Raw genomic sequence first — 72,089 nt, 5'->3', positions numbered from 1 at the left:
TGCATAATGACAGTTCATGCTGTGTTCAGTTCACAAAATATTACAAATTGGTGCATTAATTGGCACTTCAAATAGTCTTGGTGAGCGGATTGATTTGTCTGACAAAGAAATCCTTAGTCATCGACATCAATTTCTTCATCCTCATCCTCGGAACAACCTTTACTACTCGTGTGGTCTGTATATGGGGACGAGGGGGAGGACAACTGCAGTTTGTTCGGTGTATCGCGCTCTTGGTTCGATTGGGATAACGGCGATTCGGGCCCAGAGTGCCCCAAAGCGCCATTAGCTGCGCATTTCTCCAACTCCGCAAGTTTGGCAATTTTCTCGAACGCGACTACTCCCACTGCTTTAGCCGACTCAACATCCGCTTTCATTTCTTCCAGATCTCTCTTGAGCTTGGCGCGCCGGTTCTGGAACCAGGTGATGACCTGCGCATTGGTTAGGCCAAGTTGCTGAGCTATCTGATCGCGATCAGCCGGACTCAGGTACTTCTGGTAGAGGAAGCGCTTCTCCAACTCATAAATCTGGTGGTTGGTGAAGGCTGTACGCGATTTTCGGCGCTTCTTTTGAGAATTTCTTTGTCCAAATACTGTCATGCCATCTCGTCCTAGAGGAACAACATTTAGACTGTTATGGACAATTATAGACCAATTCAACTTCCACAAAATGCATGTTGCATAACATAGGCCAAATAAAAAAAAGCTTGATATAAAACCTTCCGATTTTATATACACAAATATCCTATGACCTAAGATTTCGAAAGGCTACCTATCAATGAAAATAGCCAATTTTTAATTCATGCAAATAATTTCTTGAGCCAACTGAATTCTGAACATAATAATTTGTTATTATGAAAATGGAAGTCTAACATCCTCAATATAAAACATTAAATAAAACACACGGAATTAATTTTAAAAAAAACTTACAGTGCTTTGTGTATTTTGTATCATTAAATCATAGCTATGACTTAAGGGAAATATTACCTTTCTGGGGAAATTACATAGGAAATTGTGATGATAGGGTATCGAAATGAAGGCCAAATATTGTTATGCAAATCACAGAAATGCACAGATTTTGACAGGGTAATAATTGTATCAAAAATATTTACCTTCAGCCGCCTGAAGTACACTGACTTCAAGACCCTTGAAGGTTTTGCTGGCCAGTTCTTCTAGAGCGCACAGTGGGGACGTTTGGGTGAAGAGGCCGCGGTTGGAGAGGCTATGGCCCGACGAGGGAAGCTTATCACTGGAGGAAATCAGATGTGCTGTCCCGCAGATGGAGTAACTTCGTTTCATTGAAGGCTTGTTCAGGATATCCTCTATACTAAACGGCGTGAGAGGTTTGTTAGAGTTGGCCGGCGGCGGGAGATGGTCCAGCGGACTGCGCCTCCGGTCCTCCATAACCGTAGGGCACTTGGCGTCGTCTTTGGAGGTCATGATATCTTATCAAATTACACAAATTAGAATTGTTGGACAATATAATTAAGCAGAGCTGCGTAAAATGTTTAGAAGGATTAGAAGTTGAGAAAAACGTGGTAGCAAACAGAAATCCAACGAATCACAGGTGCTTCTGCAACCACATATTGGTCGCTTTGCCGCAGGGCTGGGAGACTTCTAGTCCCGTTACAGTCCCACTTCTCCAAACCACTGTTCCGGGGTGACGCACAAGCCACAACACGAACCCATCCGGCGGACAGAGATGTACCAAAAGCAGCCGCAAATGACCACCACTAACAAGTTTGTAGACTGGAAGGTAATCAATTACAGCCACTGACACACTCTTTCTGTCTCTCTCAGTCTCCCTCTCCCTCTCCCTTTTACTTTGTCACACACGCTCGCTCTCTCTCTCTCTCTCTCTCTCTCTCTCTCTCTCTCTCTCTCTCTCTCTCTCTCTCTCTCTCTCTCTCTCTCTCTCTCTCTCTCTGTCTCTCTGTCTTTCCACACTGTGAGTAGGCTATATGCGGTGCAGGCTACAGCAAGAGCAAAGAAGCAGTAATTAGAGGGCATGGCCAGAGGGAGGAGTTGAATTAGAATATTTAACGCTCGTTCAGTGTCACATTAATTTGAGAAAAAAAACTTTTTCAGCACAATACCTAAATTGTATTATGCAGCCTATACGTCCATCCATGCGTAATTCACCGTCCGTCGTTGTTTTCAAATGGACAGACTGCTAATTTAAATTATACTAATGTGTAAAAATGTAATTATTTTAATGTGTCAATGTGTTATGTCCTAGTACATTTTATAATAAGATACTATTTTAGTTGTTAGTTTATTATACGTCACGTGGCCTGCGCACAAGAATACAGATTGCATACCCTTGTGTTGTGAGACTGAAAATGCCCTCCGCTTTTACAAAGACACTGAGAGGCCTGGCAGTATATCAAGCTGATAATACTTTCGGGCACAGGGAGACAGAGGAGGGCATCACCATTCCCTTTAGCCGCGCCAAATCCTTCTGTACTATAACTCATGCGTCAAGGGCCAGTCTGCACAGGCGCGTGGGGAGATGTTTCACCTTCTGCCCCACGCTGTCCGAGCTTTATATCCAGCTAAAAAGTAGACCTACGCATGGATATTCAGTAGCCAATATGTGAGGTACAGAATGCATGCATGGCATTGAAATAGTAAAGAACTATGGAGTTTGATTGCGCTGAAAAAATGAAAATAACAAACAAACAATCAAACAAAACAACTGGCTAATAGATTAAAATGACAAGTTTTCAGGAACCCATGGCGTATTTTAGTTTGCATCGATCTGTAAGGGCAGCTGAATTGATTCAGAACACTGTAAGATAGCCTATAGGCCTAAGAATAATATTACTGACATACAATTTCGAAATGCATTTTTCTAACATGTTTATTTCAGCTCATCATTACGCCTACATGTTCATGATCATTTTAGGCCCCTATTATTATTTGGACTATTATGAATAGGAAGGAAATGGTGATTACATTGTAATACTTGCATCATGATAGTTGTATAGTCAGCTATCTTAGGGGTAGGCCAACTCCAACTGTAGCCTAACTACTAGCCTATACTAGCCTAATGATAACAATAACGATAGTGGTATCAATATTTGCAGTAGTTATTTAGTTAGGCTATTAGTATAATTGAGAAACTAACATTAATAAAATAAACAGTCACAGCCTCATATTGTATCCCATTGTTTTTAAATAATGTGTAAAAGCACTGGCTTACCAGCTTGACACAGCCTACAAGCAACCTTCCAATGCTCTGGTGGTGAATTCAACCGCGTGATGACACAACTCGACCCGCCTATGATATTTACCTTCCCCAGCCTACTTGTGAGCTACACAGCAGTCATGTCGAGCCTACATTAAAATAAAGCAAGGGGGCTCGATCTTGCTTTGATGGTTATTATTATTCACCAGAAATAGCTTACACAATTAGTAGACCACAATGGAAAAACCGTGGAATACCTTAATAACACCACTGTAAATGTAAGGATAAGACAGGTCTGCAAACCAAATAAACCTACAGAATATATGCCACGCTGTTTAAATCCTCCGGCAGTTGATTGAAACCAGTGCCTGACATTTAAAGGCACGACAGAAGAATCAGTCCATCACAGATTTCCAACGTATCCACACGTGACAATTTATTCAATTGCATTAGCGAGACCTACTTCATTCAAGCAGTTAATAATGTAGGTCTCGACTATACAAACCAATAAAAAAGAAGCTACTGAGGAAGTTTAAAGGAGATTACAGGTCATCTACAATCAAGATTGCAGTTTGGAGTAATGGTATTGTTACCCGATAACCTTTATTCGTTTGGTTTAGAAGTCTTTCGTGACAGTTTTATTTTGTAATTTACTCACGGTTTCCTCGCGCGTGAGATTCGATTACACGGGCCGTGGTGGATGTTTTCTTAGTTCGCCTCCTGCTTTGGCACATACCCCTTTTACTCTTCATCATTTCGGCCACCTCCGCACAAACGGATGGATGTTTCCACCCGATACCCCCGGAGAAATTGAGAAATATTCACATTTCCACGGTGTAATTTCGTCACTCTTGTGTGATTCGTTGCTCAGGCCTGTCGGATGTCCACGGCCAACAAGGGGGTTATCATATTTCAGATGAATCGTGGTTATTGTTTTCATTTGTGCAAAATATTTTTTCATTGATTTTACAATACTGCAGATGGTAATCTACCATCTAACAAACACAGAAGTCCATTAAAACTTCTTATACTCTGAAAATCCAGAAGTTCATGAGAAAAACATAATTAATGACAACTGAACAGCGAGATCAACTGTAGCCTAAATTGTTTACATATGGAAACACAAAGTCTAAAATGTTTGAGGCTGAATCGAAAATCATGTTACACAAACCAAAAACTGTGTCTGAAAACCAGTCAGCCATCAATCATCATTGTCTTAGCAGTTTTATGAGGTAATACTGGTGTGGAGTTATGCTATATGACATATTTAGGACTATTCGCAGGACTCTCTCTATGGTACTCATGTTACACACACACATGTACACACACACAAACATACACAACACAACCACTTGGACAAATGCCCGGTGCTAACTGAACAGTTGCGTGGTGACTGGCCTTTCTGTGTAGCTCAGCTAATCCGACACCCAGATGCACCATGTCACTGCAGCACTGATGTCTCAAAGAGCAGAGGATACCAACAAAAGCAATAGCATGCAGCCAGCTCAAACTAAAGTAGACAACACAAAGACACACTATATAATGCTAAAACTCTAGTAGAACAAATCCATGATCAAGAAGACAATTTACTGAACACGAAGATTTATAATGTAGACGGTATAACAAGATGACAGTGGTTCAACAGTCAACATAGACACACCTTTCAACCAGCCATCAATCTATCCATTTATCCATACATCCATCCATCCCCAGTATACATCCCCCTGCACTTTAGAGTACTGAAGAGTTAGAGAAGCCCCAGTTGATGATGGCGTGTTTCTCTCAGACCCGAAGCCATGTTACTAATCACAGCGTCACTCTGGCCACCGGAGGCAGCAGTGAGAGTCCTACCTGGGAGACAGGCAGGGAGCAGGAATGACACGATCCGGCAGCACGGACCCCCTCCTGGCGGTTGGATCTCCTACTACTAGACAACTTGATCGCCATTAGGACGGCCCTGTCCATATCTCTACCTCAGATGCGCGCACACACACACACACACAGAGAAGACGACTGGAGGTGGCTCAGTGTAAGGAGTGAGGGAGAGATTTGAGCGGTGATAGATGTTTTCTCCGGTGCCTGGCTCACAGCAGAAAGCAGGGCAGGTACACCTTGAGGAACAGGAGGTGAGAAGGCGCCTTATGATGGATGATGGTACTCTAGGCTCTGAGTGTGAGAGGAGGGGATGGAACGGAGGAGGACGGAGAGCTAGACGGAGTGTCTGCAGATGAGAGGGAGGATGACACGGCTTCTTGTTGACAAGTGTGAATCGTCTTAATCTGGTTTGAAAAAAGAGAGGGTGTGTGTATATTGTTCTGAAACTCCCTCCAGTCCATGAAGGACAAGGCTTGTCTAAAGGGTAAAGGGTTACCTTTTGCACATCAGCAGACCTCTCCTCACCTCATGTCACAATGTGCAACCAATGAAAACTGAGAAAGTAAAACCATATGATAGACTGCACTCCAACAGTTGGCCCCTCCTATAGTGAAAGCCATGACTAATGTGATTTATTCATTATGGGTGAGTAATGACAACAGTGCATGTTTTTCATTAATTGTGAGTGATGTCACTAATGTGATATAGTCATCAAGTAACTCCTCCTCCCTCCCCTCCAGCTGTCTGGCTGTTGTGTGACTGCAGCTGTACACAGACTCAAATAGAGCCTAGATTCTATTAGCCATAGACACCCTAGTACTCACTAAAACCAGGAGGCTGTTTATTTAATGTCTAAGAGTAGTGGTTTCATTGAACATAATGTGGGGGTGAAATTGATTTTGTGGATTGTGAAAACTGTTTACTCATGTGGATGTAAGTGTATTTATTGTTGTGAGATCAACAAAGTAATTGGTCGATAATTGTAAAAAAATCCAGGTTTGTTTGCACTATTACTATAGAGTGAATTAATTAAAACCAATCTGGGTTGTGCAATTACTATGGAATTACTCAGTTAATTAAATCCAGGTGTGGCAATACTACACTTTTGGTCAGTTAATTAAAGGCTGTGTGGCAAACAAAATCATTCTGTTGCCGACACTCTGGGACAACTGGTGTTCAGACGGGTTGTGTCAGGCTTCACAGAGAAGGAAAGAGAGAGAGTGACGGGAGAAAGAGGTGTAAGGAAAAGTAGTGAGGAAGAGAAAAAGGAGACAGAGCGTATATGAAGAGAAGAGGGAGGACTAGAAAAGAATTGAAGGCAAAGAGAGAGACCCAGGAAGGTGTTCTGCTGACTGGTGTGACACACAAAGCAGATGCTGCTGCCGTTCAGCTGTTTTTGTGCCACTTTACTGAAAAGTAATGAGGAGCTTGTCTACTACAAAGACACACAGCAACGCACACACGCACACATCATACAGACACGCACACCCATAGATACTCACAAGCACACACAAGTCGTTAACTGCGCTTCACCCCCTTTTCATTTTTAATATCCACTCCACTTCTCATCTTCTCACTTCCTCGTATCCTAATCTTCCTTCTGCCTTCTTTCTTCTTTTCCTGTACTTATCTCAGTTCCCAAAGGTTCATCCAGAGGACCAAGCAGAATAAAGGTTGTCGACCCAATATCATTCCTCCTTATTTTGTCAATACGGTATCATGTTAAAGGTTTTATTGTTTGCCATCCTCTCTTGAGTGAAGAGCCACCAAGGAATTGAACTTCCGTGGCTGTTTTCACAGAAGGAGCTGCATGTTAATTAACAGCAAATGTTATGCTGCCGACTTTCCTACTGTGCCATTTGTCAATAGGAGGAAAATCAATGTTTAATTAAAGGTAAGGTGTTTAGCAGCAAAAGACAAAATAAGCCCTTTAATTTCACAACTCAAATGATTGCCATTGTTTGGCAGACTGTAGATGGAAAGGTCCCAATTAGCTTGTTACATCACTCATGAGTAGATGATAGTTGGAAGTAAACCTCTTCAACATTTTCAGGAAACGTGTAGCATGGTTTATTATTTGACTGTAGATCAAGAGGTTTCAGTTCTGAATTCCCCCTGTATGTTGCTTGGATAAAACCATCTGCTAAATTAACACATTCTGAACATTTTCACATGCCTCCTTGATTGCTATGGACAGTGTGTACTGATTTCTTGTGTGTGTGAATGTAAGTATTTTACAGCATGTGCAAAGATATTGTCCCAATGGTATATAAAGCATGCAAGACCCCACATTTTTCAAGCTACAAAAAAAATTACAATAAACAATGTCACAGCTTACTACAGCCAACAAAATTAACCTAATTGCTGTTGTAGTATCGAGTTGAATGAACTGTGTGTCAGTACATTAGTGCAGACTGACTGAGTGTGAAAGAAAAAGGTGAGGAAAGGGCGGAGACAATCTGACCCTTCTCTTCTGTCACTGTGAAGACTTCATTGAGCCCAATGCCCATTATTACCAATTCCACCAATCTTTGTCACACATACGTGTCCCATATGTGAGGCTATTTTCAGGAGTTACTATTTCCAAGGGGTTTCAGGTCAAAATTTGTTCTCTATATAACCAAATTTATATTTCACATAAATATGTGTGTTCAGGAACAGACTACCAGTTGATATTCTGTAATATGAAAAACAGTTCTATAATTGAAAATAAAGATCCAGCTGATGACTTCACCCACTCTGTCCAAAAAATGCATAAACTATTAAAATAATTCATACAGCAAATTGCACAATCATTGTTTTTTCTTATTGGGACTTTTGTACTCTGCTTGGTACATAAAATGACTGAAAATGATGATGAATGACTGAAACAAGATTTTGGTTCCTGCTCTCTCAATGATTCAATGTTGACTCCTCTTCCTCCTCTCTCTCTCTCTCTCTCTCTCTCTCTCTCTCTCTCTCTCTCTCTCTCTCTCTCTCTCTCTCTCTCTCTCTCTCTCTCTCTCTCTCTCTCTCTCTCTCTCTCTCTCTCTCTCTCTCTCTCTCTCTCTCTCTCTCTCTCTCTCTCTCTCTCTCTCTCTATCCTCAGATCAATTTAAAATAACTGAGATCCCGAGGCTAGATGAGAAGCACAAGGTCCTAACCCTAAGGAGCCGCCTGATTGGATGTAAAGGCCATTGGCCTAAAACGGCAGTCATTGTAAAAAGCTATCCAAGATGGAGCTGTTGTTTTGGTGTTCTATTTGTTTCTTACACACACACAAGCACTCATACACACACTAATACCAGTATAGAGCCAGGTATATGGTACATATTTTGTGAAATGCATCAGACGTTTTTCACACTTTTTTATCATCTTTCATATCAGAAGGTTTTCAAGTTCAGTCTTGAAGAGAAAAAGTAGCCTTGACATTTTGGTTTCAGACAATACAGATCTAGACTGACAGAGACTTTTCAGACATATTTATAACGAGTTTTTATTGAGTTTCAATAACATTGATTTCAAATTGAGAGAATTTCACACTGCTGTATTGGTTCTGTGGTTAAAAGTGTGCACGTGTGGTAAAAGTCCTTTGGTGGCTGACTCTTCTCCTTAAATCAGCTCTGCTCCCAGGCTGCTCCACACTTGAACTCCTGGTAATGAATCACTTGGCCAACACAATATCCACTCCCCAGGAAGCACAAAGGCCTTGAGCTTTTACAGCAGCATCCATCTGGCCATAAGTCTCCCTGCAGCACACACACAAACACGCATGCACTAATGTGCGCACACACACAAGTGCATACATGTAGAGCCATACACACAGACTGTCCCTATGCAACTCACAAAATGAAGAACAAATATATTAGGCAAATTTGGTGAACCTGCTGTCTCTTAGCTTAGACAAGAAATTACGCTGAGCATGGACAAATCTCTCAACCCAGATCACACACTAGACAGGTCCCTTAGGATAAACACAAACACTCAAACACACACAGACAAATGTGCACATAAACACACACACATACAGAAATAAATATCTCCATCGCTCAGATTGCTTGAAGATTTATACTCCTGCCAAGCCAGCAGAAAATTGACTTGTTTCATGGAGGCAGGCTATTGACACACTACTGGGGAGGGAGGGAGGGAGGGAGGGAGGGAGGGAGGGAGGGAGGGAGGGAGGGAGGGAGGGAGGGAGGGAGGGAGGGAGGGAGGGAGGGAGGGAGGGAGGGAGGGAGGGAAAGAGAGCGGGGGAGAAATATGACTGAAAAAGGGTGGGTAAGGGAGCGGGTATGAGGGATTGGTGCAGGAAGGAGTGAGAGAGAGTTTGAGGGAAGAGAGAGGGAGAGTGAGGAATGGTTAGAACAAGAGAGAGCAGCTCCCCTCCATTCTGGGCTAATGTAATCAGTAGTGTGGGAAATAGCTCTGAGTAAAATGGCCTAGGTGACATTTATATAAGAGGATATTGATGACATAAGCCCAGACTGCTGCCGTCCCCCTGATAAAGCAGCTCATTTAGCCAGTATATCATTCAGCCCCTGCAGAGAATGGCACAAGCACACATATGCACACATGCACACGTGTTCACGCACACACACGATTGTACTGTGGAGAGAGTCTCCAGGTACAGTCATTGAGAGGACATCATCAGGTTGGCAGATGTACACAACATGTGTAGTGGGACTCAAACACACACACACACACCATAGTAAAAGTCTTGGTTTAAATGTTTTTGTACTACTGTTCAATATTGGGTACAGTTTTCCTTAGCTCGTCACAGAGAAAGAGGACTATCATCATCCTAACCCCTCCCCTCCCCTCCCCGCCCGCCCGCCCTCTCTCTCTCTCTCTCTCTCTCTCTCTCTCTCTCTCTCTCTCACACACACACACACACACACACACACACACGCACACGCACACACACACACACACACACACACTGTCCCAGTGCCCCCACACCTCTGATGAGGAGAGCAGGGAAAGGGGAAACTTTGTGATGTGGCCAGATTTTGTGCTGCTCTCAGCTTTGATTATAGCAGAGGGTTGAGATGATTTTGTCTGCAGGAGAGGCTAACGCACCCAAAACACACATAAAGTGTTTCTATAACTCAAACACACGTAGTGTTTTAGCAGCAAAAACCCAAAACACAACACACAGGTTTCCACTTGAGCATTGGTCAAGGGAATTAAATCAGCCCTGAAATACATTACCTACAGTGCAGTATGAACTTGGATGCATACACACACACTCGCACAAATGTACACTCACAGACGCCTCAGTCTTCAGGCTATAGAGCAGACACAAAGAAAGGGTCAAATTGCGTTTCTCAGATCATTTTTCTCCTTTACCCACACTCTAGTATGCAATTTTTGTTAGCAAATGTCTCATGTCTAGGTGCGTGTGTGTTTAGTGAGAAGACTGTGTGTGTGTGTGCGTGTTTGTGCGTGTGATTGTGAGTCTTCAACCACCTTTAACGGGACCGAATGTCCTCACAAGTTTAGTGAAACATTAAAAACTTGACCTTGTGGGGCCCTTTTGCTGGGCCCCATAACTTTAAAACTTTTTCCAGGGTTTTTTAGGGTTAGGGTTAGCATTAGTGTTAAGGTTAGAATTACATTAAGGGTTAGTGTTAGGGTTATGGTTAGGGGTTAGTAATTAGCAAAAACACAGTTTTGAATGGGAGTGAATAGTCGGGTCCCACTAGGATAGAAAAACAAACCTGTGTGTGCATGTATGTGTGTATGAGTGTGTGTTTGTGGGAGTGTGTCGGCAGGGCTTGAAGTGGTGTTGTATGCTGTGGCCTGGCCAGGAATATTCCCTGAGAAGCCCGCTCTGCACGGGGTCTGTTTGACACTGTGGTGTTCAAATTGGAGCAGGTAGATTTTCACCCGTCTGGAAAAACCTCTGGTCCTACATGGCCTCGTTCACCTGCACACTAACCACAGAAGCCTTCTCCATATCACTTATACTATGTACTGAAAAACATCAGTAGGTGATAGGAACATGAGCCACAGTTACTGTGGGAGGCCCAATATTGTGTTTGTGTGTGTTCAGATTCCATGTGCTGTGCAGGTGCTTGGTCTGCTTTTTATGAGTGTGTGCTGGACCAAGATTAAGTATGCAGATTTGGCCTGGCCACTCATGGACAGTTTTGCACACTTTCCACACTTTTGGGAAAGTAAGGCCAGGAGAGTCCTCTCTTCCTCCTCTCTTCCTCCTCCCTTCCTCCCCCCTTCCTCCTCTCCTCCTCCTCTATTCCTCCTCTCTTCCTCCTCCCTTCCTCCTCTCTTCCTCCTCTTCCTCTTCCCTTCCTGTGGGAGGCCAGGATGGCTGAATAAAGTTCCTTTTTAGATGTAAGGGAATTCATGTTGAATTTGGCATCAAATTGCATTAGACATTAGCCCCCCACCCAAAATAACTATTTTGGATAGAAGACTAGTTAACCAACTATACCTCCCCCCCACACACACAAACTCTTTATATCTCTCTGTCACACACACACACACACACGCACGCACGCACACACGCACACATGCACACACAAACAGCACTAACAGGCATGACGGCTGCACTCTGGTCTCTCACGCTCCTCTCCTCTCAGATAACACAGACTCATGAGTGTGTTTATCTAAATAATCTCCATCAGCCCCGAACTGACAAGGCATTAGTGGTGGACATCAAAGGGTCTGGTAGAAACAAACACATACACACATACATGGTAAAGACAGGTTTGTGCCACTAGTGCCCGTGCATTCTCAAACAAGTTTTTTAGTATTTTTTAGTGTGCATTTAAATGTGCGCACGCTCACTTTATGCACTTTCCAACTTTTATGTCAGTCTCATGTTAATATACAGGAAAACAGAAGCATTGGCTATTCCATCACTCTAAAGAATTCATTCCAGTGTTTTGGGTTCTGCCGTGCAAGTGTCTCTTCTGTAGTTGATGACTCAAACACAGAATCACGTCTCGGACTTTGGGGATGTATCATTCATTCCTGATCAATAACAGAGAAGCCAGTTTGGAATCCCATTTGTCACAGCTAATGATCACTTTTCGTCAGCACCCACCCACGCACACACACCCTATCTGATAGATGTTTTTACAGTTATCCTTTAGTACTTTAAGACTCTCATCCGGGTACTCAAGGAGACCCCCCCCCCCCCACACACACACACACACACACAAGCACACATCATCATCATCACTCTTGTCATGTAAATACCTACAGACAAAAAATCTGTAGATCTGTAAATCTAGTAAGAAAAAACTGAGACGTGAATCGTAAACTCTTCTTTTTCATTTGTGCCCTTCAAAATGGATTTTTGTGTGTAAAAAACGGTATTGTGAAACCCTTGTCATTCTGCACTACAGCCTGAACCCTGTTTCAGTGCTTCAATGCTGAATTAGTCTGCCACAAAAACATGGATTCTTACGGACCCTTTCCTCACACGCATGCACATGCGAGTCTGTGTGAGGTAGATGGTCCACCTCACACTCTCGAAACAGCGGCATGCTGAAAGAGGCCGAGGCAGGCCACAGATCAAACACCCAGATGGACGAGGAGGCGAAAGAAGAGCCGCGGACGTCTAGACTTTACCGCGGTAACGGATCTGAACACCGTGGCAAGGTCGAGGAGGCCCTCTGCTCTCTGGGCTCAGGGTCAACTGACCTCTATTAACCTCTGACCCCCAACACTACTCCTGAACAAGCCCTGCTCATATGAAATGGAGTATGTGTGTGAGATGAAGATTGAGCTGGTTTTTGTGTGCAGTCCTGTCTGAGGAGAGTGTCTGTTAAATTCGGAGCTCCATGACCAATCCTCAATGTCCCTAGGTGCCTTCATTTGACTGTCTTGCTCTTACCTAAAAATGTCTAATGGAATAAACAATTTGGCACAGGAAACTAAAGGAACTTCACAGGCCGTTTGTATTTTTTTCATGTTGGTGAGTCAATAACTTTTCTCAGTCTCATTGCTGCAAATTAGCTTGTAAATAATTAATTGATGGCCATTTAAAAGGGTTATGCTAGAATGGATCTTCATCTTTGGTCCAGTACGTGAAAATGGATAACAAAAATAAAAAACTGATCACAGATAATGAATTAGAACAAATAATATTGATTTAGGTGGTTCCATTCAATATTATTTATGTATTAGACGTCTATAACTTAACTGACTTAAAACACTGGCAATATATTCATTTTTAACAGCCAATCATGGAGGATCAGCTTTTAACATGAAAACACATGTGTGATTTCTAATCTGACATTTGGACTCACACATGATCTCACACACGACTCGGTGTTAACCCTTTAAGCCCCGCATGCTGATACTGTCACGTTACAATAGCCATGGTGATCCGTGCCCAGTGAGACCTACCGCTCACGGAGACCAGGAAAACGTATCCCTGATTGTGTCGCCCAAACAGGTGCAGGATTTCGGCATTGATTGCTCTATTCAGCGTGGTGCTTAAATTGGCAGCGATGCTGGGAAAGTGGACTGTCCCATCACACGCAAGGGAAACCCACAGTCTGAGAAAGGTTTGGGGGAGTTGAGGGAAGCCACATTACTGATCTGTTCGCCCATCACCTGGCTGACCTATGATTACGCCTCAAAACAATCAAAAGCACAATTAGCCTACTTTCACCAATGAAATATCGTATCACAAACAATCTGTTTTGTTATTACTGACTCAGTATCTTGTTTTGTCATTGATCAGACCAGTACTTTGTATCCTTCCACTTTATGATTAGTTAGTATTCAATTGACTATAGCACATCTTACTTGAAGATCATGTTATAATTGTTGATTTCAAGCGACATTCATATACCAAAATGGTGGTACAGAAAATGTATCACTTCTCATGAGCACATGTGTTTGGCCTAGCTCACGTCCACACATTCTTCACACCTGTCAATCCATTTTACGAGTTGCCCTTTTTGATGGAGCTGGGATTAAAGGTCACTGTGAGGAGATTCCTACAGTTACGGTGCGATCGGAGCGACCATTGCAACACTGTAGTTTCCGAACAGTGCTGCGGAACGTGAAGAAACCAGGAGAAGGCCACACACGCCGAACATGCAATGTCACACGGTCCAGATATGCAGTTCACTCGTAAGCAACACAGATGAAAGCCCGATATAAACAGTGCTTGTACATGCAACATGGACAAATCATGCAATGCCCATATCTCTAAGCGTTCTAATGCCTGTTGCTTACAAACCTGCATCAGCACAAGGAGAGTGATGACCTAAAAAAAAAAAACTTTTTATGGGTTTTAAACAATGTCTGGGTGTGGATTAGCTGAAAGCAATAGCCGAGAATCCATGTTATGAGATTCTCTGAGGAGAGTTTGTCATGAGGCTGGGTCAGTTATGTTAAGGCCTACATGAGCTACCAGTAATAGCACAGGGTATCCAAGCAGGTTTATTTACATTGCAAGTCTGGGCATCCTCAATGCTGTAGGTACAAGGCAACAGAAAACACCAATAGAACTGTGATTGTATGTATAAAGGACATTTATTGCAGCTTCAACAAATTGCCATGACCACCTTCCAATGCTACTGACAGGCCAGTTACACCAATGAGCAGCTTATAATTCAGTGGCATGGGTTATGTGTAGTTTAGTGAGTTCAACAAGATCAGCTCAGCCATATTTCATGTTCGTCTCTCCAGGCTTAGAGGTTCCAACCAAAATATTTACATCAAGGCTACTTCCTCATCTACCCTCTGGTATATTCATGTAGTATTACAATCTGTGCATGTTAGTTTGCCAAGAACAAATGTTATCTACAATAGTACATAACACAGAACAGCTTCTTGCTAATTATGGCAGCTGGAATCAAGCAGTTGTCCAAGACAGCTCCAGGTACCGTATGTGTGTCAGTGTGTGTCTACATGGAAGTGTAAGAGAAGAAGGTGTGTGAGAGAGTAAGGACGTGCTTTATTTCCCAGTACTCAAATTGTAACTGGTCAGAATTTCAGTATTTTGTAGTCCTCGGTCTCAGCCAACATACACTTGTCCGACATAGCCCTTATTCTTCATCACTCCATCTTACTCTATACATCTCGATTTTCTCTTTCCATCTTTATCCATATGTCTTACCCACTTGTCTCTCTTTCGCTTGTGCACACATATACACACACACCAGTGAACTCACAGTGAACTCTGGTGCTGTGTCTAAGTACAGCTCTGGAGCCAATCGGAGCGTGGCTGGAGGGCACCATCACCTCTACCATTAGTATAATGGGAATCCCTCTCTGGCTCATGATTCAGAGACAGAGAGAGAGAGAGAGAGAGAGAGAGAGAGAGAGAGAGAGAGAGAGAGAGAGAGAGAGAGAGAGAGAGAGAGAGAGACAGAGAGAGAGAGAGAGAGAGAGAGAGAGAGAGAGAGAGAGAGAGAGAGAGAGAGAGAGAGAGAGAGAGAGAGAGAGAGAGAGAGAGAGAGAGAGAGAGAGAGAGAGAGAGAGAGAGAGAGAGAGAGAGAAAGAGAGAGAGAGACATAGAGAGAGACATAGAGAGAGAGAGAGAGAGAGAGAGAGAGAGAGAGAGAGAGAGAGATGTCACACAGTGGTATGTGAAGATATGAGTCAAAAAATCGAGAAAGAAAAATATTTTGTATGAAAATGTAGCATGAGAAGACGAGGGGACAGAGCTATGAAGCAGTTTTGTACACAGTGGAGATGAGTCACTTCTAAAACTCCTAAAACTGGTCTGCTTCATGAAACTGGTCCTTTGGCAGAGGAAAGCCAGATGTTTATGGTACTGTAAATAAAAAGATGGATCACAAATTCTGCACGTACACTACATTTGTGTTTGTGTGTGTGTGCGAATGCAAGGAAAGTGCATATTTACGGTGTGTATGTATACGAGCAAGCACGGGAGCGAGGGAGAGAGAGGAAGAAAGAAAGAGACAGTGTGTGCATGTATAATTCTGTATACTTAAAAATGTGAGAATATGTGCTGTTGTGTGTTCCTGCCCAGCGCACATGGTCGTGTGCACTTGGGGATGTTAATTTCCAGCATAGGGATGTGTCTTCACCATCACAGCATGATTCATATTAAAACTCAATTGGCCTTTAAATTTGGCTGGACCCCCAAAGTGTCCACTGGCAACAAATGGACGACTGCTAATGGCACAGTGTCCAACAATCACACAGCTGAAATTGAATCTGACCACTGAAGCCAATGGGCCAGAGACGCTGTCTGAACAATTGACCATTACACAGATGAAATTCTCTTGGATGGACACTCCCTTCTCTTGCTCAGAGTGCAGGTATTGGCGGCGTGTATGTGTGTGCACTTTTACAGGCTATGCGTGTGAGTCACCGTTCACATTCCATGTCTGTGTGTGTTTGTGTGTACACACGTGCCAGCATGTGTGTGCGGTTCTCCTCCTGTGACCACATGGCCTGTTAACAGCAGTGATTGGTACTGGCCCACTCTTAATTTCTCGCATGTCTGCCTTCGTAGTGAGAGATGACATGGCTGGGTGGGAGATAGGAGGTTGGAGTAGAGAGGCTATCACCCTCCTGCTGACACTTTCATCTTCTCATAATTACCAGCCAAACCACTTCCTACAGCACCAAAGTTTGCCACTTACCTGAGTTCCCCGCTAGAGCTTTCAGCCCCCAAAGCCTAAATTAAACACTTGAGAAGTGTACCGCAAACCAAGTAAGTGAAGGCATGTAGGATACAAAGTTTTAACAAAGAAGATTGTGTTTTTTTTCTGTCTATTGGCCCTGATGGAGAGAAACACCTTTTCATCCATCTGACTTCAATCAAAACTTTACATACTGAATGTGCATTTGACCTTTCTTTCCCTAAGGTTATGTCTTTAACATTTCTGCTACATTAAATGATAGATGATAATGTGTGTCTCAGCCAAGTAATATAAGATCAGTGCATTTTTTCTTCACAGGAAAAAAAATTGAAGGAAGGAGGAAAGGAGGGAAAGAAGCAATGGTTAAACTGGAGCCTGTGTCCCAGCTGGAGGGATGAGCAGTGGATCTGACTGTGGCATGAACTCACGGCGCCCCCTAGAGCCCAGGCAGCTAAGCTCAGGACGAACACCTTCAAACAGTTCTCCCCGATCTAGCCTAGACCTGCCCCCCATTAAACATCCAACAAAAGGTTGTTTGTGGTCTTTATTGTAGTTATTTTAAACCTTTCTCAGTTGTTTTAAATCAAACCAACAAAAAAAGATCCCTCCCTCCCTCCCTCCCTCCCTCCCTCCCTCCCTCCCTCCCTCCCTCCCTCCCTCCCTCCTTCCCTCCCTCCCTCCCTCCCTCCCTCCCTCCCTCCCTCCCTGCCTGCCTGCCTGCCTGCCTGCCTGCCTGCCTGCCTGCCTCCCTCCCTCCCTCCCTCCCTCCCTCCCTCCCTCCCTCCCTCACTCCCTCCCTCCCTCCCTCCCTCCCTGCCTCCATCCTTCCCTCCCTGCCTCACTCCTTCCCTCCCTGCCTCCCTGCCTCCCTGCCTCCCTCCCTCCTTCCCTCCCTGCCTCCCTCCCTCCTTCCCTCCCTGCCTCCCTCCCTCCTTCCCTCCATGCCTCGCCACCCTCCTTCCCTCCCTCCCTGCCTCCCTCCCTGCCTCCCTCCCTGCCTCCTTCCCTGCCTCCCTCCCTCCCTCCCTCCCTGCCTCCCTGCCTCCCTCCCTCCCTCCCATCTCAATGGCAGATGCACAGAGCCCGAGGCAGCTCTTCAGACTTCGTGTGGCAGAGGCTCTTTGTTAGCATTCCATTCTCTTTCCCCCCATGACAGAAATTAGTTGTCACACTAAACCCTGTGGACTGTGACAGCCAGTCTGGGGCTAGGCAGAGGGGCTCACCGACTGGCCCCACATAACACTCATGTGGCTCAGCCTTACACTTTAAACATGTCTGTCTGCTTCTATGTCTGTTTCTATATATTTTACTGTGAGACCAGCTGTCTAATTTGAACATCAGCCAGATTTTCATGTGTTTGGGTTGAGTCTTCTAATATTCAGCCTGTCTCAGTCTAGAGATTAGTGTATTCCTTTCAGGTGGACATACAGTATGATCACATGATAAAAATGTGATCCATATTTTCACATTTAAAGGGGGAGGGGCCAATAGAATTGTCCTTAGACCTGTAATCACCAATCACAAAGGCAAACGGTATAGAGCAAAGTTTCCACTTGTTCTTCGACAACCACAGTCCCCGTTGAAATATTCCTATAATCACAGGAGTATTTCCAAACAAGGCTTTGGTTTTGTGTTGACAACAGTTTATGTCATGAGGTGTTTGGCCTTAAGACTGTGTTTTGCACCATCAGATTAGCACATGGCTAAAACAACACCATGTTATTCATCATTCATCTTATCAGTGCTACATACTACCACAACACTAATGCCTACGCCATCCATCATGCCCGGGCTAAGCTAGCACATGGGTAATGTATTTATCATTAATCTTATCAGCTCTGTCTTTCCACATCATTTCAGAGCTCTGCCATGATTTTTAGCACTAATTTGATGGTAATGAACCTGTCTACACACAGTGCTTGATGAATATAGTGATAAATGGCCTTCTGGTCTGTTTTGGACACGATGCATCTGATCTCATTAGACGATCCCTAGCCTCCGTTCTGTTAACACGCATGTTACAGTCATGTGCAGCTCAGACAAAACACTCTGGGTGCCATAGAAGCACTGCATTTTCATGCTGCCAAATAAACCAAGTAGATAACAATCATTTGTTCTTAATAAGAATCATTTGTTCTTGTTCTTTGTTCAGCTATGAATGTAGCGAAAGTTGTACTCTCTTTATTACCTATGTTTTGAGCACAAATACTGTGTTTATATTCCCCCTATCTGCATCACTCTGTTTATGGAATGACAATTGATTACTGGTGCAAGTAACGCTTTATAGGCTAAGGGTTAGTCTTAGGTTTAGGGTAAATTATGTAAAAGGTCACTCCAAATCAACTGCATAGAAGTTCCGAAGCAAACAATGGTGTTGTTTAATGTGACGACCCCTGAGAGCCAGGGGACTGACTGAAGACCCATAGGCCACAATTTATCAGACAAAATGACCGGCTGTGATGCAACTGGGCAGAGGCAAAAATCTTTTTATATACTTTGGGGGGGACAATGTCATAACATTTTTTCAAGGGCAATTATGAGGGGGACACACCAAAAGTAGTGCTGTAATACATTACCTGCGTTGGGGGGGACAAATCGTGTTTTGGCTAGGATCGGGGGGGGGGGGGGGGGTTGTGTCCTGTTTGTAAAAGTTCCTTCATTCACAAAAGAGACTTAAAGACAATCTCTAGATTGAACACAATGAGTGATTCCTGTTTTTGTCTATGGAGATGAAGACCTAATCACTTTATTCTACCAACACATACATCAAGCAGTCATGTTTATAAGATGCCAGAACAATAAAACTTAATAAAATTGATTCTAGTCAATAGGACAGCTACATTTAGAAATATAGAGACGATGTCCTTATACTCCTATTGTTTCTTATGTGTGTCATAAGACACACTCCGTTCATCAGAAGCCTTCAAACATAGAGAAGATCCACAGAGCTCCTAGAGTCAATCCTGGCTATACCATGTACCTGTAGTTTAGCCTGGCTATACCAGGTACCTGTAGTTTAGCCTGGCTATACCATGTACCTGTAGTTTAGCCTGGCTATACCATGTACCTGTAGTTTAGCCTGGCTATACCATGTACCTGTAGTTTAGCCTGGCTATACCATGTACCTGCAGTTTAGCCTGGTTAGACTGGACTTGCCGCACAGCCAAATGGAAAATGCAACAGTCAAGATTAGACTAGAAAGTGGTAATACACGTAATAGACACACACACACTCATCTACACACTGAAAGTCCTGAGAGCAGTACAGTGCATCTGCAGCCCATTATTCCCTAACCCCCTCAGATGAATGCCTTTGCTCAGCACAGTTATTACGGACAGAGTTTATTGGAAAACTGCTACATTATGAGTAGTGTGTAACAAATCACTTATGCTCCCGTAATTGGATTACAACAGCAGCTTGCTCCCACAACGGAGACTTGGCAGCTAAGACCACGCATGCGCATGCATGACCAGAAAAACACACACACAAACACACACACGATGTTAGCATAACATAATAGAAATAATTGACCTGAGGCGGAAATTGGCATTGTAGATGATTGAACATGCATATGAACATTTTATATGTTACACTTCTCTCCAAAACAAAGAGATAATCAATAGAGACAGCAGGTATTGGATAAAACACACTATCACAGAACAATACGAATCTGTGAAATAATCTAATTTATTATTACAGAAAAGGTACTAAATAACATTCAATATTGTTACTAGCGCTCCAATTATATTATAATTTGGGAGGGGAGGTAGCCTCCCCCTTTCCTGAGTAACAGTCTGTTGAACCAGCCACATTTCAAGCCATTATTGCATTATTCATTGGCCTGGTTTTTTAATAAACTGCAGAGTGAGGCATGTTCCTTTCACTTCATTTAGAGGGTGTGGGGCCAGAGGGCCCCCTTATGGAGCCATTTGACCCCTGAGCCCCACCCCCTGTGAGGCGTAGGGGTTATTTTCTTTGCAAATGAACTGGGCTATTGTCCTAGAAGTGTGAGGCTTTTGTCTGGGCAAGCTTTGTCTGATCCCAGCCTGACAGCTCCAATGTGTGGTGCACACTGTCACCGTCCGTTCACATGTGTGTATGAGAGCAGACTGACATCATCATTAAGGTGGCTGGACCCACCCAGCAATCACAACATTCCCCCCCCCCCCCCACTGACAAGCAGCTGAGTCAGTCATCCCACAAAGAGAGGCAGCCCTCCAACATGCTCTCTGATCACATACACACATTCATCATGATGAAGTTTATTGGTGATGGCTTTAAACAAATCTCTACCACCTCCTCTTAACACACTTCCTGTCAGTGACTGCTGACCTGTGCAGCGGACGCTTATTAACCCAGCTGAGCTGAGGGAAGTCTCAACTGGGGGAATGTATTGTCTAAGGGTTCCAGACCAGTCAGAATGAGTCCAAGCCGTTGTTTGTATTTATTTTATGCACTACTACTGAGGACAGCTGGACACAAATAATTGACTGTCGGATATTTGATGGTTGCACAAGAATTCTGTTTACAATTTGACGATTTGGACGTTCACGTTTGTTTTCTAATTGCAGGCAATCAATAAAGGTGAACTGCAAAATATATTTTGTATCGCGTTGTGAAGCTTACTGTTACAGCTATCCTATTTTGTATCTTTGCTTGACTCTTGGTAGGGTCAGGTTGTAAAATGTAATAGACTTCGGCTAATAGTCGATGGAATTTGGAACTGAAGTTGGCCCCCAGGCACTGCAGCTACCCCTACAATCCCCCCCCCCCCCTCTTGATTAATACCAACACATTGGAGCCCACAAAAGGGTAATGGGGACAGCCCTACTATTTCCACATTTGTGAGTTTGTGCTTTGAGTTATTATCATCTGAATATTGTGTAATACAAAATGGTAGATGGTTACTTACTCACTGAATCTCTCACCTCTCATTTCCTCTCTCTCTCTCTCTCTCTCTCTCTCTCAAACACAAACACACACACACTAACTCCCAGGGTCCATTAGCTGGCAGGCTGTAGAGACAGCTTGAGTGTGTGCTGTCTCTGCTTCAGGGTTCAGATATCACCTGTGAGTCTGGCAGCAGCTCTAACTAAGCATTTAAACCCAGACAGTCCTACAGAGTCCAGACCCAATGGTCCTGATCCAGGTCCTGGGGACCTGTGCTGTAGGCCTCAGCTCTACTTCAGATGAGTGGTTGTTGGCCTACTTATGCTACCTGTAATGGATAAGGGGTTTCAAATCCGTTTTTTTTGTGTCACCGAGTCACTGAGATTAAATGTGGTTGGAAAATATGTATTTTGACCCGGGTTTGAACCTAAGCCTGCACCATGAATATCCTGTTCACTCCCAGGTACCCTGGTTAGAGCAACACAGTGGCTGTTGTACGTCTTCTTTTCACTGCTTGTTGATTTTCAACAAATGACACCTTTTTTACATTAAATACAGCCTACTCACTTTGGTCAGCTCAAAGGAAACCTCTAAAGCTGCACAAGGTAATATCAAATAAATTCAAACAAGAGAAACCGCTTTCCTCCAGCTTGAGTTTGAATGACAGTGTTCACAAAATGAGCAAAGGAGGAACACCCACCTTAATTTTAGCTGGAATAGGATTGGCTGGAATGGAGCGGGCCGCCACAAATTTTTAAAATGTACTGTCAACTGGCACGGAGTTGCCTGTGTAACTAAACAACTCTCATGAGGGCCTCATTAGGTACATAAGATGTTTATAACAAACAAAACTTCGAATTTTTTTTTTACTGAAATGTTTTAACTATTGTACCTCTAATGTCACACTGTCCCACCTTCCTACATTCTACCACAATACTCATTTTGGCTTTAAAAGGGCAGATTTGTAAGCAACACAAGACAATGGTGAAGTGTAGAGTGTATTAAAGCTTGGTAATGGTCTGTATTGATTGTGTGAATGTGTGTGTGCACATGTGTGTGTGCATATATGTGTGTGTGTGTGTGTGTGTACAAGGGAGGGTAACATTTGGACCCAGGAATGAAGGCTCGATTCCAATCAGTGTTTCCATCTCAGAGACTAACCTCAGTTGAAACCCTGAGGGCCATACGGTACACACACACACACACACATACTCAAAATGACATTTACACAGACCCAGGACCTCCATAAGGCCTTAAGGCCCTCTCCTCACGCCCATCTGACATTTACACCATGAATTTAGAAAAAAAAACGGAATGACCCTTTTGAGGTGTCAATCAAAGAGCAAGACAGGGAGAGTAAAACAGCTCAGGGTATTACACCTACAACCACTGTGCGTACTGACTGCTTAATGTACTTTAATGGTGAACACTGACTTGTCTACTTGTCTTTTCAACTGCTGAGTTGTTCTGCTTCTGGTTGTGTTTTTACTTGGGTTCCCTCAACTTACTGAATTGTCTCTGTCAGCATTCGTTTGTGCAGTTGAGAAAGTTGAGTTCTTCAACGTGAGTGCAGTCTGTGCTGGCTGTATAAACGACTGTGTTCTCTGGCGTTCTGAAACTCTGTGGGAATAATAAGATGCTACATCACTCTGGGAGGGTCGCGATTAAGTGTGTGTTTGCTTGTGTGTTTGTGAGCAAGGGCGTGTGTGTATCCCATTCTGTCATACTCACAGAGACACACACATAGCCTGGACCCACACACACACACACAGGCTGTCTCCCAACATAACTAATGGGTGCGTTTCACGGCTGTGACAGCGAGCGGCGTGTGTGTGTCTGTCTGAGCATCATGGCTGGTATGATAATAATGAGAACAAATTAGAGCCATCCATTTCCTGCCTGGCTGCTGATTGGTGCTGATGGCCAATATGGCGGAGGGTAATCCATCTTACAGCCCCTCCCCTTAACAATCACCCTGGAGACCGGCTGGAGGACCTACCAATGGCATCACAGGATTGGAGGGAATGAGCATGTGGGGGAAGGAATTAAGTGTGCAGCACAGGGAATATTGCTTGAAAATGACATGTTCATGGTTAGAAGCTGGTTTTGGATGAAACACAGTATATTCTTTAATCCATCTTTCCTTCAGTCTCAATGAACTACACTTACTGAAGAATTCCTCCAGACAGTAAGGTCACCATCCACCAGGGGGACTCCCTGCCTCAGCAACATCATTCACACACTGCTCTTTATGCTCTCTCTCTCTTTCTCTCTTTTTCTCTCCTTGAGTGTCTGTGTGTTTGTGTGTATTCAGGACATATGGTGGAGTCATATGAACCAGTGCTTCCATCCAGTCCTGTCTTATCATCTTATCATGTGTACAGCAGCCTTACTGAGGACAAAGAATGCTGAACTCTGCTCGGATTAAAAGTTGAAGGACTCTCATTGGATGAGTGCAGCAGCACAGTTTTCTCATAAGCGTAACAAGAGCCACACGGACGAGACTGTACTTCTATCATGCTGCCACACACCACATGGGTGGGAGGGGTTTATGGAGAAGCTTCCGGTAGCTGAGGGTATTGGATGGCATGCAGGGTCACTGATCTTAATCACATAACACACGCATGGGTCAATTCAAATCAATTTCAGCCTTAAGGAGAAGACAGACGCAATAACTGATTTTTATCGTTCTTTCTTTTTTTCTTTCTTCCATTCTTTCTCAGAGACAGAGCAATGGATTTCTGTCTGAACCCACCCTAGCTGTCTTTCTCACTTTTTTTCTTTTTTTTGCCTACGTGAGCAGTCAGTACAGTACAGCTGTCTCACAACTTGGGCTCCATGAATAGTGTATTATGTGAAGTCATAATTGATTTTTAATAAAATGCAAGCTGCTGTACAAAGGAGTCATATGACCAATATGTCATACCAGATTTTGACTTCTCAGAAAATGGGAGAATAAAACTGTATAAATATTAGTAGAATCCCAAATACCTAAAAATATAGTCATAATTAATGTAATAATTAAGGTGGATTTAGTTTGATTTGAACTGTATTCACAATGGTTATGCAATACATTAGAATTGTATTGATATTTGTAAATATTGGTATTGTTAACAGTTTATAATTTTTTGAGTAAATGACTAAATGTGTTTTTTCATGATGAAGGAGATGATGATGATGATGACGATGACGATGATGGTGATGATGATGATAATGAGGATGATGATGATTGAACAAGATAATTTATTGTATGTCTACAAATGAAAAAACGTTGCACTGTGGCAATGGTGTAACAGTAATAGCCTATCCCTGCAAGGTTTAGTAATAGGTATTGATTATTTCCGTGTTAGAGGCAAGGGGGAAAGGGGCAGTAATATACATACAATAGATAGTTGGTAGGACTTGCATTATTGTATATTAATAAGGTGTAAGAATCACAGGTACACACTTGAGACTAGGCTGATCTTCTCCTCATAAAACTACAGATGTAGGCCTGGGTTTTACTCACCATGTTTGCCCTGTCCTTACTTCAGACTGCCAGTCCAGTCTAAGGGGCTTTGTAAATTCACTTAGCTAATTGATTTCAGCAGTCTTTCTCTGAGAATCACGTTGCTCGCCATCATGTGATGACACTGGCCTCTACTTGTTAGCCACGACCGCTGCGCTACTCCGGAGTAGGAGACGCCCGACACGCCGTAGATTATCACACTCCGAACTTCAGTAACCTGTGACGGGGTTGTCCTCTTGGACTTGAAACTATAACCACGCCTGTCTCAAAATGGGCTTCACTGTGATGCCGGTGGCTTCAAGAAAATAGTAGCGGGAATTATCTTTCTTTTTATCTTCGGGGAGAGAGAAGCTACTCAATGACAGATTCATAAATGGCTGAGGAAGTTTTGTTAACGTCGTCGGGGAAAATTACATCAGTAAGTTTGTCCATTTGATTTATGTTATACTATGTTAAACGTAAAGTGATTGAACGAATTGTGTCGAATTAACTTTAACATTTTACCAATATTTGTTCAGAGAATATTGTTAGAAACTATTTTGGCAATATCTATACACACACATTTCAATGGACAAGTTGACCTATAATGTTTCCTCGACTAGATATCCCAGCTATTAGTAAAACTGCAGGTTTGCTCACTGACATTACCTATATTGAGAGATGTAAACTCATTAGAGTAGAGAAGAATATAAATCCTCCACAAGTTGGTGTCATGAAGCTGGTCATGTATTTGCTTCCTAGTTTTATCATACTTTTTCATTTGTCTCATTCACAACCATTATAGTTTCCTGTTTTGTTTATAGATCTATATTGCCTTGAAATGTAATTTTAGGACATTTTCAAACATGGTTTATTGAATCCCTGCTTTCCTCTCAATAAGGATAGGTTCTCAACTGATTGATAATTATATGTCACAAGACAATGTCTGAAGAACCTTTCTCACGTGTGTGAGTGTAAGTGACTGCATCTGACCACTTAACGCTCAAATTAAGTTTGAGTGAGTTTTCCTGGCTTGACCTCAACTCTGGAGCTGGTTAAGCTCCCACTCACCTTCTCTCTGACTATAGATCTCAACCACAGATTGAGGACAACCATGGGTTCCCTTCAGATTGTACTTGAAATACCTGCCAAATGATTATGGTCTGTACTATCTGATGACTTCAGTTTGTCAGATCGGATTTGTCAACTCACCATTACTGTAATTGAATATCTATGTTATTGATCAGTTTAGGAAGCTCAACTTGAATGACTAATTAGCTGGAAAACTTCCCGATTAATTTCCAGTGAGCCCCAAGTTCAAACTCAGACTCTTGACTCTTCCCTTCTTTGACCCCCATTAACTGAACATCAACTTGTCAACAAAAGTTGTCTTTTGTTTCTGGTTGTGTTGGTAATTGATGGATGATAGAAGTCAATGTTGTGTGCTTAACAGTTATTCAAAAGGTGAACGTTGTTTCCTTTCTTCTATTGTCTCCTTTCTTCTAGGACAAAGCAAAACAGGTAAAAGCCAGAAACCGATTCTAAAGTCGTTAGGCACTCGTGATCTTTTAGTTTAGAGTGATGGCTTTCAGTCCAGTTCTAGTAGTGGAATCATGTGCCTTGAAGAGTGGTTACATTCTACATCTATGCGTGTCAGTGAAATGTACAGTATGAGTTATTATAAATCATGTAGGTGTGTACTGTATGTAATACACAAACATGAATACACCGTTTTATAAAAGGTAAGTCACCGATTGTTTCAAAGGATAGAAGCTGGGCTAAGGTTCTCGGTAATATCAGCTGTTCCCCTTTATCAGCCTTCATTCACTGATTTTCTTGTCCTCAGATAGTATGATATTCTTTTCCTCAGAGATGTAAATGTCTTTCCCTCTCACTTCTGTCACCCCCCCTCCCTCATGTGTCCACTGTTCCCCCTACGCCCCCCACCCTCCCTCATGTGTCCACTGTTCCCCCTACGCCCCCCACCCTCCCTCATTTGTCCACTGTTCCCCCTACGCCCCCCACCCTCCCTCATGTGTCCACTGTTCCCCCTACGCCCCCCACCCTCCCTCATGTGTCCACTGTTCCCCCTACGCCCCCCACCCTCCCTCATGTGTCCACTGTTCCCCCTACGCCCCCCACCCTCCCTCATGTGTCCACTGTTCCCCCTACGCCCCCCACCCTCCCTCATGTGTCCACTGTTCCCCCTACCCCCTCTGTCCCCCCACCAGCACCTGACTTCCTCTCTGTTGGCGGTAGCGTTTCTCACCTCCTTCGGGAGCTCCATGCTCTATGGCTACAACCTGGCAGTGGTCAACTCTCCAGCTGTGGTAAGGCCAACACACTGTGTACACAATGACCTAAATCCAAAGCATTGATACTCACCATAGAGTCTTAGAGACCTTAGAGACACGTCCTTAGATATAAAAAAATACCCTCCCCTTTAGAGAACTGTTTTGCCAGTATCCACTCTGGCTTTTTATCCCTGACTAACTACATTTTGGCTTTGTATGAAAATGCTCTGAAACCAAGATCACCAATCTGACCACCAACACTGCATTATGGGCCAATGTCTGACTTGAGGCGTGTTTATAACTCATACTTTCAACCAAATGCTTTATGGATGTCAACAGATGATTTAGGATGATCAACCCTTGAGCTGAGATTCAGCACTTACATATTTCATCCTTTTAAGCCTTTGTCATTTAGCCTGGCTGCCAGCCCAACTTCTCCCCGCCCACAAAAAATTTTGGTTGGGAAGTTGGGTCTGTAGGGTCTCGTATTGGGAACAACTACATAAAACCACGATCTGGGCGGACCAATGAAATTGCCAGGGCGGGCTTTATACGACGATGGACAGATGATCAACAGTAACGTAATCAACAATGTCACGAAAGAGCCCTTGGGTTGAATTTGTTTTCAACAAACAACATATTACGTTGCTCTGATTGGTTGTAGGTCTGTCCAATTGAGCGAAGAGGCATTTATTTTACGAGTTTGGTTGAAACACGCCCCATAGTCACAGCCCAACGGAGAGTTTTCAGACTCATATTCTGACTAGAATTATGAGTATGACAACGTCAGGCTATTTGTCATTACTTGAATGACAAAATACTATGATTTAAAAAAAGAATGTAGTGAACTTTAACTTGCTGTGAGACAGGCAAAAGAGAGAGAGAGAGAGAGAGAGAGAGAGAGAGAGAAAGAGAGAGACAGAGAGAGAGAGAGAGAGAGAGACAGAGAGAGAGAGAGAGAGAGAGAGAGAGAGAGGAGAGAGAGAGAGAGAGAGAGAGAGAGAGAGAGAGAGAGAGAGAGAGAGAGAGAGAGAGAGATGTGTCAGTGGGTTGGTTGTGGTCAGGAATGTGGACTGAATTACAAACTGGGCTGCTCTTTATCAGGAGGAATGCATGTGTGCTTAAGGATGACTGTACAGTGGAGCTGCTGGCTGCTAACTGTACAGGATGCCTCAGTCAAGAGGTCAGCCATGTAGAGACAGGCTTGAATGTAGGAAGTAATACTGGGATGTTGTAAGATTATCATGTTATGTTTGTGTAAGTAAATTAGTTCCTGTATTTAATATATTGAGGTTGTCTCTTCTCGTGGTGAACCTGGGAGGGTTAGAGCCCACACTGGTTATGTCATCTGAACTTTATTAGTGTAGTACAACGAATTAGTGTAGTACAACGAATACAAATACTAGTCCTAATCATGGCTATCTAAGCTATGATTTTATACTATCTATTGTGGTATTATGAGAGGTTTTACCAGTAAGCGGGGTGTAGGGCAATGCGTCACAACCGGACAGAGTAGGCAAACTGTGTTTAAACAAAGAAACCGGTTTATTCACTAACAAGAAAAGGAAGCAAACATAAGTTATTATAATATATACTATAAGCAAAACATATGCTTCATACAGTTGCTCCTCAGTTGGATCCTACCAACGGTATACGCAAGATCAAAGTTCCTCTGGTGTCAAACTCACTTTGTGCCCGTGTTCGCTCCCTCCTGCTTAGTGTGTGGGTCCACTCCTTTGTACTCTCCTTTGTCTCTCTCTCCCACACCTGAGCTCCCGGTTCAATCAGTGGGCTGAGGCATTTGCACCTGTCTGCGTGATGCATTCTGGGAGATGTAGTTCTCCCGGCAGCCTTCTTGTGGCGTGGTAGCCCTTCCCGGAGAGGAACAACCCTCTTGCGATGCCATACTATCTAAAGAACTGCAAAAGGAGGCGCTATACTGTATATATCAAGGCTATTCAAACATAATCATACATTTAAATACCAGATAAGTAACCAAAGGAAGAGATAATAATAATACTTCATTTATTGCTTTGTTTAGAGCATCCTCTCTTACATAGCTACAGGAAGTGACGGGCCTGCTACTTGCATGAACATGTCAGAGCGCCTGCCAGACTTCCTGTCTCTCGCCTCTGTACTGGGCCTCTGAGTGGTTGAATGGATCCTGAATGGCCCACACTGTGCAGGCCTGTGGTAAATTGATTTGGAGGTTAAGGTTTAAAGAGGAGAGGCTAGAGGAATTGGATTAGTCCATGACCTGTAACTGCCAGTGAGAGAAAGAGAGAAGTAGGGAGAGAGAGATAGCGAGGCCTCATGACAAGGACACACACAGTTGTAGACTCATTTTGAGAGACATACGCTGATTGGTCAAATGCAGTTTGTACATCTTGGACTGGGAACCGACAAAGTGGTAATTGTCTGTGTGAATGTCAGCTTCATGTCGTCTGTGATGAAACACTGTGTTGAACGCCACATGTTGAACATTGATCTGTATCACATGCTAGTTTGAAAACCGTATCTTCGATAACTGTCTCTCTCCATTCAGATCTAATGCCTTTGAATTCATTCTCATGAAAAGAATGTTAAATCACCAAGCACGGGAACAAATTCAGCAAACCACAGGCATGACATAGTATTGCTGTTCCTTCACATAGAAGTCATGCTAAAACTCCATCTAAAATGTCTCCCCCCCCCCACACACACTCTAACAAACTCCCAGTTGTATCTCCTTCCTCCTCTGTCCTCTCTCCTTACCTTCTCTACTCCTCCTTATCTTGCTCCTTCTTCCACCCCCCCCCCCCACCCAGTACATCAAGGACTTCTACAACAGGACCTCGGTGAGCCGTAATGGGACAGGTCTGGACAGCGAGGCCCTGACCCTCATGTACTCCCTCACCGTGTCCGTGTTCGCCGTCGGCGGCCTGGTGGGCTCCCTCATGGTGGGCATACTCGTCACGCGCTTCGGCAGGTGAGGCCCCTCAACGCACACCCCGCGGGCACCCGGTCAGCTGCGCGCCACGCGCACTCACACGCACTCGCCTCAGCCCCCCGTACGCACACCGGGAGAGGTCACATGATCTGGAGGGATGCTGGAGGGTTTTTTTGGCAGCGAGCGAGGGCACGTGCTTGCCGAGTGACGTTCGGAGAGGCGCAGCTTTTTTAACTGTTGCATTTCCGGGAAAACCCCAACTTCGAACGTGTTCACGGATGTCATTCATTGCGTCTTTATTAGCAAAGTTCTGCCCGTCAGCTCGAACTGAACTCACCCCTGTAATTACAGGCCTGCATTTGAACTTCTGCAACTGTTATGTAGCTTGACTGAAAGGTTGACTGAAGTTTGACCACAGTTTGGAAAGTGCTGTCCTTTGTAGACCTCTGAGTTGGTTCTGGCCAGTTCCGATGCTCTGGTCCCTCACCCCACTGCAAGCCCCGGAGACAGGCCATCTTTAGGGTGGATGTCAGCCAGTTGGCATGACCAGCCTCAGAGACACTGAAGCATCTGGAGCTGTGGGCACGGCCACCTAGGCCTGGAACATGGAGCTCTACGCACACACTCAATCACTCACACACACACACACTTATACATGCTCACACTCTCCAAACAGAAACCCCAAACAAACTCGCATTCATGCGTTCACAAATAAAAAACACTGCTTCTCTTTTTTACAAACACACACACACACACCCATCACCTCCTGATCCAGCGCTGAGGTCGTTAGAGAACCTGCACCATCTATCAGGCTTCTACCCTCCTAAACTCAGTGATGACCCTGCTCACATTTCTCTCCCCTGGCCCCATATGTGGACCAGAACAGTCCCCTTCCCCCTTCAAAGTGCACTAGCACTGTCCCCTTTACCCTTCAAAGTGCACCAACCCTGTCCCCTGTACCTTTCCTAATGAAAACTCTCAACCGGTTTCACTGAAGGTTTTTCTGCACCTCCAGCAGTTAAAATCTCTGACATTGTGAGCTTGTTTACAGAAGAGCTCTAACACCGCCATGGCTGTGCATTTACATACAGATGAAAGAGAATGATTTACAATGCTGTTTATGGTCTGATCAATTTCACCACCCGGTAGTGTTTTATGGCTAATCACAACTCTTAACATCAGACATGGCCAGCCCTCTCAGAGGGGGGGTTTACTACTGATAAAGGCTGAGGAAGTCCTGCTTGCATAAACCTGGCCCACATGCTTTTATGCACATTTCCATAACCATAACCTAAAGTCCTGGTACATTAGTTTGTCTGTTCTGATAATCAAAGTTCTTTTATGAGAGATGGACCACATAACACCAGTATGTGTGTGTGTGTGCGTGTGTTTGTGTGTGTGTGTGTGATCAGGAAGGGCACGGTGGTGAATTCAACGGTGCTGGTGTTTATCGCCGGGTCACTCATGGGCTTCAGCAGAATATGTGGTTCTCCTGAGATGGTGATCATTGGCCGCTTCATCACTGGGATACACTCAGGTAAAACACATACCCCCCCCCCCCACACACACACACACACACACACAGACACACATACAGTACACACAAAGACACACAGCACGATGTTCCCGTTCACAAACCCAACTGCAACCCCATACGCGTACTCACGCGCCCGTCTGCTGTGTTGAGCTAACTCTCACCGTGCCCTCTCTCCACGTTCTTGCCCAGGCATATCCCTCAGTGTGGTGCCCATGTACCTGGGGGAGATCGCTCCCAAGAACCTCCGTGGCTTCCTGGGCCTGGTGCCCAGCATCTTCATCTGTGCCGGGGTCTTCTCCGCTCAGATCCTGGGCCTCCATGAGCTCCTGGGGAAGGTTAGCACTTCCTGGAATGTTTCGAAACATGAACTTCGTATGTGTCGAGGTCTTGGTGAATGCATCCTGTGTACACTTGGACGTCACATGCTGACAAACTTTGATAATGCGTTTTTTATGGATAATGTGAAAGTCCGTTGAGGTCACGGGGAAGTGTGAAGATTATCTTAATTCCACTGTATGATGTCTTTGGGAAATTCTGTTAAACCTTTTAAATAAATGTTTTCTATGTGCCCAGTTACCCAATAGTTGCCCAGAAAGACCAGAGGGAGTTAGTCAGCAGCATGACTATAAACATGACTGTGGTGTGGTTGTAGTTGTAATCAGCCAAAAACCCCATGGGTAAACAGATGAACACATCTACATTCAAAGACATCTTAGTTCTGTTGAAAGGTTTCATTTTTAATGAAAGAGCTTTCTATTAATTTCCTGGTTTATGCATGCTTTTCATGGACCTCAATACTAGATCTAGTATGGATTTAAACATTGCAGAAACTTGGTTTTTCTTAATCCTCCGTCTGTCCATCATCCCATTATTATAAACCAACATTGCCACGGTTACAGGAGGAGCACTGGCCCCTGTTCCTGTCACTGGTGGTGGTTCCCACCTTCATTCAGTTGATGATGTTGCCATGGTTTCCTGAAAGCCCCCGCTACCTGCTGATAGAGAAACACAACGTCCACGCCACGATCACCGGTCAGTGTGCACGCCACTCACGTATAGTCACGCCGAATCCACAGAGGTGTCGGAAAACTGAGTGGGATCACGGCGCTAATCTGGTTCAAGACCTGTGATCACGAGCGTATCTACTGTATGTGAATGGAGTCAGATGGCTCAGTGTGTGTGTGGAACAAACGTAGTATGCCTACTTTCCGAGGTTGAATGTTGACACCTCTGGTAGGTAAAACATTGGGATAGATGACACAGATTCCACCTATCCCATGTATTTTGTATGTCTGTGATGTCCTTTCCTGACATGAACTTCCTGTCCCAGCTCTAAAGTGGTACCGGGCCAAGTGCAACATCCAAGCGGAGATCGAGGAGATGCAGGAAGAGCAACGCTCCCTGTCGTCCGTGGAGACAGTGTCGGTATGGCAACTGCTGCTGGACCCATCGGTGCGCTGGCAGCTTCTCAGCGTGGTGGTCATCAACATTGGCATGCAGCTGTCTGGCATCGACGCTGTGAGTCCGGCTAGCGTGTTTCTGTTTCCCACAATCGCTCTGCTCTGCCTGGTTCCTCAGCCTTCCAGAGGTGCCCTCTCTCCCTCTCATACTTCCATCGCCGTCTCTTTCTCTCCCTCTGTCTTTCTCTGCCTCTCTCCTTCTCTTTCCCTGTCTCCTCTGCCTCTTTTTCATTCTCTCTCTTTCTCTCTCTTTCTCTCTCTCTCTCTCTCTCTCTCTCTCTCTCTCTCTCTCTCTCTCTCTCTCTCTCTCTCTCTCTCTCTCTCTCTCTCTCTCTCTCTCTCTCTCTCTCTCTCTCTCTCTCTCTCTCTCTCTCTCTCTCTCTCTCTCTCTCTCTCTCTCTCTCTCTCTCCATCTGTCTTTCTCTCTCGTTCTCTCTGTCTGTCTGTCTCCCCCTGTGTGCTCCATGCCTGTCTCCTTTTCACCTCCACGCACCAGTCTTGCCCTCATCCATCCCTTTATGCCCTTCCTTTCTTTTCTCACAGCTTTTTTGTTTCAGCCTCCATTTCCCATCATCAATACTTTCCCTTACCTTTTCCAAGTGCTAGTTCAAAGTTTGTTGGCCGACAGTCAATTATTATTAGAAATTCTTGTCCACGCAGACCAACAGTTCACCTGCCCCTCCTCCTATACCCCAGATGTAATGTACAGTACTCTGTAAGAAAAAGATGACTAAATAGAAAGCTCAATTCTCTGCTTCCCCATGCGGACCCCGAGAGCAGACCCAAAGCTGCGAGTCATCACTTTACAAAGATTGGATTCGCACAAATCCCTTCTTGAATTATGCCACTGAGAAACATTAATTATTCAAATGATTACAGGGACTCCTGGGTCCGCTCTAGTAGCCAGAGCACAAACTCATTAGCAGATTCATCTCCTGACTGTATTTTTAGCTGCTAATTAGCGGTCGTAAACCAATGTGAGCCAGTGCTCAACGCGGTGATGACGGCAGTGAGGATGAAGAAGAAGAGGTTAGTGGAGGTGATGATAGCAGTGATGATGACGATGATATCGGGCAGCTGTCTCCTGTGATCTGCAGGCTTAAGGAGATGTGACGGTTAGCAAACCTTGGCAGTCCTCCGTAAGCACAGCTGTGTGATCGTGTGTCGTCTGTCTGTGCATACAGTATCCATTTGTGTGTGTGAGCGTGTGTGTGTGTGTGCGTCGCCACCTGAACAAGACACGCTCTCACTCCCGCCGTCTGCTGTTCCTGGTGATGGTCCCCTTGTCTGGAGTTAGCCTCCCTGCACAGTCCCCAAATTGAATGCAATTGAATCTGAGGGGTTGTGCACTGTTACCGAGTGGCCATGTTGCTTCCACCTGCGCCATGCTCTGCCACCTGCGCCAATGCCCCTCAGGCTTACAGTTGCCGCACTCGATCTCCTCTCTTCTGCGATGGCCTTCTTCTCCGATACGACTCAACGTGTTTGTACGAAATCGAAGGAGAAACATCTTGTTCTGTATCTGATAAAGGGCTGAATGAGGGCTTGATGAAACTCATCTGGGCATGACAAGTGTATATCTTGGACAGTGCCTCTTTCTCTCTCACTCTCTCACTTGCTCTCTTTCTCTCTCTCTTCGCCCTAGATTTGGTTCTACACCAATGACATCTTTGAGAATGCAGGTATCCCTGCCCCAGAGATCCAGTACACCACAGTGGGCACGGGGGCCATTGAGATCATTGCTGGCCTGGTCGGGGTGAGTCTGGGCCTGGTCAGAGGCTGCTGTTCAGCTGTTAGACGTTTCTCATCTTACTCAATAACAATTTTGACCAACGTTTTAGGTGAATCTACTGTAGTTTGAATGGTCTCCCTCCTTCTCTTCTCTTCTCTTCTCTTCTCTTCTCTTCTCTTCTCTCTTCTCTTCTCTTCTCTTCTCTTCTCTTCTCTTCTCTTCTCTTCTCTTCTCTTCTCTCTCTCTCTCTCTCTCTCTCTCTCTCTCTCTCTCTCTCTCTCTCTCTCTTCTCTCTCTATCTCTCTCTCTCTCTCTGTCTGTTCCTCCCTTTAGTGTTTCACCATAGAGAAGCTGGGAAGAAGGCCTCTCATTATCGGGGGGTTTGCAGTCATGGGAATCTGCTGTGCTGGGATCACCTTCTCCCTCATTCTACAGGTAGGTGCGTGTTTGTGGTGTACGCATGTGCGCGCTTGTTTTTCAATACCGTTCACATTGTGTGTTCAACTCTGTAATAGTCCCGGTGTCTTCTGTATGTCCTTCCTGCAGGTTCACGTATCGTTCATGCGGTACGTCAGTGTGGGGTGTGTGGTCGGGATCATCGCCGGGTTCTGTATCGGCCCTGGTAGGTCATTCTACTTGTGAATTGCAGTTGGTGTCATCTCTTTCCTCTGAGGGAAACACCAGAGAAGTGTGATGAGCTGGGCTGCCCTCTGATCTTACATGAGCAAATGGCGCCCTCTGGCGTCGAAAGAAAATCCAGTCCCTGTTTTAACCTCCCAGTCGTGTAGGTTACAGCTTTCATGTGAGGGGGGGTTGTTCCTTAAGAGGGAGTAATGAAAAGAATAATTGCTCAGATGATGGCAGCATGCAGGAGGATGTGTGACGTCCCGCCCGCACATACCTCATCACAATGGAGGCCTGCTCGTAATTAGGCGTATTCATACCTTATTGGTCAGAGGCAGTATATATGCAAGGACATGTTAAAATGAGTCACAGATTAATCATAAAGGATGTATAGTATACACAGACTACTCCTTGGTTGAACTGTTTGCTTTTACAGTCGTTCACAATAGTCATTATGCACATTTTGACATTGATTAATAAAACCTCTTCATCACACGGACCAGAGAGAATACTAGTCTTTGGATTCACACTGTGTGGTGTCACCACATCAAGCATTACCAAACTCCAAAATGTGTTTATTTACATGTGTTGGTAGGATTTTAAATAGATCAAAATGTAAAATTAAATATGAATGAAGGACATTTTGATTGAATACCAAAACTGTGTATTGTGTGTGTGTATTTTATATAGTGTGCAAGTGTGTAGTGGTTGTGTGTGTAGTGTGTGTATGTGCGTGCATAGTTTGTAATACTGGTGGCTTGTTGCAGCGGGGGTACCATTCCTGATTACTGCTGAGCTGTTTAAGCAGTCCCACCGGCCAGCAGCCTACACTGTGGGAGGGTCCCTCAACTGGATATCCAACTTCACCGTGGGCTTTGTCTTTCCCTTTCTACAGGTAACTGCCCTCACTACACATAGCCTCTCTGCCCTCACTATACATGGCCTCTCTGCCCTCACTACACATGGCCTCTCTGCCCTCACTACACATGGCCTCTCCGCCCTCACTACACATGGCCTCGCTGCCCTCACTACACATGGCCTCTCTGCCCTCACTACACATGGCCTCTCTGCCCTCACTACACATGGCCTCTCTGCCCTCACTACACATGGCCTCTCTGCCCTCACTACACATGGCCTCTCTGCCAATACAAAGTGTCTTACCCCATTTAGTTCACCCTTTACCCTCTGAGAATAGTGACATTTTGAATCCACTGTGTTGTATGGGGCTTGATTAGAAATTGGAGTTTATTCGCATTCGCATGCTTTCTTTCCTCTCTCTTCTATGCTTGACTGCTGCCTGAACTCATGTCCTCGATTCTTCTTTAGCTTCTTTAGCACAAATCTTACTCAATTTAGTCAACACAGAGCTGAACGTCTCCAACCCTCAATCAGTATGACTGCAGCCCTGATTCTGCATATAGCCTCTATCCCCCTTCTTCACTTATCAGAATAGTACAATTCAGTCAGCTCTGTGTCTCACTTAATCCAGTCCCATCCCCAACCCATCCACCCACCCTCTCTCTCTCCCCCCGCCCTCCTCCTTGGTGGCAGATGTCCGCTGGGTCCTACTGCTACCTGGTGTTTGCCAGTGTGTGTCTGGCCGTGGCCATCTTCGTGTTCTTCGTCATCCCGGAGACCAAGAACAAGACGTTCGTGGAGATCAGCCAGATGTTTGCCTCCAAAGAGGCGGTCCCTGAGACCCAGGCGCTCAGCCACCCTGACCAGCTCAAACTGAGGAAGATGAACGGATACGGAACCCTGGAGCACGGCTCAATGGAGTTTGACAGCTCCTCTTCCGTCCCATGAGCCAATGAGAGTGCACATAAAAAAAAAGAGAGAGAGATAGAGAGAGTGTAAAGACCAATGTCTCTATAGTGTTTCCTTCTTAAATGATCCCAGAGATTGTGAAACTGTGTTGAACATCTTGACAAGTAAAACTTACCCAACCGATTGTTTAGTTCTTTGTTGATAATCTACTGTATAATGAAGTCTGTGGTGTATCAGGTTAGGATAATTTAGGGTGGACTAATTGTTGATCAAGAGCAGCATTGAGTGCTAACTCCTCCACACACGCTCATGCGCGCACACACACACCCTCACACACTCACACACTCACACACTGTACACAGAAGTCAGTGAGTTGGCACCATACGTTACATTTTATTAAGTCTTCTGTTGTATTATTTCCCATTACCCACTCCCCTGTTTTTGCAGTCATTTTGCAGACTGCATCAGTATTCTTGACTGTCAGAGCTGTACATTTTTACACAGGATGTATCTAAATGTTTTTTATACATACTGTATGGTTTTAGCAAAAGCCAGAGTTTATTTTCTAATATATAACTGTGTAAATTGTGTATGTTCATGTATTTTATGAGAGCAATGTTAAATTCAAATCTTTATGACCTAAATGATTCATTAAAGTAGTTGACACTTGTGTGAGCGTCAGATACTTGAATGGATTACAAAATACACAAAAGTGTGTGACTGTGTTTAGATTGCTGGTGAACATTTATTGTGTTTACACATTACATTAATAGATTATGCTCTTTTACGAGAATCATGCAAAAATATGCATAGAATCTACTCTGACATTTGGTGGTCAAATTATGAAAAACTTTGAAGAGCTGCTGTTGCAAAGGTTTGGGGAGACAGAGGGGAGAAAGAGATGGAGGAAATGAGAGAGGGTGAGAGAGACCTGTTGAGCTGGGTCAACAAGGAGTGTTTGTACATAAAAAGTATAATAGCACAGTATTCTTTCATTAAAAAAAATCCTTGGTTTGATTGCAGGTTCTATAAAACTGAATGACAAACATAAAATACAGTATGTTAACATATAACATACAAACATAAACACACTCAATGACACACGCACACACACTAGGGAGGGTTTCAGAAATGAGTCTGAGAGAGGTGAGTTGTCAGGGTGAAAGTTGTTTAACATGCTAATCATCTAGCCTAGCCCAGAGGCCACAGACAGCACCGCTGATGCTATTATGCTAACGCCATTCCCAATAAGCATCCCACACTATTTAAAAAAGACCAGAGCTGGTTTCTCCTGAGTTACGGCATGTGTATGTGTTTATTCTCCTGCATCATTAAAGCCATAAGATGTTGATTGGTCCCTTTGTATGTTCCGATGCGTATTTGTGAAGGCGTTTTCGCCAGTGGTCTTTGATGTGGAGAACTTGTATTGTTAGGTTCCTGTTGCGTCTGTGACTCCAGGCTACTTTGAAGTGAGTCTGGAGAAGGTTAAAGGTCATTCAGTGTGGGGTGAAGCAGCACAGACAATACAGGGAGGCCTTGACCAAGGGTCAGTGAAATGTTGAATGATATAGCTGTTGCATAAGTACAAGATACACTGATTCCATTTTTCATGCCGAAATATACATGCCGAGTGAACGCAGGCTGGTATTGATACATACATGTCGTGAGCAGCTACAGCTTGTTTACCACTTATTGCTATCATTCAGTCCAATACTGGCCCATACACTGACAATTCCTATCCACACTCATTTAAAAAGAAAGTCCTACACACTAACCCACATACAGCTCCTATTTTATCTTATGGTCATTTGACCCTCACATAAACAGTACTTCCCTCTGTACATGCAGGACATGCATCAAGGGGAACTGACACTAGAGGGCACTGTAGACACATGTTTAAGGTGCAGGTGGAAGACCGAGGAGGTGAGATCTAGACCAGAAAACACATCACTGTGTCGCCCTACAGGCCGTTCTAGACCCTGCTCGAACACATCAGGCTCCTAGGCTACCCAAGAAGCTTCACCGTGGTGTGATCACAGCATTATTACTCCTTTGGATGTCGTCAAAACCAGGTCAGCACTCAGCATTTACTCCACATTCATCCGCCATTCACTCGCAAATGCAGGGAGACATCTTGTTACTTTGTTCATTTACGACACCAAGGGGAAGAAAACGATGGGCCAATACGCAGCCAGGCCCACAATACGCAAGGTACCACAAGTGTCTGTGACTGGGGGTCCTGCTCCATTCTCTGGTGTAGAGGGGAGTTTACCTTGAAACCTATTTGAAGTCATTGTGGGGCCACAACCCTCTTTGTGTACTGGGCCCTAATCTCAACGAGTGGTGACAGTTCGCAACTACCTGTAATGGCGGAGTCCCCTCAGTCAAAGGCTGACCTGTGTGTCTGCCTCTGTGAATAACAATAGACACCATTTCCCAGTTTGCATTGTGGGCCCTGTGATCCTGCAGTGGGACTAGGGCCCTATGGTAGCTCTTTATGGCTCTCTTTAAAGAGAGGGGCCACAATAGAGGCTGGAGAGAGTGCAGTCGTGTCAGGTCAGCCTGTGACTGCTGTTGACGGGGGTGTAAAGTGAGGCCGGCGAGGGGGGGGGGGTTGGACCATGGAGGGTTATTAAACTATGTTATAAGTGGGTGCTAATTGTGGTCGGGTCAGGGCAGGTCATCTGTGGTTTAAAATGTAGTGAGTTTGGATCGAATAGGCTAAAAACCTATTAGAATATCTACAGTGTGACTTAGGTTGAGGGGTCATTCATTTTTTGTCTGTGTAGCGTGAACCTGGGACGATGCCAAGGGTCGCAGTACATTCAGAGGTTTGGACAATGCTTGACCAAGCTTGACCGGTAGTACTTAAATGTCGTCTATGGTTTGGACAGTGTGAACATCAAAATTTGCTTAAAGTTGGGTTGGGAAGTGTTCTGACCACACAGAATGAACCATGAAGGTTTAACCTGTTGGTGGCAGGTCTGAGGTTTGATGGTGCGTGTTCAAACCACATCAGGAGAGAGATCTAATATGTGTGCATGAGTGTAAACCATGCAGGGTTTACCAGTAAGATCACAACAAGGGTCTGAATATTGACCATAGAAGAATATTTATGACCATGCAGGTTGATTGCAATTTGAAAAGCTTTGTTCAAAACGTTGTATGCTGTATCCATTTAGGGAAGACCAATTTTTTCACTCAAGTGTTTGAATTTTGTTGGGTATTTACATTTAAAGTGCCCAATGTTTGGTTTCTTAGTTCTTAGTTTGATGTGTTGACCCATAAACCAATAGGGTTCAAGTTTTGGCTATAGCTGTAGTGTGGTCATTGAGAGTTCCGGCAAACCGGTCAAGTCAGTATGCACCTGCATGTGGCTGTGTCTGGTGTAGAGTTGGTTTTACTGGCTTGAATAAGCAACGCAATACATTATAACTTTATTGTTCCTTTTAGGGAGAGGCAGTGTGTCCTGGTCTGTTTATGTTAAATACATTGTATGCAGGGCAGAATAATACACACCATTCAAACACATCACACACACACACTGAGGAATCTGTTTTCCTTCAGTCTCCTTCAGATAGTTTTTGGACATCCTGTTTCATCACTGGCTTTGTTGTATTCTCAAGGAGTGCATCAAAACCAATCCAACTACCTGCTATTTTCAAAGACAATTTCTGATCTGAAAAGATCTGAAAATGAACAACAATTGGAATAAAACCTAATGTTCTTGTTTATAGGCTCAACACTTGCTTCTCATGATGTTACTTAGGATTGTATAAATCACATATCTGTACTTTAGATCTATATATATATATAGCAAACCAGATTTATTTGCAGATAGAAAAATCTGAATGTGCTGTTGTGTTTTTTCCTTCCTTTTCTTTTGTAACCAGCCAACTCTCTGTGTCCTAACCAATGTTTTTCTCTCACAGAGAGGTAAAGACATTGCATCCCAATTTGTCCAAATCACCCTGCAGGACATGGGTTTGCGTGAAGACAACCACAGCTATGATGATTACGGCAGTGACACTGGCTATCAGCACACTGCCATTATAGCTGGCTAGAGAGAGTGCATGAGAGAGAGAGAGAGAGAGAGAGAGAGAGAGAGAGAGAGAGAGAGAGAGAGGGAGAGGAGAGAGGAAAGAGAGAGAGAGGAAGAGAGAGAGAGAGTGAGAGAGAGAGAGGAAAGAGAGAGAGAGAGAGAGAGAGAGAGAGAGAGAGAGAGAGAGAGAGAGAGAGAGAGAGAGAGAGAGAGAGAGAGAGAGAGAGAGAGAGAGAGAGAGAGAAAGAGAGAGAGAGAGAGAGAGAGGGAGAGGGAGAGGGAGAGGGAGAGAGATCTGGGAGGAAGAAAGGCACTCACACTTCTCACAATGCTTTTACACTGGCTGTTGATTTCAGATGAGCATAAAATGGGTTGAAAGTCCCCATGCATCTTCCAGTTTCGTCGTGTCTTTTACCCAGTGCTATCAGAGAGTGATGTATCTGCTCCCAACCATTTCCCGCCAGGCCCCTTGTCCCCTCTGATTGACGGACTCTTGTCTGAGTGTGTGTTTGTGTGTGTTGGCAGACACACATATCTGTGTGAGTGTGTCTGTGTGTTTGTGTGTGGACAGTGACAGTATCCCAAGCCTGTCTTTTGTGTGAGTGGACAGTGTGTCAGTGTGGTCCCTGCCAGGGCCTGGTCAGAGGCAGGGCTGCAGCAGGGCTTTGCTCCCCCCCGGGGGTCCCTTTCACCCCCCCCCCCCCCCTCACCACCACCCTATTTATGAGCTGTCCTTTACATATTCATTCTGCTACTGTTAAACAAAAGCCCCAGGGTTGCCCCTTCTCTCTCTCTCGCTCTCTCTCTCTCTCTCTCTCTCTCTCTCTCTCTCTATCTCTCTCTCTCTCTATCCCTTAATCTGTCTCTTGACCACTCTATAGGAACATCGAAGAGGGACAGGGAGAGAAAATACTAGAAAAACTTAGCGGCCTTATGAAATGAAGGGAGACAGAGTGAGAGAGAAAGAAGGAGAGAGAGGTAGACAGAAAGAGGAAAGTGAAGTGAAGGAGGGAGGGAGGGAGGCAGGGAGGCAGGGAGGCAGGGAGGCAGGGATGGGGGGGAGGGTGGGAGCAGATGTTGACTTTCTCACTCTGTCCCACTGTTGAGTTTCTCCCTCTCTCCCACTGTCTCCCTATGACTGTTTGGTTTTCTGCTTGTCCATCACAGAACGTATTCGAAGAGTGTCACCCTGGGCTCAAACCCCCATCAATTAACCACCATAACTAAAATCAAACCCTAAATAAAATCCCATGCATGTGCTTGCTACTCCTGCTGATACAGTGACTTAGCATAGGCTTCTTTTCAGCACCATTGTGGCTTGGTCCCGATGACATGGTCCCCCCTTAACAAGCCCATCTCTCAGACCAGGACAGAGGCAGAGAGACAGCTGGCCAGATAGCAGGCCTGTGGTTGCCACGGTGAGGCAGTTTGAGTGGCAGGTGGGGGGGTTGATTGATAAGGACCCCCCTGCTATTCCAGCGACAGCTCCTGTCAAGAGGGCCAGCACGTCCCGCATCAGATCACGTCCCCCTTCTCCCCCACCCCCCCCCGCCACACACACACACACCACCACTCCACTCTCTCACACAGACACACACACTCAGCAGTCCCCAACTCCACCGAAAAGCCCCTAGCCTATACTCTGTCCTGCCCCAGAAGAAAGGGAGGCCCCACGAACCTAAACAGAACTTTCCGTTGCTGCTCCAGAATGCCATATAATCATACTTTACTCGTTGGTGCATATATTACATCGACCTCAACTCCTTCTGGGTTTGATACATTTCTACATCTATGCTTCACTGGTAAAACACATCGGCAGAGCATATTTGGGTGGGCTCCGTTGACATGACGTTTTGGATGTGTAGGGAGTGTGTGGTCGAGTTTGCAATGTCTTGTGAGGTCGCAGGGGGACAAGTGTCAGACAAAGCTCCCTGTTGACCCTGCTAGCTATTTCAGGCCTGTGATAAGGTTATGGACGGAGAGCAGATTTTAGGAGTCGGATGTGTTTCGGAGGTTACCAGTGTCGGCAAGTTGTAAAAGTCATAATTAGATTTCACAGGTTGAATGACAGATAACGGATTTGAGTGACGCCCCACTGAAGGTGTTTCTCCAATGTTTTTTGGATGATTGGTTCTGGGGGGCGTCATCACTGGGTGCATTAGTGGGGAAAGACGAGAAGGTGTAAGGTGAGAAGAGGACGGGGTGTCAGCGTGTCTAACCGGACAGCGAAGGTCTCGCTCTGGGGGTCCTGGGGTTATCAGCTATTCCAGATATGAGAGGCCCCCTCCGTCATCGCTCAGGGCCGACAGCCACACTGACAGACCCCTACGGGGAGAGAGGGGGCCGGCCAGGGGAGAGGGAGAGGGGAGGAGATAACACACCTGATTGACGTCCAAAGGAGGGAAAACCAAGAGCGCAGGATGGAATGCACGCTCTCTCTTCTCTCGCTCGCTGACTCCCACCCCCAGCACCACCACCCAGGCCCCAGTACGGCCACCCCCAGCACCACCACCCAGGCCCCAGCACGGCCACGCCCCTCCCTCCTTAACCAACCCTCTCGCCGTAGAACATTCCTGTAGTTCCAGCCCTGGCTCTAAATGCAGACCGTTGACCTAATTAGGCGTGTACGGTGGGAATCCTAAACACGTTGACCATTAACACACTGACGTAGCTCTGTTTGATAATATTATATCCTAGTTAGCGGTGCAGACGGGCAGTCAAACGTGATGCGAGCTGAGAGTGGAGGATTGTCGTTTGGAAGGTCAAAAGGTCCTGGCTGAGGAGGGAATTGATGGCTTGACAGTTTGCCTCTGTGGTTAATTATTCTGTAATGGTGCTCTATTGAGTACTTACCATGTTCTAAGCCAAGTCGACTTTTTTGTTCACTCCAGAGTACTAGACTAGAGTAGCATCTGTTGTTTGGAGCCCATCATTCTTTTAACCAAAATACTATTTGATAATAGAAGCAACTTGAAGTGTTATGTCTGAAAATGACATATGGTAAAGGTTTTCAGTAAGTCTTCTCTCAAATGTCTCCATGCCAGTTACAGTTACTGTAAATCTGCCAAACACCCATGGTCACACTCCAGTGACCCTACAGAGGTCAAAGGTCAGGCCAAGAGCTGTGTAGGCGTGCGCCTACTGGGTGGCATGGCTGAAGACTTCACCAGGCTACACACGCGCAGGCAACATCTCTGTTACCATGCCGACAACACACAACATTCAGAGTGGACCTGTAGTCAATATGTGCGTGAGAGAGAGAAAGCGAGAGAAATCACTTCACCCCAGTCCAACACCCTCTAAACATTTGTTATGTCACCTCCACCGTTTCCCTGGGTCCTAGCCCCTGCCCTGTGCAGGTTCAGCTAGAGCGTCACACTCCAACACACTCAGCTTGCATTTCACAGACTACCTAAACCCCAGTTGCCAGAACTCAGAAGTCCTAAGTGTCCCGCTGGCCCCTAACCCTGCCACGGAGCTGCAGTCTGCGGCCTCCACAATCTGCAGCCTGCAGCCCAGCGTCTGGTAAAGACATCAGGAGCCGCTGGCTTTGAAGGGGACCTCTGAAACACAACAGCTCTCAACACGCTGCCTCCGCGCTCTTTTCGACCAGCCCTCGCTCCCTCTCTCTCCCCAAAATTCCTGCAAGACCCCGCGCCGCCTCTGCTTTTTCAATTTCTTCCCTTGCTCGCTCGCTCGCTGATCCCTCTCTCTGCCTTCCCCGTGCCCCTCCCCTCCTTGTCTTCTCTCAGTCACTCACTCACTCCACTTAATGCTACCCCCCCCATCTTCCCTCTCTCTTTCTCTTCCCATTTCTCACTTTATTTATTTCTCTCCCTGCTCCTTCACTCTCTCCTTCTTCTCTTCCTCCTGCTATGGTTGTTGCTGAGTGCAGAGACAGGTCACACTGCACGGTTGTCTGAGCGCTGGTGGAAATTGATATGGTGCGAGGAACGTTGAAAGAACGTTGACAGACCTTCTTTGTAGACTTGTGCAGTGCTGGACAGTTGTCTGGCTGTCAGAAGGTACGGTGACAGGGGAGCCAATGGGGAAAGACAATACTGCATGAGGACCAATTACAGCTTGATTTGTGTCTCAATTTGACCAATTACAAGCTTTGATTCCGTGATTGCAATCCACACTGCCCATACAGACTCATGGTGAGACATGGTGCCTGTAGAAAATGTTTGCTGTCTGTTTGGTCGTACTGTAAGGTACTGTGATGAGCCTTGTTACAGCCAGCGTTTTGGGATGATTCACCCTATACAGCCTGGAGTTTTTCTTGACCACATGACACCATCAGGAATGACCCATGTGGTCCTCAGTGTGTGTGACATTTGGGTCCAGAGGTGACATTTGTAGACCCAACCCCCATTGCAGTAGACTATGATGATGTGTGTGTGTACACGTGTGTGAATGCGAATATGCGTGTGTGTGTGTGTGTGTGCATGTGTATTTATAGTTGTGCCTGCACATGCATGTCTACGTGTGTCCATGTGTATGTGTGTGTGTGTGTGTGTATGTGTGTGTGTGTCCGCGTCTGTCGGAGACGTCACACATGCTGCTCTACTCAGCTCCTGGTCCATATGGTCCCTGGCGTCCCAGGAATGTGAAGACGGTACTGCTGACCTCAGACCAGTCCACTAGGGTGGGCTCTGATAGAATTGTCAAGGTGGGTGGGGTGATCAGAATATCTCTTTACAGTCATCTATGTCTTAGTCTGGATACACAGACAGTGACTTATATCGACGGGTTAGCAGTGAGAGAGATTCCATATCCACCCCCCTCCCATCCCATATCCACTGCTCAAGCCTGAGAGAGAGAGAGAGAGAGAGAGAGAGAGAGAGAGAGAGAGAGAGAGAGAGAGAGAGAGAGAGAAAACAAGGGAAGAAAAACCGGAGTGAATGTGGATTAAATATTGACTGGAGCAGAGAGTCATCTGTTTCCCTCCCTCTCTCTCTCTCTTTCTCTCTCCATCCACTCATTTTATTATCTTTGTTAAATGACCTACAGTGTACTATAAAGATGTTTTGATCAGATGGTTTGGCATCCTATCAGAAGACTGGTGAGTGGAGTAGGCTCCTTTATTTCCTTCTCATTCTGGCTTTTGATTGGCTAGTTAAAGTTATCATTATGACATTAACATTAACAACTGCAGATAATGCAAGCTGTGATGTCACATCTTTCTGACTGAGAAGTAGCTTCAAATTCATGAAGGGCCTATGATAACATCTCTTAACCTACAGTATGTCATCATTTTCAGTCAACTGGAACATCATAATTATAGCAATTCCCACAGAACTCACAATGTAACAGGTGACCACCTTGTGACCACAACTCACACCTCACACACAACATGTACTATCAAAAATGTCACATATGTACACTTACGCACACACGCACAAACTGGCTTCATTTGCACTCCTTTTCCAAATATGAGGTTAAATAAGGACAGTGGGTGTATTTTATCTGGATTAATTGGACTATTCACAAATTTAACCCTCGTCCATCAACCACTCTCAGTTACCATGAAGTCTTAAGTTCTGATTGAAAATATTGATCTTTAATTTAATTATGGTGTCAGGACATTGTGTTCCTGATGACTTGAACTTTGTATTTACACAGTGATGTGTTGACTGGTGCTGGGTTTTCATGCAGGATAGGAGCAAATATGGGCTTGTGTGTCTGTGAGTGTATGTCTGTCTGTGTGTGTGTACGCGCGCAAGTGTGTGTGTGTACGCGCCTAAGCGTGTGTGTGTGCATGTGTGTGTCTGTGTGTGTGTACGCGCGCAAGTGTGTGTGTGTGCCTGGACACACACACAGGAGGAACTTAAACAGTTGGGATTTTAATCACTGGAATACCTCTCCTTCCACCTCACACTATGAGCACATCAGTATGAACAGGAAGACTTCCGTTGATCTGGGACTCAAACCCACGCAAATCTGCACCATGATCTTTGCCAACTGGTGGGAACAATTTCCCACGCTTTTTTCCACTTCACATAAAGGCAGGACGTTTCCTCCTTGCCCCAACTACCCCACTACAGTGTGTGCGTGTTTTTATGTCCAGGCTCAGCCCAGGCAATGGCCCATATGCCTGTGTGTGTGTGTGTGTGTGTTAGCTGAGCCTGGTCATTCGAGTGTTTTCAGACGTTTACTCATTCAGTGAGTCCCGCTAATTCTCAGCAACGGCAGGTTGCCAGGTATTTTATGGCTGTACCCCCACGTGTCTGTGTCGCAGTCATAGCATGGATGGTGTTAGCAGAGGACAGATGTGAAAAGCACATACAGCGGACCTGTGTGAATGGGCTGAGAACATGGCAACGTTTGGAGGAAGTCCAAACCCACCTTTTCTACCATCAAACACAGACCGTGTGAACCATGCAGGAGAACCCCAAAGTGTGTGTGTGTGCGTGTGTGTGTGTGTGTGTGTGTGTGGTGGAGGGGGTGTGTGTCAAAAGACACAGTGATGTTTAGTGAAAGTACGTGTGTAGACATGTTTGCCTGGTATTGCATGTCAAGCATGACATGGTCAAATGGACCACACCATATCTACGTGAATATTGCAGACCTGAACACTATCTTTATACCATAAGATAAAGCTGCTTTTGAAACATACTTACTCATATCAGATCCGTATAGACCATGTAGCTGGTGTTTCATAAATATACAAACTACTCAACAATTTATTGTGAAAAAAAGAGTAAACAATCCAAGAAAAAAACGTTATAAACTGAAATGTTGTTGTCAACAAAGAATTTTAGGGGTCCAGGAGGGAACTCTTCTGTGATCATTATGGGCTGTGCACCAAGGTTAGCACCTTTCCATAGCTGAGGATGACAAGGACATGAGCAGACAGAAGCTTCCGGACACGGCGGAACAGAGGGTCCAGTCTGATGCCTAATACTGAAAACCTGGTGTTGGGCTGTGCCTTCACTCATATGGAATAGGTATTACTGCTAGTATGTGTTGGGTCGAAAAACACATATATCTGGATGGGCCCAACGGAGCCATGAAAGCACCCCTGGCCAGTCTCTGAGACTGGTGAGTGGAGCTGTGGTCAGGGAGTCTCCGAGGTACTGGAGATGCCAGGGAGACACTTCTGTCACTTTAGCTTTCTCTCTCTCTCTCTCTCTCTCTCTCTCTCTCTCTCTCTCTCTCTCTCTCTCTCTCTCTCTCTCTCTCTCTCTCTGTCTCTCTCTCTGTACTCTCACGCTCCCTCTCTTCTGGCTTTTCTTAGTCTCTCTCTATCACCGTTTCTCTCATTGCATCCTTCCTTTTCCTTATCCTCCTGCCTCTCAGGCCGTGATATTTCTCCTTTTCTTTCTCTTTCTCCCTCTCTCTCTTTCGCTCCATCCATCCAGATGGATAAAGCGTTGGAAAGCACACACCTAATGAGTTAGGTGATAGTCTGGAGGACTATGGGGCTACAAACATACCTTAGGGCTGTGACTTCATTTAGCTACTTTATAAAACTCTCTTTTAGGTCACATGAGCTCTCAGCCTAGTGACTGGGGGTTGGGGAAAGCATGAAAGTGCTGTGCTTGTTATTCAAGGGTCCTGAGTTCAATCCTGGTGAAGTGCAAAACTTTTTTGTTGTCTTATGGCCATCCCTAACCCATAACCGCACATGGTTACGGTAATATGACTCAAACCACCAACTCAATCCCAAACATTACCCAGCTAGAGTAACACCTCACCACTTCCTTGCTAAATGTGTGACAAAAAGGATGACTATCAGGAATGTAATGACTTTGGTGTTGACACTTGTAGCAAAATGCTATTACGTACAGGCCTCAGAATAGTACAACAATGGTAACATAAACTCAATGCACATTTGACTAGTCGATCTGATACTATTCTATTCTTGGCTGTCGTGAAGGGCACGTGTCCGCTGCTCCCGTGGGTGTATGTGGTGTTTCTCTTCACCAAACAAACTCAGTGAAGTTGTGTGCTTTGCAAGGACTTATTTCTGGTCTTCTGGGCCCCGTAACACACATCAACTGAGGTGAGGAGTGGCAGAGAAGAGGCCTGGAAGTTGTAGCCCAGGGAGGAAGGGAGAAGGGTTGAGAAGGAAAAGAAAAGTAGCAGAGCGGAATGAGTACGCGTGAGAGAGAGAGAGAGAGAGAGAGAGAGAGAGAGAGAGAGAGAGAGAGAGAGAGAGAGAGAGAGAGAGAGAGAGAGAGAGAGAGGAGTACTGGGGAGGAATGGAGGATGGAGGAAGGAGAGTGAAGGAGAGAAGGTGGGGGAGGGCTCAGGCCCCCCACAGGGCTGCTGATGGATGTGTGGCTCCCGGGGTTCAGGGGAGGGCAGCCAGGCCCTGCGCCTGCCCTCAGAGTGGCAGCTACCTGCCGCTCATCACACACACACACACAAATAGACACACAGATATTAACATACACTCATGTACGCTCACACACTATCAACACACAAGTGCACACAAGCAAAGCCACTCAAATGTCCACACTCGACACTCTCACTCTCTCAACCTATACATCAGAAGGTGAAACACAGGGAGGAGTGGAGGCTGAAAAATAAACCATCAAGCAACTAGATGCCTGACAATTGATGAGATCCATCCATGTTACTTTATAATGTGATTAGAAAATGTATCACAAAGATAGACAAATTAGGGGTGGGAGAGCGGCAAGTTCTCTTAATGTAGGCCTACATGTCAGTATGTTATTAATCTTTTTTAGTGTAAATATCTCATGGTTATGCAAAAAACATTTGTGGCGCCCCCCGGTGGTTCAGTTGGGTTGAAACTGGCAGGATGACAAGGTAGAAATGATAATGATTTGTCATTAAGTGACGCTGCGGGGAGTAATCCATCAACTTTAGGTTCCCAAATCCATCATGGTTAACCTCAGTTTGAAACGTCATCAATCAGTGCGTTGATCTAAGTGTAGTTTTGAGAATTAAAGGCATACGATGCAAAGTTTTTGACTGGATATTATGTGATTTACTATATCAAAGGTAATGTCTGAAAGGTTTCGGGGTGCATTTTAAGATGATGTCATTGCGTTCGGCATGTTCCTCGAAGTATCCCAAGCCTTTAGCCTATATGGAGCTGCTCCGAAAATAGGCCATTGGCTAATACAGTGTGTACTTGTCTACATGCTTTGCGTACAATGACAATTTAAGAAATGCCAGTCTTAATAAACTGAATTGCTCTGTTTAGTAGTTTACTCTTGTCTCATTATCGCATTGCCGGTTACTGACCACATTAGAAATGGCGTTTAAAATAATTAATTGGTGGACGATCAAATACTACGAAGCGCTCTGATGATGGAGGTTAAAATCGTCCCCTGTAGGCGGTGTGGATGTTAATTTTAGGTGGTTTGGCCTGTCTGTTAAGGGAAAAAACAACAACAAAATAGGGTGATTCATTTGAAGAGCTTTAATGGCCCATTCGCCTCTGACCCCTTGAAGTGAGGGAGTCTTATCATTGTTCATTATTAATTGTTCTGTTTGATCCATAATGAAGTGTGTTTTCGTTTTCGTTCATTAGAAGTCTGTTTCACTTTAGATTTACTTTTAGTTTCAGAGCAAGTCATTGTTCATTTGTTGTCTCGGTCAATGGTAATAAATTGAGCACACTGCGGACATTGAGACCTTTATTGACAAAAAGTGAGTTAATTTTTTTAGTTTTATACTTTTCTTCATTAGAATCTAAACTGCAATGCGTGAAAGCCCACCTCGTTAAGACGAGAAGCTCCTGTTTAGAGACTTGTGAAGAATGCGGCTCTTTATCAAATGAAGGGAGGGGGTGTTTTAAAAACGCTAATCGCCTGTAATCCTTTTAATATGTCTCACACTTCTACCGGCAATACACATGAAGCTAGCTACAAAGACTGATGTCCGCATCCCTGCGGCACATCCCAGTTTCATCCTAGAAACGCAAGAGACACTTTGCATAACAGTTATGATTTCAATGAAGATAAGCAAATAAAATTATTTTTGTGATTACAGCATATGCTATACAGAGAGTAGCTCCGTAAGAAGTGTTGACAAACATATTTTCTTACTCGACATTATAAACGGTAGCCTGGTCAATCACAAGTCAACATTTTATTTCATTAATTCCAAGGATTGTTCGGCGCAGAAGCGTCAATGCGCGCTGGCTAGAAAAGACTCCTCCTTTCTCCCTGCAAGTGTTGACTTCTCCTCAGGTGAATATATGTTTTAAATGCAGGGGGAGGGGGGTCGCTTTTGTTCTGGAGAAAGAGGGCTTGTTCCTTGCAGATCGCCCTTCCATTTTAACCAGGGGTGTGAGCGCGAACAAGGGGTTGACATTGGAGCTTGGGATGGGAGTAGAGGGGAGACGGGTAGAGTTCACCAGTCCTTCACTACCGACCACAGAGGCAACATCACCCTCTCTGAACGCACGGGACACGCACGGCATATTCACCACGAAGGAGGCCGACCTGTACGCATTCAGCAACGGGATAAAACCTGGAAGACAGCGTCTGAAGTGTCGGTTGTAGGAATAACAAATAAAGACACCGCCGAGCTGGAACTGTCATCTTACTTGGCATCCGACGACCTCGTTTTTGTTTTAGATCGCAAGGACACTTCCAAGCGCTTTTGTCAAAACTTGAAGACATTTTTCAGTTAGGCTACTTCTAAGTGCACTTACATTCTGACAGACACTTGTTATCAGTTATCGAAATTAATAGTATCTTTGAACATTATAGCTGAGGCTATACTGTCAATGTAGTACAGTCTTGTGCGGCAACCTCTCGCAGAAGGGTTATGGACAATGATTACAATAGGAATGTAGCCCAAATTATGGTCATATCCATCTCTTCATACGCCCTTGGTTGTTTTGGATTTTAATGCTTTCCTTGGAAATCCAGGATTTCAAGTGCAACTGAACCCTGCATCTTTTACGTTTTACCAAATAAGCTCGAATTTGGAAAATAATTTATCAAAGGAACAATAAACGAAATCAAGATGCGACGAATCCCATCTCCCTTGAGTTATCTGTAAGTATATTTCCTACTTGCTTACACTCGATTCTTATACTATCTATTGAGTGTGTCAATATATTAACCCGTTATTTAAATCTCTTTCCAGGTTCCTACACTTCTTTGCATTCTGCTACTATGCTCAGGTATGTTCACATATGTTTTTTTTTGCCTATTTGTTTAGAAATTATCATTAGTTATAGTTAGTTAGGTCCACATATTATTTTGGAAACCCCAATCTTGTTTTAAAATGTCTATCAATGCATTCATAATTTACTATCGAGAGGAAAATAAGTGCACATGTTCATCCGGCATTCATATTTTACATAGTCTACATTTTACAAATCGTCCACTTTTAAATTGTTTAAACATATGGTTGGTGTAGTGGTTCGCGAGAGTGACGTGTAATAATAGCGAGCAGTGAGGGAGAAAGGTGAGAGATCATATCATTTCATTGTGATACAACAACATATCAGATGGGGCCCACGGCGCGAGGGGCAGCGGGTGCGCGGCATGCTGCCCGCGTCACAGCCTGGCAGGTATCTCGAACATACTGCCATCGTGCAGGATGCGTGGGCACAGAAGGGGCATCGCACGGGGAAATGCAGGGCTGTGAAAAATGTCGTGTGGGTAAAAACGAGGGCCAAAGTATCCGTGGTCATTCCATCACATTGTCCCCCCCCCCGTCAGGGCAATGTTTCGAATTGAAAATAAGTTGAGCGCATTGATCTCTTTTTTATTGTACATACATATGACAGCCCTGGCAATTTAAATATTTTATACATATGCCTATATATGTATAAAATAGACTACCGTAAATTCTCAGAATCATTATTTTACGCACACGCTGTTATCATGGAGCTTGCGTAATCTTCTTTATTGGATCTCTAATTTGACATTACGTGGTTGCTTTTCAAGTTGAAAGGGTGCCTATTGGGAACAGATTTATTTTAATTATAAGTAAAAAAAATAATTGGCTTTAGTTAATAGAAAGACAATTGGAAATATCTAATTTCCCTAAGGTTGTTGCAGTTTGAGGTTTTATGACAGCCAACTGCAAAAATCTTGCCAAATTGGCTTCCACTTTTTGTGACGCATAGGTTATTTAGGCTCCTGTAATACATTGAAGCAATTTTTGCAGACACTGATTGGTATGACATCTAATTTCTGACAGGTAACCAATCAGTCCCCGCCTAATTTCACGCAGCATGTAAGCGACCAGAGTAAAGTGACGGACCGGGTGAGCCGCAGGTTAATTCGGACCTACCAACTTTATAGCCGAACCAGTGGGAAGCACGTGCAAGTTCTCCCCAATAAGAAGATCAACGCCATGGCGGATGATGGAGATGTTCATGGTAAGTTTAAGATCATATTACATTAACACAGCAATTAGTAAGAAACGCGTAAAATATTGCCATCGACCTACACCGACTAAACCTGTTGACATGACGTATGTTTCCATTACAAGTAGTCTTTTTTACGTCTTTTCTGACAATATGTGATGACCTTTGATATCTGGAAGGCTTTTGTTGAGAGAGGAGTGCGCGCCGAGTCCAAAAAAATATAAAATGGATTCTAGATTGTGCTGTAGGTGATTCTCCAGAGAGACGCATGTCTGGAAGAGCCATTAGAAGTCATCCTACTTCAACCTCCTGAACATTTCCTGCATAGCTCTTTCCCTCTCCCTCTGTCTAGCTAAGAACCAAAATAGGCACGGCCGAATCATAGCCACCCCTGCCTGCCTTTTACGCACAACTTTACCCCCGCTCTGGCTTAATCTGTTCATGAAGCACACACACACATAGAAGTTAAGTTGTTTCTTTGAATCCCAATTTTAAAATCCTAGCCAATAACATGCTACATTATGCTGCATTGCCTTTAAATGGACAAATACACACACAAGTGTGTCTCTACTGCAACTGCTGTTGGATTTTGATTAGCAGGATCTCTACAGCTAATGAGTCAAGTGTGTGTGCAAGGTATTAACCCTTAGATAGTGGAGGTTCCCGATCTGTGTTGGATGTGTCAAATTGTGTGTGTGAAGGGAAGGGGGGGGGGGGGGGTTCAGGACTTGTGGCCATTTTTACTATCGCCAAACCTCAGAATGTGACCACAACTACCAGCCTTAGTCTGAACTACTGGGCTGTGGTGAAGTGGCAGGTCAGAGAGTAGTCAGTTTGACCATGGTCGGGACTACCAGTAGCAATTGAAGAGTGACAATCTGCCTTTCCTTTTCAAGAATATGAAGTAGAGAATTTACTTTAACAGTTCAGTTACTGCATTCATTGAATATATAAGTTAATCTTTTTATTTATTTTTATTTTCTAGTAATAAGTCAAATAAAAAATGTTTTTATTTCAATTTTATCAATGAAATGTTTTGAGATGGAGTCTACACATTGAACACCATGCACGGACGTTTACACTGTTGTTCTGTTTAAAAGTGTGTCTTAGAATAGAGATAACGGTACCACTGAAATGTCAAGTGTATAGATATTTATGAAAAAAATACTATAATACTGATAGTCTCTCCAGGATAGCCTCTTTAAATTTCCAAGACACACGTGGTTTTATCATTTTGCAAAAATGTAAGCTTACATAAATCCTCAAGAATGGTCCCTGTAGATTTTCTGTGTGTGTGTGTGTTTCTGTTTGAAAGAGAGAGAGAGAGACACTGAGAGAGAGACACTGAGAGAGAGACACTGAGAGAGAGACACTGAGAGACAGAGACACTGAGAGAGAGACACTGAGAGAGAGACACTGGGTGTGTACTACAGTCTGTATGTGTGTGTGTCCACGTCTTTGAACAACATGTCACTACAAACGGTGCCAAAGTTCTCTGCCCTGATCACTAATAAAACTCTTCTGTTACCCCAGCCAAGCTTGTCGTGGAGACGGACACATTTGGAAGTCGCGTGCGGATCAAGGGAGCCGAGACTGGATTCTATATCTGCATGAACAAGAGGGGGAAGCTGATTGGAAAGGTAGGAAGAAAAATAATTCATATGTAGGTCATATGTAGTCATATGTAGGAATATATGTATATCATCATGTCGCATTATTGGTTTAGTTGTCCAGGCGACCAGCAAGCATCAGAACTTTATTTTTATTTGTAGATTTTGACGGTGGTCTTGTAAGTGTGACATTTCCAGCCCTCTTACTGAAGGCTTTAAAGTTTGGACCTGATGGAACTAGAGCGTTTTCCTGTTTGTTGAATCGATTGAACTGATCTGCTTCATATAGAGGTCTCCTTTAGAGTTGTGCTACAGCAAGGGATGAAATCCTACAGTTTTCATCATTCTCTGCTCACCTTTCTGCAGTGTGCAGCACTCGGTGTTATAGACCCGGTTTTGTCAGGAACAGTTTAGGTTCTGTTGAGCTCCAAAACTATTTCTCCTATTAGGTAGATCCACAACTGAATTCCAAAAATGTCATATTTTTCAGTGTCTAGGTTCTTTATAGAAATATAGCCATATTTCTAACCACGCTCTGAAAAAAGGTTATAGTTCCGATGGTTGGGGTTCTCTTTGGTGGTTCATAGGGTGAGTATGTGAGTGTTGTGGTAAGGGTCTGAGGGTGTCTCTGTTGCCCTATCTTGCTGTGCTGGTTAATAAACAGGGATGCCAGCCCCGCCTCCCCGGTCCAGAACCCTGCCAGGTGCACCATCTGCCCTGATCTACCTCTCTCTGCCATACTGGCTCAGCAACAGCCTGGTCTGTGTGTGTGTGTATCTGTGTGTTGTTGCAATCAGGGTATTTGTGTGTGTGTATCTATGTGTGTGTGTGTGCACATGCAAGACGCTAGGTTTATTTTTAACAGTTCATGTTGTCCAAAGGTGGGAGTGAGCTAAGTTAGTGCTGCCGGTGTGTGACGTTTCCTAGAGCAGTAAAGGAAAGGTCTGTTTACTGGGTTTGGAAACAGGGGCTTATCAGAGCACCAGAATATAATAATACCTGACTTAATAATCAATAACCCTGTAATATCTACATAATGGTCAGGTTCTCTGACCAGCATGTCCTGCATGGATGAGGCTACCACTACAAAATGACTGCATTCCATTGTCCTTCAATTAAGAAGTTCTGCAGGGCTATATTAAGGAGCAAATCAAGGAGGTTCCTAATTGGAGCTCCCCAGTGGACAGACTTGATTTATTTTGGGGTTGATGGATTGATATTCAACCCAAGGAGCACTCTGATTATATTTAACCACAAGCTGACAGCCACAGCAGTAGTCGATCGAAGCAGTAGGGAAATCCACACTAGAAACTGATTGAGCACTAGGAGGAATAGTAACTTCAGAGGTATTTGTTTTTGCAAAGGTGATGGCGTGACTCAGGCAGCTGACCCACGAGTGGTTCAGGGCGGACGCGAGTTGCCCTTGTCGGTGTGTCTGGTGTTGGTGGTGGAGGGGGGTGGGGGATCATCGCTTACTGTCATCCCCTCTCTCTGATCTGGGCCTGTAATGACTGTAGCATATGGTTCATGCGTGTGAAGAAGGCTGCGTGCATGTGTGTGTGTGTTGGGATGAATGTGTGTGTGTGGACGCAGAGACCCAGTGCGTGGTAGCCTTATATATTTTGATCTCCCAACTGTAAATCTTCATAGAGATTGCTTGCTTTTCTTTTGCTCGCATTCTTTCTAACCCTATGTGTGTGTCTGTATGTTTCCCACAGAAAAATGGGCAAGGCCGTGACTGCATCTTCACAGAGATCGTACTGGAGAACAACTACACGGCGCTGAGGAACGCTCGCTACGAGAATTGGTACATGGCCTTTACCCGACGCGGTCGCCCACGAAAAGGCTCGCGGACGCGCCAGCACCAACGCGAGGTCCACTTTATGAAGAGACTTCCTCGCGGACATCAACCCATCCACCAGGCCCACCAACGGCCGTTCGACTTCATCCAGTACCCTTTCAGTAAGAGGACTAAACGCACACACCACTCAGCTGAGCGCTGAGGGGGAAGACAGAAGGGAAGAGAAACACTGACTGACAAAGCAGGCACAATCTCTTCTGCCCCTTGTCTACTAAAGTCATTTTTTACTGAGCATAACTATACCCTAACTTTTAGTTTTTCTATTTTTCTTATAAAGTAAAAAAAAAAAAAAAAAAAAAACATACAAATGAGGAATCTATTTTTCTACTCCAGACTTTTAGTACTGACCTGTAAAAAAAAAGTTGTTTTTTTAGACGCACCTAACCTAAATGATGGACATTTGAGGTGCTGGCGTTTCAATAGAACGTTGACTTTTAGAGCCATTTCAGAGTCGTTCTGGACTCGTACCTGCTGCTCAAGGAGACTTGAAGGGCCCAGTTTGACCGCACTGTCAAAGAATGCAGCGTCAAAGGCCCAGACACTCACACAGCAACTATGCTGCATTCAAGAGGGCTGTGTACAACCTTGTATAACTGTTCAGTAATGCTGCCTAACGTTTTTTGTAATGACTCGTGACGTTACTTGACATTATGGTCATGTTGCGTGTTTAGTACCACACAATGCCACCGCACCTCTGATTAATACTGTGTTGTGACTATGCTACTTCTGAAGTTCTATACAAACAGTTAAAACAAACCATGTTTGTTTAATGGAAAATGTGGCAGCTACATGGATAATCACAGGTTTCCTGCTAAAACTGTAAATTTAGGTGTAAAAATGTATTCAAGTGTAGCGAACTCCCTTTGTTTTGTTGCCCCATGTCTGTCTGTTTTTATACATATATAAATATATTTTTATTTGAGGATGTGTAAAAAAAATAATTTTAAGGATGGAGTATTTATTTAAAATGTGTAATGAATGTACATTAGAATACCGGTATTAAACGCTTGTTTGTAAGTGGTTGTTGTATTATCCTTGACTCTTTTTCATTTCAAACTCATCTTGTTTTGCACTTCTGTGATGACTACAGTCAATCCAGAGCAATTTATAGTGATACTTTCCCATTAATGCTGTGACACACACAGACACACTAGATTGCAGGTGCATTTCTTCAAAATGTTATTGTATACCTGACTTCATCATTGACTTTGATTTATTCTGTCATTTATGTTTTCAAAACATAGATGGACTAAGGACTTTTTGCTGTTGACCAAAATGATCTTGTCTCGACCATCCTGAACAAGAATAAAAACAGACAAACATTATATGACAAGGACCCGACATTTGTCTTGGTCAGGTTACATTGCCGGGGACAACTCTTAGTAATTTGACATCAGAGCCTCTTTGGCACATAGCTATGTGTCACTCTTATGGAAGATAGCACTGCTTTGGTCCTGTAGAGTTGATAGCAGTGTTTGTTTTAGGCTTCGGTTTCCCTGGCCTCAGTAACTGTCTCTCCCGTGTCTCCTCTTGTGCAGACGGCTGTTTTTCTTTCATCTCCCTCCCCTTTAACACCCAAGGGCTTAATCTGATTGGACAGTCCTGGTGTGTGTTTGTAATCTGATTGGACAGCCCCAGTGTGTATGTTTGTTTATTTGTGGACCACGTCTTGGAAGGTGGGGATGTTTGAAGCGCTGCTGAGTGAAGGGTTTTGATGTTTCTTCAACACCATCTCTCGGAGGATGCTTCTGGTTCTAAAACGTGAACCACCTTGCTCATCCGCCATCACAGATTCAGTATATAGCTGATAGCACGGACTACATGATGTCCTATCAAAACTGCATTTGGATCATTCTATTCAATTCTATTATTTTGGCTGGAATCAGTTGTGTAAATACTGTAATCATACACACACAGGAATAAACTGATAAAGTGTAGCAGGTTTATGACAGGGCGTCATTGGTAGAACATTCCTCACAGTGTAAGAACCTCTCTGAGGAGCCCAGTGTGGATGTTTACTCCATGGAGTGTAGTGTCCTATACTAAATTCAAGTTATCATTGGCTCTACATTTGGTCTGGATCTGAAAGATGGCACAACCTCGTTTGGGCCACCGCACACATCTTTCAGTTACAGTTTTAATCCCAGACTTTCTTTACTCTGTGATGCCAAAATGAGTGCAAGTTACAAGGTTAAGTGTTTACAGTCTTTCCTGTGGAGTTTTTGTTCCTGTATGTTTTATGTTCCCTGTGAAAGCCACAAATGAGTATCTAGATGTTGCATATGGATTTGCCCGCGTCTTAATTCCACTGATCTTTTCATTCAGTGCTTAGGTGTTGAGAAGCCCTTCAACCCGGGAGTGCTGAATTAACTGGTCCACACAATATACTTGACATTAATCTGATTAAGTCCTTCCACAACGGATTAAAACAGTTCTCTCTGGATTCTCTGTAGTAACCCCACATCAATCAATTACTGCCAACATGTTTTCCTGATAACTCAATGATTAAAAACAATTTGCAAGAATAATGGCACATTGAGTTTCATTGTACATAGTCTCACAAGGTGTTGATTGAAAGATATGAACCTCCCCACCAACCTGTTCACTATTCTGCAATGCAAGTTTTGTATTGTTTTGCAAAAAGTTATTATGTGCTAATTAATTGAATTAGGGCACTAGTCTGCCCTCTGCATTACGACTCTTGCTGGCTCCTATGGCTGTGGTGCCGCAATGGATCCTGGGAAGAACTAGGTTGTGGGAAAAATCACACCTTCTACGTAGCCTGTGATGCCATGCAAATGCAGAGCAATTCGGCTGCAGAAAAGAGGGGGTAAAATCGCTTTCATCCGCTTTATTGAGCCTCAACCATCATCCTCAACCCCAGATAAACAAACAGAGCTACCTTCTTCATTTACTTAGGGAGCAATTTAGCCCCTGCTCCAACTCTCCCCCCCCCCCCTCCCTCCCCTGTGGAGGCCATAGAATAGCAGGGGTGAACGGGGAGCACGACCCTGTCTCCTTAAGCAGCCCTGCATGCCGCTGGCAGACACAAACTGCCCCCATCAAAACCCACTTAAAACATCTTCACGGTCTTAACATTTTGAGGAAATGACAGCAAGTTTGAATGCTTAAAAAAAAACTAAAAACGCTGGTTATCCTGCCTATCAATACTTAATGGGTATTGGCAAACATTCACATTAGCCACAATCAGCCCAGGCTGACCTCATTATCAGGCCCAGACATGGAAGCTGCCCTTCCATGTGAGGTTTCCAAGGGGTTAAATGTCCTTTAGGACCTCTTGCCTGTGTCCATACATGTACATGTACTCACTTTCCTAGGGCTATTGCCATCAACATTTGGTTTTGAATTACAAAATGTCTTGAAAACTGTAATTATATCATTGTCTACTATGTGGTACTTCTACATGGTAATCTATTAAATAGGAACAGTGCAACAAACCATTTTTGTGTCCAGTTTGCAGAAACATCAGAGGTAGATTACCACAGACTTCTCGGTTCTCCTTATTCCGATACAGTGCAAGACACTAGGTTTTGGCATTCCTCGAACGTTAACGTCATGTTATAAAATGCTTTATAAAATCTGTCAAATGGGGCCAGATAATTGAATGACAAACAACCGATCAAAGTAAAGTTCCAAGTCGGCAGCCCCATTGTTTATATATACCAGCCTTACAGGAGACCTGTTGACTTATCCAATTGGAGCTGTAAACTTTTGTTTGTCCATGCATTTCCAAGACTGATTGTCAGAATGATCTGAACAATTACCAGCTAAATGTGTTTGCCAGCTCAGGGAGACCACCCCCCCTCCTTTCTGCTCTGCCCTAAAAAGATCAAAAGGGAAGACCCCCTCAAACCCCCAATGCACCCCTCCTCTCCCCCAGCTCCCTCCTCCCAACCTCTTCATTTCCTTTAAGCCATGACAGTTCAGCTGGAAAGCCGACCATAAATGATTTTTTTCGACGTCCCAGTGTTTAGGACGTGTCCTTTCAGTGTGTGCAGCGTTCAACAAGGGGACAGGTCTCTCAAAAACGATCTGCATATTTCAATTATGTGCCGTCGTGCACAGCTGATCAAAGACTTTTGGGGGCTGCCAGTTGCAACTGAATGGGACTGTCGTGATGTGAATGTGCACCAATGTGTGCTACTGATGCTAAACGTCAAGCATTGTATGTGTTTTCATGTGCTTTTTAGTCATTGTTTCACCCGTACAAAACCAACTCACTCAAATACTCTTGGTAAATAGACAATGCCCAATTTGTAGATACATTTTCTTTTAAACATACACAAGATACACGGGTGGGATGAAACAAAGTATAGAAGAAAAGGCACTATTCCAACATCACTTTAAAGACCCATCGGTAAAGCAAAAGTAAACAGGTATCCTTCTCTACAGTTCTATGGTCCTACAGTTGTTGTTAAGAATGTATTCGCTTTGTCAGCCGTGGTCACAGTTGAGTCGGTGTGAGGAACTCTTGGTCCCTAAGTCCCTCTTTGGGATGTGGTCGCCCTTCGGTCACTTCTCTGTGAGCACTACGGTCACTGTGCTGAAAGAGCTGAGGTCATGCTGCCACTTTGGTTTTAACAAAAACCGCCACCTGGGAGCTGCATATCTGCCAATCACACACCGTGACCCCTGATCAAACAACCTATCACATGCCATAACCCCTAATCAAGCAGACCCTATTGTGGCTGTAATAGAAAAACATGTCAGACAATGATGGTTTTGAATGTCAACATGAAATGGGGGTCAACCAGTAATAACAAAAAACTCAACATCAAAAAAGACCGACCAAACACCAGAATGACAGGGTAAGCCATATGCCACAGGCCTGTACACTGCTCAGCATATGTGGCTGCCAGGAGCCACACTAAGAAAGGACAACAGATTAGAACAATACAATTATGGAGGCTAAGTCATGCAATATTTTTCTCAATAAGTAAACATTACAAATGTGCTTCACAGAAAGCAGTTATTATAGTTCAGGATTTCAGGCGCCCGTGTCATTGAAAAAAAGTAAAAACAACAATATGCATTTAGCAAACTTTATGATCACATTTTTGGAACACAGCCCAATGTCTACAAGCCCACGGTACCATGCTGCTGTATATAAACATATCAATTTGTATTTTTGTACAATCATTTCTTATTTAAGTCATTTATCACATGATCACAATCCAATCCGTATGTCTCTGTTTTGTGGTCAGACACTGCACATCTTGGCATTACTATTTTGTTCTATTCAGTTTAATCCACTGAAGGTAGAAACTACCCCATTAGTTAAAGTAGAAGGGTAAATAATACTGGTTTGTAGTGATAAATAAAGATACCTTCGAGTATGAAACATCTTTTTGATCTCAATTTAGTACTTATGGTACAACTATTATTAACCTGCATTATGTAGTTTGAGCTACTGGGCAATGCTTATGTTATTGCGTCATTACGTCATCAACGTCACCACGTGGTGAGTAGACAGCTTGGGGATGGCTTCCTGTATCGCATGTAAACACGCGTTCTGAAAACATGGAATATTGTTTATCGTCATCAAAACCTGTTTTAGGAAATTACCACAGACGAGGCAGTACACCTCCTAGAGAAAAACACAAGAGAATACGTAACGGGAAAAGAGCAAACTTCTCAAATAACTCAAAATGTTGTTATTTCAGTTACCAGAGGATGTCCTTTACCACATTTTGTCGTATTTGGACTGCAAGTCTTTGACTCGTCTTTCTCAAGTTTGCAAAACAATTAATAATTTTATCAACCGTGACGCAGTATGGAGGGAGATAGCGAAAGAGAGCATAAACACTGGAATAACACGACAAGGAACAGACTTGTAAGACTGGTGATCTTACTGCTTCCGTTTTAGTGTTTACATGTGAGGTTGTATATAATGCTTACGAGACTTTACGTACTATAACCAGTAGACCTATAATTGTACACATTGATGACAGTATCAGTTACCTGCTAGGTCGTCATTAACATTTACTAAAGTGTTTTTCTTATGGATGATCATGAAACAGTTTTGATTCAATTGTTCAGTATTATCCTTTTAATGTTTGCTTTAAACTTGTTTGAGTGTAATGCTTTAAAATCAGTAAACAGTCAATGCCAATCATTTTCTACACACACAACATTAGTTAAGAAGGAAATCTATGCCTACGTATCAGTGTGTTAACAATATCCCAAGATTGTTAGCCATGACTGACTTGGTCCAGTGGTCCCAACATGGCAGTTTGGATGGGAGCCAGCCTGGCAGAACAGTTTCCTCCCTCTCAGCCTCCTCACTCACCACAGACCCATTCTATACAAACCGTGGGCTGTCTCCTCTGAGATGCAGGCTCAAGCTAGTGTAATTGAACTTGGCCTTCCTACTGAGTGCTATGGGGCTTCACATCGCTCAGCTCTGAGAGAGGAGCAGGCTGTTTCCTGCAGGCTGTGGCCACCCCCTATGGCACTGTGCTCCCCAACACATGTGAATGCATATGCTACTGTTCTGGATGACTGTGTTGCCCACTGAGATGAGACCCTGTCATTTCAAACAAGTCTGGCTTACGGAGTCACTCGCCCGTTTCCTTTTAGCTTGGTATTCTCTGAGGCTTACAAATAACGTTTTTCTTCAAACTTGAACCCTCAAACTATTTGATCATCCTTGATATCTGTACGATATCAAGGAAGGTTATGACTGACAGTCCAGCACTTTAAGTTGTACGTAGTCACTCAGATCATTCAAATGATGTTTTGTTTTACAGTTACCCTCATATCCCCCTGAAAGAAAGAGTGAAGGTGTCTCAGAACTGGTGCCACGGGATGTGTAGAAAATATGTCCCCCTCAAATGGAAGATCAAGTGAGTGAGCTTAGACTCCTTTCAACGCATGTTAATTTGACATGTTAATCTGAAGGTTAGATCCACTGAACAGCATTTTACAAGGATTGGCAGATGACATACTAGTGATTAGATTCATGTGATTAGATTAGGCTATGTTCTCCCTTTTGGATTAAATAAAACACAAGTCAGTCCAGCCAATTCAGGCTTTGGTATTGACACAAATAATGTGCCATAAGCACAGTTTTAGAATAAAAAATTGTATGAGTACACATGCTTATAGACATTTTGGATTATAGTTTCTTCGGTAGATTACTTAAAGGCAGGGTAGGTAATGTTTTTTCATTACATACTTTTCATAAAATACATACGCGAAATACACTTCACATCCTGATAGCAATCCATAAATCGAATACTCTGACAATAAAATAAATCAGTTATCCGGGATCGTCGCATGACCATAAAAAACAGGACCAATCATTGCGTTTGGGCCGAACGCAATGATTGGACGACATTCAGACCGAAAACCTTCCCTTTAAAATGACAAGCCAAGGTGTGTCATTGCAACTCAGTATCATTGTTCCTCAAATGGCCATTGTATCAAAACCCTTTTGTGGGAAACATTTAGTGAGTACGTAGTTATCCCTACAGCTTGTTGCCATGGATCCAGCTGAGCGATGACGTGCTGTATCTGTCTCAGGCTGCGGACATTGCAGCGTATCCTCTACGACAAGACAGAGGGAAGCTCCTGCGCAAACCAATGGCTGTGTTCTGTGGGCACCAGGACGATGTGTGCCGCTTTGCTGTGACAGACACACACCTCGTGAGTGGGGGAAGGTAAACTTCAAAATGTCACCGAACTGAATGGATGAAGGCATATAGAGAATACGTCAAATATATATATATATATTTAAAAAAAAAACACTTTCAGCTTCAGATTAACTGTATACTTTAATTGTATTTCATAATGGGCTTTTATGTCTCAGCGATGGGAAGATCCTGGTCCATCACAGGAGAAGTGGCTTCTCTGTGGAGTATTCTGGTCACAACCAGGAGGTGAACTGCCTGGACTGCAGAGGAGGGATGATCATTAGTGGTTCCAGAGACAGGACAGCCAGGGTGAGACATCAGACAAATGTAGTGCTAACACCTCCCTAAAAGCTAATGGTTAGCGTAATTCTTATTGTTATTACCACTAGCCCATTGGCCATTGTTTAGTGCAGCTTAACATGGCAGCAAATGTGCTTATGTATTTCTATTTATTTATTGTGAACTGCTCATCCAAATAACTTTACACTGCACGTCCTTTGGTCCTGAGCAGTTACACCTGGTAAATTTCAATTCCATACAGTACCTGATTCTTGAAATAATTGTGCCACAGACAGAATTCCTGCTTTATAATTAGATGATCCTACATTAACTGATTCTAAATGTCTAAACTGAAAAACAAAAATGTGATGCAAACAGTCTTCATGCATTGTCCTTAGTGGTATAGTATGTTGTAATATGTAACAGTATTCATATTGGCTTTTTATATTCTTCTCTAGTTATGGAGCCTGTCTTCCAACTGCCCCAAGTATACAATGCCCTTGTACGACAGGGTGTGGTCCGTGGCTATTAGTCCCACACTGAGGTAAGCAGATCCTAGAACCCAGTCACTGCTATAATAATAAGATATCCACCCCCATTCTCCAAACATACTGTAGATGAATGACCTTTCCTACCATCCAACTGAAGAATAACCTGTAGATGTGAAAGATAAAGAATGGATGAGGGCTTAAAGGGGGGGGGGGAACACAGGATATCACAGCCAAGCAGGGTGGCCATTGGAGCTCTTTTGATTTCTCAGCCGTGATCACACCCACACACTAAGTGAGAGTGAGAGAGACACACACACGCACACACACGTAATAACACATAGACAGGCACACAAGGCTGTAACCGTATCCCTGCTTCGCCACCTGCCCCAGGCCAGACTGAGAGGCTGCTGATTCGTCAGACTGACCTCAGAGCCAGTGAGTGGAAACCCAGAGTTACAGGTGCTGTAGGGAGAGCCACTCCATCACGACCTCTGAGAAGGTCGGCTCAATTCATTTTTTGGTACAGTACCACTTTTTGGGGGATGATCACCCTATATGCTAATCTAACTGTCAACTAACTATAAATTAAGCAGTTGTTAGGGTTTTGTGCATCAATCTATTTGTTTCAATGTCCGTTAACTGATCTCATTATGAAGTCTAGGCCGTGGTATCGGGCCATCTGCCATCTGTCTGTGAATGATAAAGAACAACAGGTATAAGAACAGCTGTTTTTCAATTCAAGATGTGGATTGCTCATATTCATAACTGTAGTCCACGTCAATTGACTGAACTGTACACTTTGTCTCACGCCATAAACCCCTCCATTTTCCTGTCACACACAGATAGTCCCTCAAACACACACACACACACACCTGTTCTACATGGTATACACTTTCCTAACACATCTGACACTACTCAGTGTACACACACACACACACACACACACCAACAGTCCTGTCCCCGGTGGCCCAGCCTGTGTGCCCAGATCTGAGGGTACGGGCCGATTATCCACATCATTAATTCTATCCAATTTGCTGGCTGAAATAGCAGCCGCGCCTCAGTCTGCTGCACCCTCATAATGGAGGGTGCTCCTTCCACACACTGACCAACGGGCTGGTTAATTAAAACTCCTCTGGAACGGAGGTGTCAACTAACTGATAAACCTGTAAACCCACCTAGCCCCTTTAAAACAAATCATCCCTTCAGCCTCGTGAGGTGACGACAGCCAACGTGGACACAGAGAGAGAGATGTGACGCAGCCACGGTGATTATGGAAATTCAGAGTCATTGGTTTTGAGTATTGCTTTTTCATTTTTATCTATAAGAAAACAATTGTGAGTTGGCACTGAAAGAAAATGCGAGAATATATTTCAAAATAGGTTCACTTTTTGGGCAGTGTTATTCTTTACCTTTCCAATGCTGAAGGCATAGAGAGGAGTCTTCAAAACCTGCGGCCTTTCATGGTGAGGATGCTTGTTGTTTAGTGCAGGTTGTTGAAGTCGATGTACATTTGTTGGTCAAAGTTGTATCAAATGGTTCGCCCGTGGTAAATACCTCATAGCTAAATCATCTTCACAGCTGTATGATGTTGGGCACGTCCCGAGCCCTTAAAGGGTCAGTTTGGGACATTTGGTGACTCGGTGAACCACTCTGGAAAAGTCTGTTGAATGTTATTTTAACGGTAGCTGAGAATGACACAGTGAAGTTGTCATTGTTTATCTTCTATGACTTTTTCCTCGTGACTGGGGATGGGAGAGAGAGGAGCTCCATCTGTTATAAATGCAATTGTCCCTGCGTCACGCTCTAGGAATACAGAGATGAAAGAAGAGGACAGCAGGAGGCTGGTAGGTAGATGGGTGAAAGAATCCCCCCCCCCTTGCTTGCAGGGCTAAACTCCACAGAGCTGACCTATTGCCCATAATACTTTGATGCTAATGTGGCTAAACTGCTGCCATATTGTGTAGTTGCTCTACCACTGGCCAGTAGACCTTTTTAGGATTTAGCAAAGTCTGTAATTGCGGAATTTTAACTCATCACCACAAACTCATCGTTACACTACAAACCGCAGATTCATAGTTTTGACCAAGCACATAAATATAACGATGTCAAAGCAACATTGATACCTGTAGCACATTCAGATGGAAAGAAAGGATAGGCAGCACATGTTTGAAGTTTATTTGTTTCTGTGTTTTTTAGAATACGTCCAAAATCCTTCTCAACCTTGCCAATGCTACGCTGCCACCCGCTTGTTCGACCCCTCAGCACTCAAGCTGTGGGCACCAAACAGAACTGATGCCCCCCTTCTTTCCATTTTCCTCCTCTTCTCCTCCATGGCCTCCCTCAAGTTATCTCACGACCTGATTTATCTCCCTCTTTCTTTCCATTTCCCTCTGCCTGGTTTCCAGCGAGTGTCATCTCAAGGCCTGTTAGCGTGGTGTCTGGTGGCTCATGTGAAATGCCAAGGCCGACGCACTGGTCCGTGCTGGCCCAGGCGTGCGTGGAGGTAGATTGATCCCAGCAGTAGCCTCTGGCCATGGCCTTTTCCTCAAGATTGCTTTTCTCCCTCAGATAGACTTTTCCACCACGCCATACTGTGTGATACTGAATCCTGGCCCAAGCATGGCATTGAGGAGGTTTATTGAAATGTGACCGCGACCGCTCCAGAGAAGGTTTCGGTCGGACAGATATAGTTTTGAACGAGGTGGGTGGCTCTGAAAGGTCTGCGTTTGTTTTGACAGCATTGACACTCTCAGAGCAAGTAGTTATACAATCCTTTTAACAATACGAGTGACAAATTGCTCAAAAGGTCATAGTTTACACAATAGCAAGGACGGATACTTTTATCATGGTGTTGACTTGATCAACATTCAATTACAGCTTTGCGTGTAGGTTCGGACTTCTGTAAGTACTGTTGCGTTGTGATTGTCATAATAACTATAGATAGATGGTGGAATTTTCATAATATTACGGACCTATGATGAACAACTTGGATTCAAAGGCTTAGCTTGAGTGGGGGTGTGTTGACATGGCCGAATACAGCCCCATCTGTCTGCGTATCTATCTCTGTATTCCTCTCTGTATCACTTTCTCTGTATCTTTGTCTTTCCTTCCTTCCTTCCCTCTCTCTCTCCCCCCCCCCCCCCACTCCCCCCCACCTCCACTGCTGTCTCTCACCCTTCATCGTCGGCACGGTGTGTTTGAGGGCAGAGCAGAATTAGAAGGAAGCAGGCAGGTGGTTAATGGGTGACTGAGGCGTTTCCTGTGGGGCCGAGAGCCAACAAGACTGAACAGGTCGCGTCTGGGCGGCTGGAGCTGCAGTGGCAGGTCACCACTCAGGGAGAGGGAGCGCCGAGTCACGGCTGATATGGTTGCCTGGCACAAGTCACGGCAGAGACTTTCTCTTCCGTTTTCTCCTCGTGTCGCAGAGCTCGCTGGTCGTAGGTTGGGGAGCTGAAGAGAGGGTTTTCAGACCAGGGATAGTCGGATGTCACTTTCTAGTTTTTCCACACAGCTGTTTTGGAACCGCTTGTTGCTACCGTTGCGTTGACGGGTTATGTGTTTGTAGGTCTGTGTTGTATTTCTTGGGAGAGTCACGAGAGAACTACCTGAGGTCTTGAGGGAAGTACTTACTTGTGGGGCTAGCCAATAGGAGCATAACGAGTCAAGGCCTTGTCCGTGAAGGCCAATTGGACTCTGCTCCAAAGAGCCAATCAGATTGATCCATTAGTCTGCACACAAAAAATCCCAGGAGCACAAAGAGCTTCTTTTTTTGGGGGGTGGGGGGGGGGGGTGGGGGGGGCTACACTGACCGACTGAAGTAAGGTGGGGGTGTTGTCGTGGAGGGGGGTGGGGGCTGGTTGAAACCAGTGGAGGGAGAAGCTACCCTGAGGTGAGGTGAGAAAGGGGGGAACCTTTTTGGGTTAGGCTTGTTTTGTGTAGAATTCTTCAAGCACAACTACAAAGATGTAGCAGGGCCCGAGTTGCCTTTGAAAAGTTTCCAAAAGAAAATGATTGTTGGATAAACCAGCCCGATTCGCCACTTTCTTACTGCGGAGGGGAGGGGGTGACCTATGACCCCTGGTATCAAAGTACAGACTGACACCCTCCCCCCCCTTCTCCTCCCCCCTGCTCAACACCGCCACCCCCACACTCCAATTTCACCCCCACTGCTCTGCCCCACTCAACCGCAAGAAAAAGCCTGAAATTCATGTCTTTCTCTTTCGTCTCTCTGAGGCCGGCCCTGTGGCTCAGGAGTCAAGAATTCAATTAGTTAAAAAAAAAGGAAGAAAAGAGAGAGGCTGCAACAATGCAGCGATAAGGGTCTGAATGTGCGTTCCCACACGTTAAATACAGGGCGCTTTCTCTGGGGCCCACAGAGCCGGAGGACCCACACCACAGGAGGAGAGAATAATCACAGCTCCTCTGAAGCCACTCATTACGCACACACACACACACACACACTCACACACACCTCACGAGACATTCCTCGCACACCACCTTCCAGACATGCATCCCCGGTGCATGCACACGCACATTCAGATATACAGTACTTTAAACTCTCGCACACCCGAACCTACTTATATTGCGGACTCATCTTGTATACACAGAAGCGAGCTTGGGAATTCACATGACCCACATATACACAGAGATACACACACACACACACACAGCTTTTAAAGCCTCTCATTACAAACTGGCCTCATACAGGTGTTGAAAAGTCTCAGGTCTTAGACTTTTGTATGCAGTATATTACTTCTGTATTTGGGTGACAGGGCTGGAATGAAAACAACTTGAATGACTTATTACCCATATTACCCTTATACGACCATTTTTTGTGTCATTTTTTATGTCAATTTAGGGTGCCTTCAAACACTGCTGTGGGTGCCTTCAATTAGAATTTTGGATTAATAATGAAAAAGGTTTTCTACAATGTCTCAATATGATCTCAAGTTTATTGAGACATTGTTTCATCACATATAGTTATATATTATTATAAATATAATTTGGAAAGACCACTCTGATGGATTGCACTCATTTTACATTTAATGTTGAGTCGATTTGGATCGCAACCCACACGACATCCGCGTGAATTGCCACTAAAACATCAAATTGGTGCTGACGTACTTCCACGTTGCTTCCCAGTGGTATTTCCTTAGCCATATTATCCTAATGAACGTCGCTCCCTCTAGACGTACAGAGTGAGGGAACACAACACAGTGTCTTATCACTCAAGTGAAGCGCTCCCACACCGGCAGCAAATCCCAATTTACAACCCCGTCCGTCGCGCATCACTATGAACCCTCCTCTCTGAACCACCAAGCGCAGCCTTCCATTGTTGGGATACATAGCCAGCCATTTTCTCCCAATCGCCAGTCAGTCTAGCAGTAAGTAATTGCAGTTATTTTTCTCTGTTAGGGAATTCTGGTGTTACGTGTTGGTGGCCCGTTCAGCGCTGGCCTGCTTCGTTCCAGCCGGTTAAGCAGAGAGGCTGTGTGTGTGGAATGTCCCCAGTGCTGTCCCTGTGACCTCAGACAGGAGGGACACAAACAGAAGCCAAAAGGGCCAGGAGGGGGGCGGTGGGGGCGGGAGGGGGTTGGGGAAGGGGAGTGGGGGGGGGGCACGAATTTGGGGGGGACAGGCTTTGGAGGCCAGGGGTGGGTGTGTGTGTGTGTGTCAGCGGGGGTCAGCACAAGCCCCCTTGGCCATTGTTCCCCTTCAGGACGATATAAAAGCATCATAACCCTTTGAGCTCAGACATATTTAGAGAGCAGATAAAAGCACTTTTTACAAACTAGATACACGCAGTGCACAAAGCCCAGGGTCAAGCGCAACAAATTAACAACCTCTTTCTGGCTGGAGGGGGGTGGGGGCAGGAGGGGTGGATGGAGGGAGAGGGGGGAGGCAGGAGGGGTGGATGGAGGGAGAGGGGGGAGGCAGGGGGCCAGTGCTGAGCCGCCCCTGGAGTCCAGGGCCATGTCTCCACATTCCCACCGCCTAGCGGCTAGGCCCTAGCCCATATACGCCTGCTTCTGCAGTTTGGACTATTCTTCTGTAATTGGCTCTAGGGGGCTGAGTTTAGATAAATGCTTGGTGACTTACTTTGTGTTTGTATTCTTCCCAATGGAGGGAAACATCAGGGAGATCTGCTTGGAATTCTCGCGGTTGCACACAAGCTTAGACTGCTATTGATGTCCTCTGCCATAGAAAAAGTGAAAGAGTCAAAGTAATTATCCTACACACTTCCCCCTTTTTATCCAGTCGGCTGGCCGTTATAAATGTAAAATAGTCGTTTAAATCATACAAATATGAATTTTATTAAAAAACTAAATGATATTTATAGTCTGTAATGGAATAGGGTCTTTTAGTCGTGGGTTAATTCATGTTGAACCTTTAAAAGATTCCAGAAAACTCCTTCTTTAGTACAGCAGTCGTCGACACTGTGTTGTGGTCAGACGCACAGGGAATTTGTGCAGTG

At 44.4% G+C, this 72,089-nt stretch overlaps 4 protein-coding genes across 7 annotated transcripts in view; 3 read left to right on the top strand and 1 right to left on the bottom strand.

Annotated features, from left to right (window-relative positions):
- Positions 1-113: 113 nt before the first annotated feature.
- lbx1a (ladybird homeobox 1a) lies at positions 114-1,436 on the bottom strand. Its single transcript, XM_084710238.1, has 2 exons — positions 1,109-1,436; positions 114-607 (listed from the first exon to the last, which is right to left on the bottom strand). Exons 1-2 carry the CDS (start codon positions 1,434-1,436, stop codon positions 114-116), a joined length of 822 nt encoding a protein of 273 aa, XP_084566364.1.
- Positions 1,437-25,223: 23,787 nt separating this feature from the next.
- Positions 25,224-38,024, top strand: slc2a15a (solute carrier family 2 member 15a). Its single transcript, XM_084709483.1, has 12 exons — positions 25,224-25,459; positions 27,252-27,350; positions 30,122-30,282; positions 31,656-31,780; positions 31,970-32,115; positions 32,680-32,812; positions 33,111-33,298; positions 34,886-34,996; positions 35,306-35,407; positions 35,519-35,594; positions 36,364-36,491; positions 37,148-38,024. The coding sequence occupies exons 1-12, from the start codon at positions 25,415-25,417 to the stop codon at positions 37,400-37,402; spliced, it is 1,569 nt and encodes a 522-aa protein (XP_084565609.1). The 5' UTR covers positions 25,224-25,414; the 3' UTR covers positions 37,403-38,024.
- A 15,522-nt stretch (positions 38,025-53,546) lies between these two features.
- fgf8a (fibroblast growth factor 8a) lies at positions 53,547-58,136 on the top strand (the record flags this gene model as incomplete). The annotated part of the gene is made up of 3 exons (XM_084709231.1): positions 53,547-53,730; positions 55,252-55,358; positions 57,047-58,136. Coding segments are annotated over 3 exons (576 nt in total), but the record flags the coding sequence as incomplete, so codon positions are not given.
- Positions 58,137-62,678: 4,542 nt separating this feature from the next.
- The window catches only part of fbxw4 (F-box and WD repeat domain containing 4), a 20,157-nt gene continuing 10,746 nt past the window's right edge, over positions 62,679-72,089 (top strand). For 3 of the 4 annotated variants that reach the window (XM_084709266.1, XM_084709267.1, XM_084709265.1), the window contains exons 1-5: positions 62,679-63,043; positions 63,960-64,055; positions 64,686-64,871; positions 65,021-65,153; positions 65,582-65,667. In XM_084709266.1, coding sequence (XP_084565392.1) covers positions 62,859-63,043; positions 63,960-64,055; positions 64,686-64,871; positions 65,021-65,153; positions 65,582-65,667 — 686 coding nt within the window. In that variant the 5' untranslated portion in view covers positions 62,679-62,858. The remainder of the gene's footprint in view (positions 63,044-63,959; positions 64,056-64,685; positions 64,872-65,020; positions 65,154-65,581; positions 65,668-72,089) is intronic. The other variant, XM_084709268.1, reaches the window with a different exon arrangement.

This window comes from Hypomesus nipponensis, chromosome 11 (assembly GCF_054491055.1).
Source record: "Hypomesus nipponensis isolate SF chromosome 11, ASM5449105v1, whole genome shotgun sequence".
Taxonomy (NCBI): Eukaryota; Metazoa; Chordata; class Actinopteri; order Osmeriformes; family Osmeridae; genus Hypomesus; species Hypomesus nipponensis.
The sequence above is the reverse complement of the archived record's forward strand: the minus strand, read 5'-3'. Positions and strand labels throughout refer to the sequence as shown.

What these genes read in the sequence shown, in the direction of transcription:
- lbx1a (XM_084710238.1), bottom strand. Translation starts at nt 1,436, where the DNA reads ATGACCTCCAAAGACGACGCCAAGTGCCCTACGGTTATGGAGGACCGG. An exon ending in TGTACTTCAGGCGGCTGAAG is followed by an intron (nt 608 to 1,108) that starts GTAAATATTTTT and finishes TTGTTCCTCTAG; the next exon opens with GACGAGATGGCATGACAGTA.
- slc2a15a (XM_084709483.1), top strand. Translation starts at nt 25,415, where the DNA reads ATGGCTGAGGAAGTTTTGTTAACGTCGTCGGGGAAAATTACATCA. An exon ending in AGCTGTCTGGCATCGACGCT is followed by an intron (nt 33,299 to 34,885) that starts GTGAGTCCGGCT and finishes TCTTCGCCCTAG; the next exon opens with ATTTGGTTCTACACCAATGA. An exon ending in CCTTCTCCCTCATTCTACAG is followed by an intron (nt 35,408 to 35,518) that starts GTAGGTGCGTGT and finishes TCCTTCCTGCAG; the next exon opens with GTTCACGTATCGTTCATGCG.